General features: G+C 47.0%; 15 protein-coding genes across 15 annotated transcripts; 10 read left to right on the top strand and 5 right to left on the bottom strand.

Annotated features, from left to right (window-relative positions):
* Positions 1-6,171: 6,171 nt before the first annotated feature.
* LAESUDRAFT_761457 (uncharacterized protein) lies at positions 6,172-7,537 on the top strand (the record flags this gene model as incomplete). Its single annotated transcript, XM_040912924.1, has 3 exons — positions 6,172-6,399; positions 6,626-7,061; positions 7,347-7,537. The coding sequence occupies 3 exons, from the start codon at positions 6,172-6,174 to the stop codon at positions 7,535-7,537; spliced, it is 855 nt and encodes a 284-aa protein (XP_040761844.1).
* A 12,325-nt stretch (positions 7,538-19,862) lies between these two features.
* On the bottom strand, positions 19,863-20,445 carry LAESUDRAFT_715813 (uncharacterized protein; the record flags this gene model as incomplete). The annotated part of the gene is made up of 3 exons (XM_040907198.1): positions 19,863-19,982; positions 20,041-20,131; positions 20,192-20,445. The coding sequence occupies 3 exons, from the start codon at positions 20,443-20,445 to the stop codon at positions 19,863-19,865; spliced, it is 465 nt and encodes a 154-aa protein (XP_040761843.1).
* Positions 20,446-22,301: 1,856 nt separating this feature from the next.
* On the top strand, positions 22,302-23,366 carry LAESUDRAFT_715812 (uncharacterized protein; the record flags this gene model as incomplete). Its single annotated transcript, XM_040907197.1, has 5 exons — positions 22,302-22,426; positions 22,616-22,712; positions 22,843-22,999; positions 23,049-23,146; positions 23,262-23,366. The coding sequence occupies 5 exons, from the start codon at positions 22,302-22,304 to the stop codon at positions 23,364-23,366; spliced, it is 582 nt and encodes a 193-aa protein (XP_040761842.1).
* Positions 23,367-24,128: 762 nt separating this feature from the next.
* On the top strand, positions 24,129-24,650 carry LAESUDRAFT_715811 (uncharacterized protein; the record flags this gene model as incomplete). The annotated part of the gene is made up of 1 exon (XM_040907196.1): positions 24,129-24,650. One exon carries the CDS (start codon positions 24,129-24,131, stop codon positions 24,648-24,650), a length of 522 nt encoding a protein of 173 aa, XP_040761841.1.
* Positions 24,651-26,047: 1,397 nt separating this feature from the next.
* Positions 26,048-27,531, top strand: LAESUDRAFT_738039 (uncharacterized protein; the record flags this gene model as incomplete). Its single annotated transcript, XM_040910843.1, has 7 exons — positions 26,048-26,097; positions 26,310-26,412; positions 26,455-26,714; positions 26,757-26,880; positions 26,932-27,143; positions 27,170-27,332; positions 27,382-27,531. 7 exons carry the CDS (start codon positions 26,048-26,050, stop codon positions 27,529-27,531), a joined length of 1,062 nt encoding a protein of 353 aa, XP_040761840.1.
* Positions 27,532-29,825: 2,294 nt separating this feature from the next.
* On the top strand, positions 29,826-30,720 carry LAESUDRAFT_761452 (uncharacterized protein; the record flags this gene model as incomplete). The annotated part of the gene is made up of 5 exons (XM_040912923.1): positions 29,826-30,023; positions 30,080-30,220; positions 30,275-30,340; positions 30,399-30,548; positions 30,607-30,720. 5 exons carry the CDS (start codon positions 29,826-29,828, stop codon positions 30,718-30,720), a joined length of 669 nt encoding a protein of 222 aa, XP_040761839.1.
* A 761-nt stretch (positions 30,721-31,481) lies between these two features.
* On the top strand, positions 31,482-31,892 carry LAESUDRAFT_761451 (uncharacterized protein; the record flags this gene model as incomplete). Its single annotated transcript, XM_040912922.1, has 1 exon — positions 31,482-31,892. One exon carries the CDS (start codon positions 31,482-31,484, stop codon positions 31,890-31,892), a length of 411 nt encoding a protein of 136 aa, XP_040761838.1.
* Positions 31,893-36,742: 4,850 nt separating this feature from the next.
* On the top strand, positions 36,743-37,853 carry LAESUDRAFT_761450 (uncharacterized protein; the record flags this gene model as incomplete). The annotated part of the gene is made up of 3 exons (XM_040912921.1): positions 36,743-36,828; positions 36,853-37,200; positions 37,253-37,853. 3 exons carry the CDS (start codon positions 36,743-36,745, stop codon positions 37,851-37,853), a joined length of 1,035 nt encoding a protein of 344 aa, XP_040761837.1.
* A 4,072-nt stretch (positions 37,854-41,925) lies between these two features.
* On the top strand, positions 41,926-42,345 carry LAESUDRAFT_786446 (dUTP diphosphatase; the record flags this gene model as incomplete). The annotated part of the gene is made up of 1 exon (XM_040913895.1): positions 41,926-42,345. The coding sequence occupies one exon, from the start codon at positions 41,926-41,928 to the stop codon at positions 42,343-42,345; it is 420 nt and encodes a 139-aa protein (XP_040761836.1).
* Positions 42,346-51,746: 9,401 nt separating this feature from the next.
* On the bottom strand, positions 51,747-52,199 carry LAESUDRAFT_613908 (uncharacterized protein; the record flags this gene model as incomplete). Its single annotated transcript, XM_040903190.1, has 2 exons — positions 51,747-51,910; positions 51,995-52,199. Coding segments are annotated over 2 exons (369 nt in total), but the record flags the coding sequence as incomplete, so codon positions are not given.
* Positions 52,200-57,422: 5,223 nt separating this feature from the next.
* On the top strand, positions 57,423-58,379 carry LAESUDRAFT_761444 (uncharacterized protein; the record flags this gene model as incomplete). Its single annotated transcript, XM_040912920.1, has 1 exon — positions 57,423-58,379. The coding sequence occupies one exon, from the start codon at positions 57,423-57,425 to the stop codon at positions 58,377-58,379; it is 957 nt and encodes a 318-aa protein (XP_040761834.1).
* A 1,177-nt stretch (positions 58,380-59,556) lies between these two features.
* On the top strand, positions 59,557-60,552 carry LAESUDRAFT_658585 (uncharacterized protein; the record flags this gene model as incomplete). Its single annotated transcript, XM_040904757.1, is given in 3 exon segments — positions 59,557-59,952; positions 60,005-60,136; positions 60,148-60,552. The coding sequence occupies 3 exon segments, from the start codon at positions 59,557-59,559 to the stop codon at positions 60,550-60,552; spliced, it is 933 nt and encodes a 310-aa protein (XP_040761833.1).
* A 536-nt stretch (positions 60,553-61,088) lies between these two features.
* LAESUDRAFT_786443 (uncharacterized protein) lies at positions 61,089-61,686 on the bottom strand (the record flags this gene model as incomplete). Its single annotated transcript, XM_040913894.1, has 3 exons — positions 61,089-61,208; positions 61,432-61,553; positions 61,606-61,686. Coding segments are annotated over 3 exons (323 nt in total), but the record flags the coding sequence as incomplete, so codon positions are not given.
* A 170-nt stretch (positions 61,687-61,856) lies between these two features.
* On the bottom strand, positions 61,857-62,148 carry LAESUDRAFT_621951 (uncharacterized protein; the record flags this gene model as incomplete). The annotated part of the gene is made up of 2 exons (XM_040903283.1): positions 61,857-61,939; positions 61,986-62,148. Coding segments are annotated over 2 exons (246 nt in total), but the record flags the coding sequence as incomplete, so codon positions are not given.
* Positions 62,149-65,354: 3,206 nt separating this feature from the next.
* LAESUDRAFT_786439 (Pkinase-domain-containing protein) lies at positions 65,355-66,438 on the bottom strand (the record flags this gene model as incomplete). Its single annotated transcript, XM_040913893.1, has 4 exons — positions 65,355-65,762; positions 65,818-65,976; positions 66,035-66,108; positions 66,165-66,438. Coding segments are annotated over 4 exons (915 nt in total), but the record flags the coding sequence as incomplete, so codon positions are not given.
* Positions 66,439-66,695: the final 257 nt, after the last annotated feature.

Below are 66,695 nucleotides of genomic sequence, written 5' to 3'. Positions count from 1 at the left end.
TCTGGACCATAACATGTGATGTGGACTATCACCTGATCTCTACGCGTCACGTCTGTGGCTGAGTGGCGTGAGATATTGGTGAAGCACGTGATCTGTGGTGTGAGAAAAGTCACGTGTGGACTTTGTGGTGAAAATCTGTGACAGGACCTCACCGAAGGAAAAGATTTTGCTGGATGTGAATGTTGTAGATGGATGAAAAATGAGTGGACAAAGGGACAGGAGCTAGAGTCAGTGGGCTTCAGCACTTGATAATAGAAGGACTGTATTAATATATACCTAGAGTCAACTATGGTACATCAGTATGTAATCTACTTTCATGCAGGACACTATTGGTACTCACTGGGCTTTAGCACTTGATGATAGAAGGACTGAAGCCTGCAGAATGAGTGAAGTGGGTGAAAAGTCTTAGGGGTGCTAATGTCTGATAAGTATGTAAAAGGAAATACTGACTGATAAGTAAGAATGTAAGTCAATACTCAAATTGGCTAGGCTTGATATTTCAACACTCCCCTTCAAGCCAGGTGAAGTCCGAGCATTCCAGTGAACTTCTTCACCTTCTAGCTCAACATCTTTGTAAGAAGATCAGCAAGCATGTCGTTAATTGGGCAATACAAGATGACAGTGCATTCTATGTCGATATCCTGATGAATAAAATGGTATCGAATGTTGATATGCTTCATTCGTGCATGAAGGAGCCCACTTTGCAGGATCACAATTGTGCTCTGATTGTCGGCATGTAATGGTGTCAGTTTCATCAGAGGTGAGGTGAGTTCTATAAGAAGTGCATGTAGCCACAACAGCTCATGTGACACGTCAGATGTGGCAATGTGTTCGGCCTTCATGGAGGACAGCACGATAAGAGGCTGCTTGCACAAAGACCAGCTGATGGCTCTCCCAGAGTAGAGGAAGCTGTAGGTTGAGACCAAGTGATGATGGGCTTGTGAGGCCCAGTTAGCATCAATGTAGCCTATAAGACCATCAGTTGTTGCACTGAATGTCAAGGCCAGGTTGCATGTGCCTTTAAGATAGTGCAGCATGCAATTTGCGGCCTTTCAATGCATGGGCACTGGGTCAGCCATGAAGCATGCCAGAGCCAAAGTGACAAACATGATGTCAGGACATGTGCTGATAGTGACATACATTAGGCTCCTGATGAGCCTTGCATATGACTTGTGAGCCATGTGCATGCGATCTTCATCTGAGAACTCGATGCCAAAGAGGTTGACGTGGGGGTCCATTGAGACCATCAGTGCATAGGCATGCATCATACTGAAATCATCAATTATCATATTAATGTATGCAGCTTGTGAAAGTGAGATGGTGCAGGTGGTGCAGTCACAGCAAATCTTAAAGCCTAGTAGCCAGCATGCTTCACCTAGGTCGACAATCTCAAACTGTGCAGTGAGCTCCCACTTGAGGCCAGTCATGGTGGCCTTCATATCCATAACAAGCATGCAGTCATCAACATGTACCATGATGATGATGATGTTGGAGATAAAGGTAAAAAAAAACCACATCAAAATCATGCTGGCTCTGCTGTAGGCTCAGGTCAGCAAACAGCTCACAAAGCTTGATATACCATTGCTGACCAGCTTGTTTAAGGCCATATAGCACCTTGAGTAGCTTTCAGATGTACTTTTTGCATCTGAGAACTTCAAAACCTCATGGTGGCTTCATATGGATCATCAAATTCAACCAAAGCCAGCCTCATTGTGCTGTCATTTCTGCACTTCCATCTTTCATTCTAGCATGTGATCACCATATCGAGGAGATCGAGAGGATGTCCCTTGTTGTGTCCTCCATGATTGAGTCCTTCATGAAGATGAAGGAGGTGATGCCTTCCTCAAGTCACTCAAGGCATACAGCGATGTTGTCAAGGTGTCTAACTTGCACAAGCAGCATGAATGAGAATTGCAACTGCTGCCAGCACTAGTGCTGTGGCCTGCTCATTATGTATGTCACGGTTTTACCTGACAAGGTCAATAAAAGGAACATACATGTTGGAATGTATTATTTTTCATCATTTCAAGTCGAACAAGTCACGTGACCTAATGGGAGATAAGATAACCGATCATCTAGTCACATGACCTCGAATCTCTTCTGGCATAGTCACGTGACACTGAGCTCCTTGGCATTGCATCATAAGGTGCAATCACCATGACACCATATTGCGTGCTCAAGAGGAGCTCTGTCTCTACGGGATATTATTAGGCAACCAATCAGGATAATTGGAACAAGTGGTACGATTGTAGCACCATCCAGTAGAATAGCGTGTGACCCACTTATGTAGTACTGTACAGTAGCTAGACAATCATGTATATAAGGACCAGCGAGACGAGGAGAAGACCTCAGTCTTATTTCCCTTCGTCCATCACTACCATCACAGAGGGGTTTTACCAGACACTCTCAGTGTGCTATACATCTATTTGCATTCTCTCATCTATGATAGCACCGCTTGCCTCCCCAGTAAGTCCTACTCTGCAACCAACAACCTCAGCCTCGTCAGTGTGCACGTCGTATCACCACAGCTCATCACTGTTGGCTTTTACCCAGAGACCCTCAAGGGGACTCTTGTTTGGGTTGTCTATCTTTGTCATCGGCGTGCTGTGACATTAGAATAAGACTGACCTTTTACGCCCCAACCAAGTGTCTAACACTGGTTGCCGTGCATTTTCGCCCAGAGATACATCCGCCCAGGGCAGGGCTATTTCCACATCACTTCCTTTATATACCTCCTCTGCATCTCTACCGCCTAAGCTGCTTTCTTCCCTCAAAAGGAACAGCGCTGCACCTCGAACAATCAATGGTGCTGTTCCGCCCAACGGACGCTACCATCCCCATCAAAGACAGCCTAGAGTCTGTCGCTTGACTCAAGGCAATCTAGTTCAAGCTCAGCAGCCAGAAGTCAGTCGTATAGGTTGCACAGCTGAGCGTCGTCAACAAGAGTGCAAGGTTAGCCTTTAAATTGAAGGCATTCCTAAAGAGACTCCTAACCCATCTACCCCACTCCTACCTTCTCATCCCTATGCTATCTTTCCTGCCATCGACATTATAAACTTTGCGCTATCCAAGAACTATCATCCTCGTGGTATTCACGAGAATCTCAAAGGGACGCTCCCCAAAAACATCGGTCCTACTGTATATGCTACCATACAGCAATACAAGGTCCTGCAGCAGCCGCATATTGCTGTCAAGTTCACCGAGGAGCAGTTGAAGTGTCAAGATCAAATTCTACGACACCTAGCAGTGATTAACTCGCGCATTGGAGAAGGACACGACTTTACTTTCATCGATAGGCGCATTGCTATTAAGCTTTGCATAGGACTAGGAAAGATCTCATTCAAAGGGATCAACAAGGAGCAGGCACGAGTCGGAAAGGACTTAGTGAAGTTTGAGAAGGAGTCATGCTACTGGCCCTACTAAGCCAGTTATATTCTTTTGTATCATCTGTATCACGAACTACTAGAGAATATTCTCCGAACACAAGCTAATGTATCGGCACCTATATAGTCCTGACTAGACATGAATTACCTCTAACATCCAGAACCAACTCATACTGGTCGACGTGATATGGCGACTAGAGAGGGTGGTGGCAGGATAATGTGTATCACTACACAACTACAAGCAGGCCCTCAGTTGGGTGGCCTGAAGTCCCATGTCGGACGGTCATTGACCTGGATCACTAGCCAGTCCCTTAGGACTTAGAGAGGAGTGAGCCCCAGGTGGGAAAGTATGATAGAACTGGGGATCTACTCTCAGTTGATCCTAGTATATATACAAGCAGGGGAGTACCCCGATATACCATCTATCCTACTTCATATTATAATACACATGTATACTAGGAACCCTTATATGGCAAGTATGTTAGATCCAGGACCCCTGATACTGGGTATGGACCCACAGATCGAGCCGTGTGAGAACCTATCTTATTGTACACATACGGCGAGGTGCTGTGCCAAATACCTTCTAATGGCGCCGCTACATTGTGATGACCTATCCGCAGTTATGACCTAAATATAACTACATGTATTTATTGGACCATGGCTTGCGCCGTGAGTACCCTTAACTGAGGGGACCGAAGGAACTTCTTTGGATCCCTATTAGACGTTTATGTATTTCCATCAGGAATTACGTATCCCACAACTATCAAGGTGAAACACCCGACAGTGCCCCGGAGATCCATTTTGATATTGGCCAAGACTAATACAGGAGTCTATAGAAGACTCAGTCATGGCTTCCTCTAATATTAAGTGGGAACCGGGTCAAGACTTCTTTAGATGCCGGATCGGCGGCCCCTTATCAGGGTCGGGTCTTATCCGGTCTGTGGATCTGAGCTTGTACGTGATGTGTACTTGAGATAGGTCTGGACTCGTGATGTCATTATGTGATTCGCATGTGATATACTGTGCACAATGATGTCCGAGATTACTCTAGACCTTTTATGGCTCCGAAAGGCCCAGACTTAATGTCGCAACCCTATTGAGGATCCTGTTCAGGGATCGGGTTGTCACATATGCTAAGTCTAGTAAAAGGCCGTTCTGTCGTATCTTCGGGATAATGATAGCGTAGACTGCTTTGCTCTAATCCTTTAACAGGTCTCTTGCGAGACTAGGATTGAGGTTGGTTGGTTCAGTCTAATAGACGTTATGAGATCTATCTTAATGACTATTAAGATGTCGTAAGTCTTATGTGGCTTGATGGCCAGGGCTTATATCGGCGACTAGTCGATTGATCTCTGGTTGATCCCGATAAGTCACATGTCGATACAATCTATTGTAGGACTCAATGGTTCCCTTGGGAACTATGATCGTGATACGATCCATTGTGTCAGATTGTATATGATCAGCACATTTGTGACATATTCCTTTTTAGAGCTTTTAGTCACGTGACTAGATTTCCTTCGTTCTACGCTTGCTGGGCACCTTTCGGTTGTAGGCCCTTGCAGCAGCATAGCCTGCTGGAGGTCACATGAGGACATGACACTTTATGTTGGATCTAGTCCTTCACAGGCAACCCGTGTAACCTATTCTCTATACCAGCATATGTAATGTAATATGCTATGTGCGTCAGCACCATCCATGTAATATACAGCTGTGCGCTTGGATACCTGGCTAAGTGATGTATAGCCTGGTCCAGCGCTTAGTGCTGGCGCTTAGGGTATTTATATGAGAATGGTTAGGGTCACAAAGACTGTATTTGTGACAATCTGTATATGCCGCGATATAGTTTCAACTTTATCTATCAAAACTACGCGATAAATCACTACTTGGAAGACGGAGAACATCAGGTGGCATTCACCATCTATTTCATTTACCAACCACTGCTTGTATCTTCAGCAATCATTCTTCACTACAACTCGCTCAACATCGAACGAGCATACGTTCGATTCACATACTTTCACCTCATTGACACGGGCTATGACATACATGACCCGTTCAGAGACTATTGAGAAGGATTTCTTTGGGAGTTTGATGTGAGACTCTATCAAGAGGATGAAGAAAGGTTTCAACAAGTGTGGAATGAAGACTTTCCACTACAAGCCCACCCACAACCCATGGCACTAGAATGAAGGAATTGACTCATTGAGCAAGCATTGCTGCAGGAGCGAGAGCAACTACTCTATCAAGAGTTAACAGAAGAGGATCTTATTGCAAACAACACCGACCCCTTCTAACCCTGTCATCAAACTCATTCCCCCTCTCCTCCACATCGATTCCCATGTCTCAGTACAACCTCGGTAGTGTTATGTTCCCAGGAGGAACCACAAGAAGTGAGCCTGCAGACCCCTGGAGAAGTCAGGCCACTTCTCAATCATCAGAACCGGAACCAGAACCTGCTGCCCCTGGTCCAGAACAACCCACAAGCAGCACACCAAAGGCGTCAGGAGTAGTCAGAAACTCCTCGCCTTCAGTATTACCAGAATTTGCCACTCCCTCCATGTGAGAATGGAATGGCATACTCTATGCCACTATTGAGGAAGCAGCAAATGCAGCCACACCACCCACAGTCTCAACAGACGTCAAGGACTGGGTGCTGAATGTGGTCTGCTCGTTCATCATGAGGGATGTAGTAGGCTCCTACGAGGCTCTACGTCAAAAAATGAATGAAAGACACAAACGAGTGGCTGCAAGCATAGAGGATGAGATACTGGCTCGCATCCATGTCAAAATAATGGCAGTAGAAACACAAGACCAGCTAAAAACTGCAAGAGCGCAAATCGGCACCCTCTCTGCCAATGCTGAAAGGCTCGCTCGAAGCAACACCACACTGGCAGCTGAAGCTCAAGCAATCTGCAAGGACTTCGAAGATTACAAGGTTGAAGTAAAGGGCCAGACAGATGCTCTTTATGCAAGCATGGTCGCCCTGAAGGAGGCTCAGGAAAAGACCACCACCTACATCGTTGGCTTAGAGTCTTGACTCAACAATGCCATCATTAATGCACCTTCACAAGGTATCCAACCACCAGCTGGCCAATCCACCCAATCACCCTGCAGAATTAAACTTCCAGACCCCCCCGAAGTATTCGGAAAGGAAATTGTCAGAGAACTTTGAAACATGGTTCATGAATCTCTAAATTTGGCTGGACTACAACAACTTCACTGACGATAAGAACAAAATTCGGCAGGCCAACGCACACCTGGAAGGAGGAGCTGCTTTATACATGAAAGAGTACGCAATCAAGCTCTCCTCCGGGCAACCCATTGGCACATGGGCAGAGTATACAAGGAAATTGGAAATGGCTTACAAAATGCTTGACCCTAAGCGCACCACCCAAGCACAACTAGATGTGCACTGTGCAATACATCACAAGACAATGATCACATTCGCAGAAAACTTCAGGGCCTACGCACCTGAATCAGGATATTCTGATGAAGACTTGATCGTCAAAATCAGTGAACAACGGTCATCGCACATACAAATGGTAATGTCAGTGACAGAGACACTAGATCCAGGCAAGATCCCCATGGATTGGATGGGTTATCTCGAATTCTGTCTAGAAATTGAGATCAAACATCTCCAGCAGCTCTCAGGCAGCAAGCCCACTGGACAAACAACTGGAAGTAAGGTGACCGCCCCCAAGAACCCTAATGCCATGGACACTAGCACACACATTGCTCACGAGCTCTCCTCAGAACAAGACAGATGGCTGGCAAATAAACTATGTTTATTTTGCGGAAAGCATGCCTATGAACGAGGAAAGCGATGTCCCTCCCCAAAACCAGAATATAAGGGAAAGCAGTTTCAGACACGACCTGCTCCAAGGCAAGGAAAAGGGAAGGCCAAAGTGATGAACATGTGACAAGTGGAAGAAGAAAGCAGTGTGGCATCATCATCTCAAATTGCAGCATTGGAACAAGCAATTGCTGCACTTCGTGGGATGAGTACCACCTCAACTACTCCACCCTCCAGCAAAGGCAAGGGCAAAGCGAAGGGCACAGATGCAGCATCAACGGCATCAGCATCCACGGTCAAGGACACCAATGCAAGAATCATCGAGATGGATAAATTCTCAGAGGATTTTCAGTACGAAGTGTAGACGAGTCTGGTACTACACTTCAGGACAATTGTATTAGTACCATGAGAACGAATGTACCTAGCGATCACCTATATATTGCATCCGCGGGTTTTTCTAAACATTCGATCGAATTGCCGATAAGATTCGTATCACGGGAAATTCAGACAATGGCACTATTAGATTCTGGAGCATTCTCTTGCTATATCGACAAAGCATTTGCTCAAAAACACGAGTTCACGATGACATCGCTGAAACGTGAAATCAGAATCTTCAATGCAGATGCCAGCCCTAATAAAGGTGGTGCAATTACTCATCGTGTAATCACAAGCATCTTAATTGGGGGGCACCGATCAACCGAGAGTTTGCTCATCACTAACCTCGGGCACATGTCAATAATCCTAGACATGAGATTCCTAGAAGAACATAACCCCCAAGTTGACTGGGAACACAGAGAGGTCACATTCTCAAGATGCAGACACACAATGAAGCAACAAGTTAGAGTAAGTGAAGAAGAAGTCAATCTTTTATCGCAACCTCGACTTGAGAATGAAGCAATTCTTCCTGACGTACACAAGGATGATGGGTGGGATCAGGAAGACAACTTCATTAACTGGATAGACTTGCAAGACCAGGACCTTCGTAACATGGTGCACGACATCCTTGGCATAAGCAAGAAGGTAAAGGAGCATTTGGTAGAACAGCCGGCAGAAGAGACACAGGACAAAGAATATTGGTCCAAGTTCATCCCTCCAGAATCTCATCAATTCGGAGATGTGTTCTCGAAGAAGAGCTCAGAAAGAATGCCGATGCATAAGCCCTACGATCATGCAATAGATCTTGTCCCAGACACGGCAACCCCGACACTGGCAAAAGTATACCCTATGTCTTTACGAGAGAAGAATTCGCTCGATGAATGGATTGATGGAGAGCTAGCTAAAGGCTACATTCAACCATCCAAATCTCCGTATGCCGCTCCGGTATTTTTCGTCAAGAAAAAGGATGGCTCTCTTAGACTAGTCCAAGACTACAGGGCATTAAACAGTGTCACTAAGAAGAACAAATTCCCACTCCCTCGAATCAATGATCTTATTGACGGACTCTCAAGGGCTAGTATATTCACTACACTAGACCTGAGATGGGGGTATGACAATGTACGCCTTCACAAGGGAGATGAGGAAAAAGCAGCATTCATTACCCATAGAGGATTATTTGAACCGACTGTGATGTACTTCGGATTCTGTAATGCCCCTAGCACTTTCCAGGCCATGATGAATGATGTCTTAGGTGATCTCATTTGCACTGGAAAGGTGGCAGTCTACATAGACAATATCATGATCTTTACAGATAACCAAGAAGAACACAATTGTCTAACCAAAGAAGTCCTGCAGCGACTCAGAGACAATGACTTATTCGTGAAACCAGAAAAGTGTCACTTTGCAACCACTTTTATCAAGTTTCTTGGACTCATAATCTCAAAAGGGTCGATACAGATGGACTCAGAGAAGGTCGACAGTGTTCTCAAGTGGCCAGTGCCCACCAAGGTAAAGCAAGTGCAAGCATTCCTTGGTCTGGCAAATTTCTACCGACGATTCATCAAGGATTTCGGATCGATGACCCGACCCTTGACTCTATTAACCCATAAGGACGCAACATGGAAATGGGAAGAACCTCAACAAAAGGCATTCGAGGCCCTCAAAACTGCCTTCACTTCTGCCCTGATTTTAGCACTCCCCAACGCAGTCTGTCTCTTTAGATTAGAGACGGATGCCTCGGACTTTGCACAGGCACGGTCCTTGAACAGTTGGGAGAAGATGAACTCTGGCATCCTGTCGCCTACTACTCCAAGTCACTCAATGAACATGAGCGAAACTATGAGATTTATGACAAGGAAATGCTAGCTATCATTCGGGCATTAGAAGAATATAGGCAATACTTTGAAGGACACCCGCACCCGATTGAGATATGGTCGGATCACCTTAATCTTACCTATTTCTGACAAGCTTAGACATTGATCAGATGACAAGCTCGATGGTCACTTTACCTTACCTGATTCAACTTCATTCTCTGTCACCGACCCGGCAAGACAATGATGCGTGCTGACCCTCTGTCCAGGAGGCCAGATCATGAGAAGGGGGTGAACAATGACAATTCCAGTCAGACCTTACTTCGACCCGAATACTTCGCCATCCATGCAATCTCAGCCACTCATGCCTCCGAAGTTGATGATGCTCAACTTCTAGAAAGAGTGAAGTCAGCACTAAAAGATGATGAAATGACCAAAGGTTACCAGCACCTACTAAAGACTGGCAAGTGAGAGTTTGGAAAGGACCTCCAAGAGTGGAACTTTGAGCATGGATTGCTGCTCAGAAGAGAAAAGGTCTATGTTCCAAAAAACTCTAAGCTACGGTACGAGCTGATCAAATTACATCACGACATTTCAACGGCCGGACACTCCGAATGATGGAAAATGCAAGAATTGATTAGCAGAAACTATTGGTGGCCAGGGCTCATCATTGATGTCAAGAAGTACGTCCAAGGCTGCGTCACCTGTCAGCAAAACAAGGCAATGAAACAGAAGCCTTACGGACTATTGCAACCTAATCCAATACCAGGAGGGCCATGAGAGGTAATCACATGTGATTTAATCACTCAGCTACCCCCGAGCCCAGACCAGAAGGAAGAAAAGAAGATGGCTATCTTAGTCGTCGTCAACAGATTCACCAAACATGCTCACTTCTATCCGGTGGATGACACTGTGACAGCATCTCAAGTCATGTCGATTTTCTACAATGAACTCTTCAAACTTCACGGAATACCTAGGCAGATCATATCTGATCGAGGAGCCCAATTCTCAGCCAAACTATTTCAAAAATTCTGCCAGAAACTTCACGTCAGATCGACAATGTCAACAGCGTATCACTCTGAAATGGATGAACAGACCGAACAAGTTAACCAAATTCTGGAACAATACTTACGCATGTACTGCAATTACCGACAAACTGACTGGGCCATGCTATTGCCCACAGCGGAATTTGCGTACAACAATCAAGCTTCAGAATCAACAGGTTTATCTCCATTTTTCATCGAGCATGGTCGACACCTCCGAATGGTGCCAGATATATTGGAAGGAGTACAGCATCCATCCCTGGAACACTTGTTTCATCAAGCACAGGAACAAGCTCGTGCCGCTTTGTCGTTAGCAGCAGAAAAAATAAAATGGTATTTCGATCTCAAGAAGCAAAATGTCCCTTTCAAAGTAAAAGATGAAGTGCTCATTCGAGGAAAGGACCTCCACGTTAAAGTCAAAAGCCAAAAGCTGGCGACTCAAAACTATGGACCATTCAAAATCCTTAAAAAGATCGGAGCTGTATCATTCAAACTGCAACTACCAGCGGACATGAAGATACATCCCGTGTTTCATGCTTCCAAACTGATTATGTTCCACCAAGACTCTATTCCAGGACGCAAACCCTCTCCCAATCCACCAATCATCATAGATGGAGAAGAGGAATGGGATGTGGAAACGATCTTAGACTCTAGAGTCAGGTACAACAAAACCCAGTATCTTGTAAAATGGTTGGACTACGACCACAGCGACAATACTTGAGAACCTTTGGAAAATCTCACCAACGTCAAAGACAAGGTGGAGGAATTGCACAAGACACACTCAGATGCTCTACGAGCAAAGCCACAAACGCGCAAAGGACACAAAATCGCCATGACCGACCACCTTGATGAATTCATGATCTTCTATTGCACACACCCCGATGCACGAGCATCCTACAAAGGATCTTCTGGCGCTGCTGGCTGGGATGTTAAATCTACACAGGATTTACAAATCCCCCCACAATCCAGAATGCTTGTAGGCACCAGGCTAGCGGTAGACTGCCCAAAATGGACCTATATCTGAGTAGCACCCCGCAGTGGGTTAGCTCTCAAAGGAATTGATGTCGCGGCAGGGATAATCGATCCAGATTACATAGGAGAAATAAAGATTCTACTGGTCAACACCACGACTGAACCTTTTGAAGTCAAGACAGGTGATCGTGTCGCACAACTCATATGCAAACGATATGCCCCAGGAATCATCTCTGAGGATGACAGTTCAGTGGTCTGTAGGACACAATGAGGTGCGCAAGGCTTTGGCTCATCAGGACGATGAACCTTGAGAAGGGGGTGATGTCACGGTTTTACCTGACAAGGTCAATAAAAGGAACATACATGTTGGAATGTATTATTTTTCGTCATTTCAAGTCAAACAAGTCACGTGACCTAATGGGAGATAAGATAACCGATCATCTCGTCACATGACCTCGGATCTCTTCCGGCATAGTTACGTGACACTGAGCTCCTTGGCATTGCATCATAAGGTGCAATCATCATGACACCATATTGCATGCTCAAGAGGAGCTTCGTCTCCACGGGATATTATTAGGCAACCAATCAGGATAATTGGGACAAGTCATATGATTGTAGCACCATCCAGTAGAATAGCGTGTGACCTGCTTATGTAGTACTGTACAGTAGCTAGACAATCATGTATATAAGGACCAGCAAGACGAGGAGAAGGCCTCAGTCTTATTCTCCTTTGTCCACCACTACCATCACAGAGGGGTCTTACCAGACACTCTCAGTGTGCTATACATCTATTTGCATTCTCTCATCTGTGATAGCGCCGCTTGCCTTGCCAGTAAGTCCTACTCTGCGACCAACAACCTCAGCCTCGTCAGTGTGCACGTCATATTGCCACAGCTCATCGCTGTTGGCTTTTACCCAGAGACCCTCAAGGGGACTCTTGTTTGGATTGTCTATCTTTGTCATCGGCATGCCGTGACAATGTACAACAAAGACAAAGGTATCATCACAGCCTTCTCAACTCTTCTGCAATGTCCGACATGACTGTTATGACTTCTCAAGGCCTCATGCCTCTATCTCCAACTTTGAGCAAACATTTGAGTCTACCACAACAGTCCATGCTCAGCTCACAGAACCTGAGCACCCACATCCAGTCTCCTCTCCTTCTCAACCTTCCATCAGACTACTCTTCACACTGATTTTGTGATGTGACCTATACTGTCTCCTCCTCCTGGTGATCCTCACTTCTATGCTGGCTGGCAGCATGGCATCTTTCATGACTTATGTCATCAGTGAGTCATTTAATGCATTCACCAACTTTTCCACCACTTCAAATTCTTTGCAAGCTATGAAAAAACAGGGCATAGGCATCACAGCACTGGAACTAGTCAGCTTGTCCTTTGATGCATTCACACTCAGCATCGTCACATCCAGTTTGAGGATATGGACTGGCGAGTGCAACCTGATGGCTGTGCATAAGCAAGTGTACACTGCAGTAACCCAGAAGGAAATGTATGGTTCAACACAAAGATGGGTTCTGAGGACCCTGTCACAACAACAGATGGAGACAGCCCTATCGGCACTGAAGGACTCATGATGATGTTCATCAGGTGTGCAGCTGTTTAAATGGCTGCCTTTTTCTATGTTTACACTTTATCGGAGAGACTGATGAAGTCTGAATGACATCAGCACTGGCATCTGGATTCATCATTCAATACATGACCTTGTGCATTACCTGCATTGTCCTCACCTTTGTGAAATCATGGTCACTCATGCTCATCATCCTCTCCTCACTAACAATCCTCATGTTCATCCAGGTGGTCTCGCAGATTTTTGCTGGGATATCTACCTCAGTGCTGAACACTCCGAAACTGTAAAGGCAGCCATGCTCATGGATTGTGTCATCACCTCAATTGTGACCGTGAAAGCATTCAATGCGGAGCCCCCATGAGCATGTTAAGGTTAGTGATGTGCTTGACATGATGCAGGCAGTGTCACAGTTTTGTAGTCGCATTTCTATTCAGGATGACACTACTGTAAACATGAACTTAGACCTTGTCACCAAGCCACCACCACAGCTATGATGTCATGAGATGGACATCTAAGCACCCAAGGATCTTATTGATTGTAGACCTTCAGACACATCATGTGACTTGTAGGAGCACCCACATAAGTGCCCACAGCACATGACCCTGGGATAGCACATGTTCACCAGCATCTCCTGTGTTCGGGACATAGGTACAGGACATCAAGGTAGTATTGATAAGTAGCTGGCACCCTATTGGCCATCGGACACACATAGCCCCAACAGAACTCCGTAGTGTCATGGACCCATTATTAAATCCATGACCAGCCAATGACCACATGTATATTACTGTAGTAAGTACATTGCTGTGGTTATGGTCTAGATTCATTATCAGATCTAGTTATGCATTTCCATCATATAGCTTGCTAGGACCCCAGTAGGTAAATCATAGTTAGATTGACCAGAGTCTAGCTCTACATGTATATATATGCCCCTGGTTGAGACTGGTGACCCCAGTCTTAATCATCTATTTCATGAGCCCTTATGGCCCTTATGCACCATCTTCCATCTGAGTCCCCTCAACAGTAGTGTCATTGATGCCTACTAGTCATATGAGTGCACCTCTGGCTGTATGGGGGCTGACCACCCTTTTATGTTTGGTTTCATGTCACCTTGCCTAATGAACCTCTCTACTGTCTGGTAGAGGTATAAAGGTCCTGAGCAAGGGTCACTAGCCTAAGTGGATGTCATCTGACATCCCACCTGTCTGTTGCCTGGCAGCAGGTCTAGTGCACTGTGACAGGCAGCAACAAAGGAATGCATCATCATGTGTGACATCACTGCAACGCGTGCATGGTTCATTATGATGACAATGTTTGTGCAAGGTTTCTGATTTGGCTCAAAACTCATGCATGATGGGAGCATCACGTGGGGCATGGTCATGTCTGTTTTCTTAGTGTGTTTGATCATGACAAACAAAATACAGATGTGCATTTCGCAGATTGTCAAGCTCAGCAAGGGTAAATTCTCCATGACTGCACTGCTCATACTTGCTGAGTTCGAGTCCACCCCACTGCTCAGTTATCTCAAATCAATGGTGCTCAAATGCAGCAGCAGCTGGCAAATGCACATTCACAAAATCATCGCAGAAAAGTGCCACGGTGACTTTGAGCTCGACAATGTTACCTTTATATACTCATTGCACCTGAGTATGTCAATGCTCAAGGATCTGTTCATTTTTCTTTCTTCAGATGAGATGTCATTCATCATCGGCAGCTCCAGCTCAGGAAAGTCAATCATCACTTGGCTCCTCCTGCACGTGCACATGCGGCACCCCAGATTGATCTGTTTTGATAATCAGAAAACAGCATAGTTGGATGAGGAGTGGATGCATTCACATATCATGGCTGTTTCACAGGATTGCATCTTACCATGACAGCAGGCCAGGGTTTGTCAAAATGGACCAATGATTGCTTGAGCATGCCAGACATATTGTGAACAATGTTGAGATACTCTCACACAATGGTGGGAGTAATTGCCTTCAAATGCATAGCTGGATCCTTATTGAATGGCATAATAGGAGAAGAAGGCTTGAAAGACCCTGTTAAAGAACCCATCATGAACTGCGCATAAAAGGCTGAGGTCACATGGATGGCAGCAAGAGTTTTGCTGAACTCATGCTTTGCCAGCTCAATGGAGGAGGCAGAAATGCTTGACACATGAGCTGGCTTGACAGCAGCAGTGACAGACGTGATGGCTGCCTGGTTCTGATCAAAGCACATTCATCAAAAGGTGATGGAGCACACATGCTCAAGGAACTTCATGTCACAATGATCAACCATGAGGTCTTCCACACATCTCATTAGAAGAGCATTACATGCATTGAAGTGAGCCTGGGAATTTCTAGCAAACTCTGCCTGATCTGGAGCATTAACAATTCCTATCATCTTGGCATGCAGCTCAGCAGAAGAATGGATGGAGCCAGCAGCTTCAGATGCCATGTGGAAGGCAGCAAGATCAATACGAGTGAGCACAGAGGTGAGCCATAGATTGAACTTCAGGCATGAGTCGAATATGCCACATGGCAGAACCCTCATTGGCCACTCACATAATGGCACCACTTTCCTGTAATTATTTAATTGAATGAACTACGACCATTCTTAGATAGTTGTCATGGCAAAGTCCAGAACCATTACTGGTTCTGACAATATGTTCACATGTAGGTATCTGAGGTCTCATAGTAGCACAGTGTTAGCGGCCCTGCCCTACATGTACATAAGCACCTATGAGGAAGCTGGGTACCCCCAGTTTCACTCACCTATTTCATGTGGCCTAACAGGTCATCACTCCCCTTTTGTGTGACATAAGGCTATAGGTCCTTTGAGCCCCTTTTTGGCAGGCTGCATGTCACTGCATGCCTTTTGGTCTAGCCCTTTGTGCCAGGACCCTATATTTGATTAGTGCAGGTCACTGAGCATGGCTAGTACCTTGCAGCCACTTTCTTGCCTTTTGGCAAGATTTATGATGTGCTGTGACACCTCCCAAATTATCTCTGGGCTGAAGCCTTCCACATGAGTGAATATCTGAAGTCGCTAGTTCCATCCACACTTCAAGGGGGCCATACTCCTTACAAACGCTGATATGGTTGCCTACCCAACATTGCTCATTTACGCATCTTCAGTTCGAAAGCATGGGTGAAGGTTGCCGATGACCTATGCGCTAAATTGGACCCCAAGTCTTGTCAATGCTGTCTTGTCAGTTACATCGATGATGTCAACTATCATCTCTGGGATCTGACAGTAGGTACTCGAGAGGTGATTGTGCAGTCTCGTGATGTTATTTTTGAAGAAAGTGCACCTCACTGAACTGTGAATGATTTGGCCCTCGAGTGACCTCTACCACTGGTGACAGCTCCTGTGTCCTCACCAGCGATGCCGCAGCAGTTCATACCTTTGCCACCAGCATTGCCTCTGACACTCCCTGAGATGCAGCAACCTGTTCTGCTGCGGTGATCGGGTAGGACTCCAGTGAAAAGCTGTGCATTGTGAGAGTCGAAGGAGGCTGTTCAGTGTGAGGATGAAGCTCAGGCACAAGGGGAGTCCTGGGCTAATGATGCACCTCATGCCACTAAAGCATACATCACCTTTATTGTATCTTCTGACATGCCGGTCAATCCTGACGAATTTATCTATGAGGGAGGGCTGTGCCCTAGTACATTCAAGCAGGCCATGACTGCTGCCAATAGCTGGCAGCCTGTGATGGAGAAGGAGATGTCAGGCTTGTAAAAAATCAGAGCATGGATATTAGTCTCACAAAAGGCTAACATGAATGTTGTTGGATGCAAGTGGGCATTCACCAGAAGTTTAACAAGGGTGGCAAGTGGAAACCAAAGGCTCACCTCATCGCAAAAGGCTTTCATCAGATCGTGGAGATAGATTATTTCAAGACGCATGCTTCCATCATGCACTTTGAATCTCTCTGAGTTATTTGCACACTGGCTGCCTACTGAGAAATGAAGATGGGTCAGGATGACATGGAGAAGGCATACCTGAATGCCTCATTATCTGAGAACATCTTCATGGAGCAACCTCCAGGCTAAGAAGATACAGAGCATCCTGACTGGGTGTGCACTTTGGATTGGGTGCTCTATGGAGTCATGCAGTCTGAGAATGAGTGGTGAAAAGATCTGGACTCCACCTACTCTGATCTCAGGTTCTCGTGTTCTTTGGCGGATGAATGTGTGTGTGCTCCGATTGACAATGACGGACTCTCCATTATGGCCACCTACACTGACGATGTGATGTCAGCCTCCGATAATGTTGTTATGGTGCATCATAAATGGCTGCAAGGTGCTAGCCATGCTCAGTGACCTGCACTAATCAAATATAGGGTCCTGCCACAAAGGGCTAGATCAAAAGGCATGCAGTGACATGCAGCCTGCCAAAAAGGGGCTCAAAGGACCTATAACCTTATATCACACAAAAGGGGAGTGATGGCCTGTTAGGCCACATGAAATAGGTGAATGAAACTGGGGGTACCCAGCTTCCTCGTAGGTGCTTATATACATGTAGGGCAGGGCCCCTGGCACTGTGCTACTGTGAGGCCTCAGATACCTACATGTGAACATATTGCCAGAATCAGTAATGGTTCTGAACTTCACCATGACAACTATCTAAGAATGGCCGTGGTTCGTTCAATGAGATAATTGCTACAAAGTGGTGCCACTATTGAGTGGCCAATAGGATTTCTGCCATATAGCCTATTTGAATACTGATGCTACCATTTGGTAGCCATGTAGTTGGTGCTGCTTCCCACTGTGTGGCAGTCCTAATCCTTTAGGCTAAACCTTTAGTCAGTCATGTGACTGGATGGCTGAATCATGGGCACTTGGTGATCATGTGGTAGACACAGTCACATCCGCAATGTATGTGATGATATTGTGCTGTTTGTCCAAATATCCACTTTGTTAGACCAAATATAAAGGTTGGTGCTCAATTAACCACTTGTGGTTGCCAAATAAGGACTTAGTGATGTGAAAATAACATTGTCATGTCAAATACTGTAACCAATGCTTCAGGTCTTGCACCTATGTCAGTTATTGTAGATGATCTTTTCCACACTGATGTTGTGGATTTTACTAATTGACCATACACTAATGTCAACATGTATGTGTCATTTTCATCTTTTATTGAGATTATCTTTAGATTATTTTGGCTAATCTCAGTCACAAGTGTCTCTGTGTTACTTCATTGCAAGGATTATCTATGATTATTCATGATTATCCCCAATCTCACACAATATAAGCATCTTGGTGGCACACCCTTGCAAGGATCATCCAGGATTATCTCCATTACACTTGATGATGTACTTATCTCACACTGTCTAAGGGGCTTATTCAGGATTATCCCCAATCTCACATAACATAAGCATTTTGGTGGCATACTCCTGCATGGATTATCCAGAATTATACTTGACAGTGTACTTATCTTTCACACACTGTCTAAGGGGCTTATCCAGAATTATCTCCAATCTCATAATAACATAAGCATCTTGGTGGTGGCAGGCATATCAAAACCCTTATGCTCATAATTAAGATCCTGAGTGGCAAAGTATGAGAATGAATGGGACCGAATATAGTTTGATACACATTCTATGTGACCTCTTAATTATTAGAACATCATTATAAAGAGTAGCCTGCTGTCTCACAAAACAAACTGTACATTTTTGAGTGTGACATGGTGTGACAAATAAAAGGTGACATGGTCACAGATGCCATGCAGCACCCTCAATCACATTATTTTTTTAGGCATTCAACCGCTCTACCTACAGCATTTCCTAATTAATGCATATATCATGTGATGCAGTCAGTTCACAATTCACAAAGCACAAACCTATTTTTTTACAATTTTGAGTGCTTTTTCTGGCTTTTTTCATCTATGATGATGGCTCTCAGTCAAAAGTCACTCCGCACTCAATGCAAATGCATCTACCAGGCTAAATAGATAACCCTTCATGCACAGTGCATTCTACTTATCTACATGCACCCCCATCTACATTTCCACACCCAGCACCACAAGCTGGCACTTTGCGAGTCAACTTTAGCACACTTCCTCGACCCAATAGCCATCAACCAGCAGCTTCTGTATCCCACATCAGCGCCCACAGTTGATCCTCCTTGTTCTCACCCTACTGCCTCATCGCCTCACTCCATGCTGCCCAGTCCATCCATGCCCTGCCCCTCCACAACCTCTATGCCTCTGTTGACCTGCCCCAGTTCTCAACCCTTCAGCCTCCATGCTTTTCACATGATGAGAAAAGAGATGTGGAATTAAGCACAGCTATTGCTGGCTGCCGAGCTGATTCTCAGCTTATCTGAGCTTCATAGAACTGGACTCTACTGTCTCAGAGAGACAGATAGAAAGATGTGAACCAGCTCAGTTGCTACTCATCAGGCCAGTGGTTTTAATGACAGTGACGGTGGCAGCAGCGGCAGCAGCGGCAGTGGTAGCAGAGTTGCTCTGAACTCCAGGGAGTTGTTTTGATTCATGCACATCGGGCAGTGCAGTCCATACACATGGGATTTCCAGCATCATACGATGAAGGCATATTAGGGAGCGGACGGCGATCTGATCATTCGCACATGCAGACATTATGTACGTGAAATTAGCATACTACAATGATTCTGTAGAGTATATGAATGGTGAGAGTTACCTGACAATGGTGGTATAATTTCAGCAGTGAAACACATTGATCAGAACAGCTTGGCCCCTACTTATGACCAGCACATTTACTTTCAGCAGCTCTGGTACAAGAGATATATTAGTACAACCGTCTCATTGTAGAAACCGCATCAGCTCACCTAGCGGTGGGCATCCCTCATTTCGTTTTACATGTCGAAGGCTTCACAGTGACAGTCTTGGACCTTGTCTGATGAGGCGAAATGGTGGCGGCTGTGGTAGGAACTAATTAGATGATATTGTTGTAGAAATCGGTCGACTTCCCTCTGTTTACAGTATGCGCCATGGCCTTTGCTGCTTTCTCTATGGCCCTCATGCTATGTTTTGTCTTGAGCCATTGGGCAACTTTCTGAGCATCTGTGGATTAGATGAGTGAGCAAATCATCTCCATCATATCCTGACATGACCATCATATGCCATGACTCCAATCTGTCAGGTTCGACCACTTTGTGCACTACAAGCTCCTCTGTCCATGGTTGCATGAACCATACTGGAATACTGACCCGATATAGTGTTTGCACGGTGCTGGGATTGGGCATAAATGTGCCCCGGACTCACAGAGGAATGATCCTCCACTGCTGCGTGCTTTCAAGATGAGGGCCGACTTGCCCGACATAGATTGCATATCCAGCAATTTCCAATGCAAGACACTGCACATGCGCAGCAACTGTGATGGCAGTAGTGCATGCTGCCAGAAGCTCATGCAGAAGATTGATGACATGGCACAGCATGATACAGGTACGGTAACCCGCTTGCTTCTGATGTTCACGCTTGGCATCGCCATCGCCAACCCTTTCGAATTGACAGATCATGGATGCAGCACCCACAGAAAGCCTCTCCACGAGCTGTCACTTGAGATGTCCGAAGTGGGTGATTCCACAGCCAGGGTCCAGTTGCCAATCTGTGACACGCAATGCTTGGTAAAGCACAAACATCATTCCTGCATCAGTAGATGGCTCAGTTGGAATGCACATGTGATGAGGAGTCATCATGTTGAATGTTTAAGGCCAGCGAGTGTATTTTTGCTGACCACAATGCCCATCCATTCAGACGCTAAGGTGCGTGATGGCAGGAACAGGGTATTGAGGAATCCACTTCACATTTGAGGTGGTGATGATGACGTCATTGTGAGCCAACCATTTGGTCATAAGCAATGCGTGGTTCCATGCAGGTGGTGCTCCCCTGTCTGTCAGAGGACCTTCAGCCATGTTACCCAAGGTCAACAACTTTCGATCTCACTTATTAGATTTGGAGTCATGACGAGCTTCGAGCTGTTCCACTCCTCTGAATTCACTGCATTGAACATGACGATGCAGAGTTTGAATCTATCTTGCATTACAAAATGTGATACATGATTGCCTTCCAGCCATTGCACGATGAGCTATCTATGGCACAGTATGTAGAAATATGCAACAAGACAGGCTCAGTTGCGTGGTGCACGAAGTACCCAGATTGTGGATCAATGGAGTTGGGCTGTTCCACTGAATGGAGAACGTGCCTTGATGAGCATGCCGTCGGAAGAATGCAAGAACATCTAGCAGGACAATAGTTGCAAGTTAGCCAGAATCGATCAACTCTATCGCAGGAACGAAACACATGCTGAGGTCCAACGTACGCGATAGACTAGCGTAGGAGGCACGTGAACTATGATCAGAAAAAGGGCTAGAAATGAGAAACAGGAACAGGCAGAACTTATGACGATGGGTGACCGATGGTGTGCATTACAGACTAGTGTACAAAGCACGTAAACTATGATTAAGAAAACTGTGCTAGGAACGAGGAATGGGTGGGACTTACAACGGTGAGTGGCAGATGGCACACCCGACACGTTCTATGAGGATGACTAAGTTGATAGGCTGCATGAGATCGGATTTACAAGAGAACAGAGAGAGAGTGTGAGAGTAAAGCAGACTGAAGGACAGAGAGTTGCTGAGAGGTCTTAACGTCTGATAGGAACTGGGCAGTGAGAGACAAGTGTCTCTTACGCACATGGTTGCACAGCAGTGTTCGAGTGACTTATGCTGCTTGTTCATGCACCTGCGAGCTTGGGTGAGGTCAGGGTCAGGGCATTCGGGATGATTGTCGAGTTGGAGAGCACAGGCGTCATCATCGAGGATGATGGGGAGGGGCGACAGTGATGAGCAGAGATAATCTGCGATAATCGTGCATGCAGCTAAGGTTCAATCAGTGTTTGAACTTACAGCACGTTCTGAGTGTCTGTCTTTGGTATATTTCCAATGCCTGTGGCTAAGTGGTGACTTGAATTTCAGTGTACAACTATTTTTCCTGAGCTATATTTTAGAACATATGTCAAAACGGGATTTGTGATTGTCATAAATGCATTTGTAACTGTTCATTTATGTTATGACACTAACTGTTACCTAATCTCATTGTTGGGGAAATACAATTTCTCCATTAGGCTAGGTCGCTGTAGTTGCCTGCATGCAGTCATGCCACAGCATGCCACCCCACTGATCATCACTGTCACCCCCCCACCATCCTCGACAATGACACCTGTGCTCTCTGACCTGACAACTGCCCCAAATGCCCTGACCCTGACCTCATTCAAGCTCGCAGGTGCACGAATGAGCAGCATAAGCCACTCGAATGTCGCTGCGCAACTGTGTGCATGAGAGACACTTGTCTCTCACTGCCCGATTTCTATCAGATGTCAAGACCTCTCGGCAACTCTCTGTCCTTCAGTCTGCTTTACTCTCACCCTCTCTCTCTGTTCTCTTGTAAATCCAATCTCACACAGCCTATCAACTTAGTCGTTCTCATAGAACATGTCAGGTGTGCCATCTGCCACTCACCGTCGTAAGTCCCACCCATTCCTCGTTCCTAGCATGGTTATCTTAATCATAGTTTATATGCTTCATACGCTAGTCTGTAACGTACGCCATCGGTCACCCACCATCATAAGTCTCACCCATTCCTCATTTCCAGCACAGTTTTTTGATCATGGCATGCTCACTTCTTCAGATCGAACAAGGAATATGTCTTTGAATATGGGCCCTCCTCTCTCTGTACCAGAGCATCATTCATTGACCTCCAAACACTGCAGCAATGTGGTGAAGTGGTCAGTCGAGCAGTCATCCCCCAAATGCCACAAGACACGTTATTCGGACACCGAAGCAGAGGTTATAGCGCTTGCGAGTCAACTTCAATGCAGGATCATATCCTTAGCTGGCACATTTGCCTTGCTACAGAGACTACCTGCCAATACTACTGAGGCTGAAGCTGTCGTTGAAAATTGGAAGGTGGCGTTAGAGGATGCTATCGATCGAAAAAGGCCATTGAGCAGGGCAGAAAAGCAGATTTTGGATCTACATATAGACATCCTGGACAATTACATGCCAGCATTCGGTAAATCTCCTATCTTCTCTGAACGTCTCAGTTCTAATGCACTTGACAGAAATTCCACTTTCAATTGCGAATGACAAATTTGACAAGTTCTCCAATCTATACAAACAGCTATTGAAGTCCATCCCTCCATCATCGGACTTTTCCAGGGTGAGCGTGTGGCCAACCATACAAGTCCTCAATGCAGGCATCTTGTATCTCTGTCCTATCAACCACATGGGTATTCCCATATGCACCCTTCATCATGTTTTCTGCCGTTTCTTAGTCCGACATCGGAAACCTCTTCTGCCACCATCAGCCCTCCCTAGCACTGATGCAGATCTCACGACTCGCACCATCCGTGTCACCATATTATAGTGCGATGAAATGAGACAATCATTTCTCACCGAGAATAAATGCTCAGACAGTTTTGACAGCTGTATTGATGAGCTGTTCCCTTCCCCTGTGCATAACGTCCCTTTTAATCCACCTTCGGACATCTCTGATTGCCTGGTGGATGCAGTGTGGTTTGGACATGACCATGTGCTGGTCTGCCTGCATGAGGACAAGTGTGAGGTGAGTGATACTAGCTATGATGCTTACATGCAAGTAGCGAGCTCCTACTATTTTGCAGTCAAAAGCTTGCGACATGGTGAATTACCCATGTTGGTCCGTTACATGAAGTGAGGAGCACCGATGTTTCTCCTATGCATGTTAGGTATCGTGATGTCCACTGCATATCTTCACTGGCATGTCTTAAAGATCAACAAATAGGATATCATCTGTTCATATCGGGCAGCTTTTTAGATGGAGAGCAAACCATGGTGGAACCATTAGGTTTATCGTGTATCATGCTAGCAGACAGCACCGGCAATTGGCAGCGTGAGCTTGCACAATTGCTGTATGCACTTGCTCAAGGGTTCTCCGAGCTTTATGAGTATGTTGTCTGTTACATACCGCTGTGGAATAATGTTTAATTTCTTCCTCCTATAGCCTGATTGAGTTGTGAATTGAGCCACCATCATTCTCTGTTGGCATCCCTCGAATCTACCCATTCTGCAGGTTGTATGCTGAGGACATGAGTGAGAGCACCCTCACCTTCAAAACACGTCTTGACACTCCTGTTCATGGTCAATTGCTGTTCCTGGCGATGATGTCTTCGACTTTTGGGCCAGAAAACTTGCAGATTCCTGTGGTTGTCAAGCTTGTCAATGGTCCCTATGGTGAAGAAGTACATCAACTATTGGCTCGCCATGGCCTTGCACCTACCCTATATGGGTGTGCACATTTCAAATGCACTCCCACTGCTTACATCATGGAGCATTTGAATGGTGATTGGGTGATGCTGTTCGATTTCTTACAGCGCGAATTATCCCGTCCATTCTATCCCACTATCCGGCACTCATTGGAGGATGTTGTGGGGTTGCTCAAGAATGAGGGTTTCATCCACGGTGACTTTAGATCGAGCAATGTCATGGTGCAGATACACGAGGGGAATGCGCAAATCAAGGTCATTGATTTTGATTGGGCAGGTAAACCTGGTCAGATATCCTATTCTGCAGTGCATAACATCACCATTGGCTTTCCTGGCAAGCCTTATGATTCAATCAGAGCCGAAGATGATCTCACACTCCTTGATTCGTGGTGGGAGAAGGAATGTCTGACAAGCATTTGATCTTACTCTGCTGTTCACGTCATATTCTGTATGGACATCGATACGGTTTTCTGCTCATGGTGTAATATATCATCCAGTTCTTGCGCAACTCTGAGAAGACAGTGTATCCTTCAGAGACAACCCTGAGACTAAATGAAACTGGGCATCGATCCCAGTTAGTGAGATTTGGCTGGGGGTCTCAGCCACCTGCCACCCGCCCTAACGTGTCGATGCATTGGGCCAGTGCCTGTGATGCGGGCACCACACACCAAGCACTGGATCCAAATATTTATTCAATGTAGTGGGCAGAATAGGGCGGAGACTTCTAAGTCCTTCCATCGCTCACCACCATTGGCACCATCACCTTCTCCATCACCCTCTCCATCGCCCTCAACTTGACATCAAGACTGAGTGCTCCAGTGACTATAAGGTCATCATCGATGCTCCAAGTACAATGTGCTCCCACTGGCAGATGCTAGCGGTCGATGCCGTTGCTCCACTCTTTCATCACCTCCACTCTCACCTCAAGCCATTGATGTCATCGCCTTCTCCATTGCCCTTGCTCGACATCAAGACTGGTGCTCCGATGACTATAAGGTCATCATTGATGCCCCAAGTATGACGTGCTCCTGCTGGCAGATGCTAGTGGTCGACGCCATCGTTTCACTCCTTTCATCGCCTCCGCCTGCTACTGATGATTGCCCCAGCACCCAACCAGTCAGAAGGCTGCTGTTAGTGTTCCAAGGGTGCTGTCCTCCTACTGACAATACTAGCAGTCAATGCCGCCATTGTCTTGCTGGTTCTTTCATCTGTGCCTCAGCAATAGTCCTCTCTGATGGTGTCTTTTCGTGAATTTCAATCGGTCAGTTTGCTCTTCCATTGCATGCGTTCTCTCAAACTCTCGCATTCATGTCATTCAGAGCCATTGACCAGCCTGCATGGTCAATCACTGTGTTGTCTCTATGGGTACACATTACTATGCGGGTTTAGGAATGGCTCAATATGTGGGTGTTCATCCGCTGCTCTCATTGGGTTTAACCGTCCAGCTGCTCACTCGACGTTTTCCAGTAAATTGATCAAATATGTCAGTGAAAGCACTGCCACTCTTCGGCAAGGTGTGGTCCTGATAGGTAGGCACCCTCATCTCTATTTACCCACACGGAGTCAGATTTTCCATCAGTCTTTCAGGTATGAACCCAGCCGATTATGCAAGATAGGACAGATATGCATTTTCCCCCTCATGAGTACATGATATTCAGTGAGAGATTGCTGCTCTGTTCAACTTACGAGCCTTAGCAGGAAGATTGTGGTTGGAAGGCCATCCAGTGTTTGAAAGCAAAACCACAGCATGAAGCGTTGACCCAAGACCCCTTACATACATATCCACGAAATCCAGCCGGAGAGCTCCATTGTCTCAGATGCTGCTGCTGTCAACTCAGCTGGTCGCGTTCACATCTCTCAGTCGAATGTGATCTCTATGGAGTCACCCAGAAAGCGTAAGAGGACAATGAATGCTGACTTTGAAGCAAAATTGTCTTGCCAGAAAGCTACAACTGCAGATGAAGTGGAGCCTTCAACATTGAGTACAGGAGCGACCAGCTCATGAAGCGTCAAGGTACCTTCCTTTCTATGATGATCACGCTGCTCATTTATATTGAATTTGTAGAACGGCATATCCAGAGTACTAGAACAGTGGAAGCCACACTTTAATGCCATCCTAGATGATCTACTGAACGCTGAACGGATTGAGGGGGTGTCAGGACTTTGCGCATGCAGTGCAAAAGTGAGTGTCAGATGCCATGACTGCTTTTGCAGCCCCGCTCAGTGTCCCAGGTGCATCATGGAAGATCATTGCAACCAGCCGTTCCATTGGCTGGATGTCTGGAATGGAGAATACCTGGAAAAACACAATTTGTTGACATTCGGCTTCATTTTTCACCTAGGTCATCACGGGAAGCCATGTCCTCATCTTTCATCCAGCGCAGCGCCGGCAAATTTCATTGTGACTCATACAAATGGCATTCATCACACTCGCATTCACTGGTGCCATTGCCCCAATGCTAAGCCCATAATGTCACAACTATTGTAGGGAGGCCTTTTTCCAGCCACAGTCGACCATTCTGAGAGCGTGTTCACCATTGCACTCCTCAAGCAGTGGGACCTTCATTATCTTACATCAAAAAAGAGTGCTTATGACTTTGTGGTGGCACTGTGGTGCATGACGAGCAATTGTGCATCGCAAAAGGTCAAGGTGCGTGTTTCAGCGAAATGACAGGTATTTTACACTCAGCCCGACTCACAGAATCGATATCGTGAATTCAACATCATAGCGCACATATGGCAACACCTCATGATGGTCAAGAGAAGTGAAGATCATCATGGACTCATGCTCCTCAATTACCCGGCACATTCATTAACTGTGCCATGTTTCACTTATCCTTGGCCGAGCATGAACATGCCTCCAGATTGGCAGAAGACACCAGCACATCTTGCGTATGTATCCTCGATCTCAGGGTTGTTCATTCACTGAACTATCATAGTTACATTCATGCATGTGAATTGGGTGGAGATGGCAATCATGGTCTGCAGAAGAAACATAAATGCGATGATCCTAATGATGTAAGCCTTGCGCCCAGCCAGGGATACTTTGTTGATGCACACAAGATGAAAGATTACATGGAAGACATTCAGTCGGAGCCCCCTGTAGGTTATGTATATCTGTGACCTGTTTAGCAGACCTGATGTGCCATAGCCCGAGACCTGCAGCAGTTTCAAGGTTGGACGAGCTCAGCACCCTGGAAAGTTCTGCAATCTTGAGGTGAGTGGTGTTGTTGCCGTGATCTGCATTCATCACGGGTGTTTCCATCCTGGTGCCATGGTAGATTTGCAGAAGGGTGAGTGATATGTCGCATGTAACCTTTGCCTTAGAGTGATGTTGACATCTGCTTCAGCTATGAACACATGGACTTCACGCTGACTTGAAGGCCTGAAGGAGCTCTTACATTTCTTTTTCACTTATGACGTGATCTGCATCTACACGGTTAACCTGGAGACTCAGTTTAGCAAACATTTTCTGCATCTGCTTCCTCTACTGAAGGACATCCAATTCCTGCTACCCAAGTTGCACATGCTCACCCACAAAGAGATCTGCCAGATAGTATTCGCTCTCTGTTATTCATGGGGAGTGGGACTAACACATGGCAAGAGCGTCAAACATCCTTAGGCAGAACACAACCAGGCCAGGCTCAGCACATGTGAGATGAGTGCAGAGCATCATCACGATGTGCTCGATGTGATCCATAACTTTTGAAACTGATAAAAGGTTGAAACGAAAGGTAAGAGTCCGTCGCTATTTCCTGACTCTTTCTTGATGCTCTGCATGCAGCCGCCTTTCTTGCACACAAGCTTCATGAAGTGTTCAGTTTACAGGACTCCAAATCTGCTCTGTTTGATGCACTTAATACCATTGTGGGGCTGGCAATGGTGGTTCTCTGATCGGCGATGGACACGAAGTTAATGCGGCATGTGCATGGGGTAGGCCAGAATAAAAGGGTGCAAAAGATGAATAGCATGTACTTGTTGGACGAATCCAAAGGTGTGATCATGTATATCATATCTGGTGCGAAACCTCATACAGTGAGCAGTATCAAGTGCAGGCAAGGTCTTTCGAAAATTAGCACAATTGGAAGTTCAGCCCAAAGACTATGCGACTAATGCCATGGCAGGAAAAGCTCCTCACAGCACATCCCATTTTCTCTAGATAGGCTTGCAGCTCAAGAAACGACAGTGTGCACAGATCATCATTATCTGGATATAGCCAACACTTACAGTTTTCCAGGTATGACTTACACATCAAGGTCACCCAATTTGCAGATGCATATCTTGAAGACGACATCATTGCCAGTGTCAACGCTGAGTGACGCTCACTCCACCATGACCTTGACAAGTGGTGGAAGCAGCAGGTGCTGTTCATGCCCAAGGTCGAGTTTCCTGAGGTGGACGAAGTTGCAGCTGAGGATGACGATGAAGCAGACAAGCAACCGGAAAATGAACCATTGGCTCTCCCATCCGATTTCACAGTGGGCGAGCGTGTATCATTAGGTTTGAAAACAATCACAGTTTTTGAATGGCAGATCTGACTGGATCGGGCATATGACTTACTTGACATAGTAAAGGAGGCATTGAATCATCAAGGCACATTCCTTGAAGACAAGCAGAAGCATTCTCAGGGACAAAAGGATAACATGCACTCACAAAAGATGATTCGCAATGCCGCCAATCATGTCAAGTCAATTGCCATGTTCTACAATTACAACAGGAATCATCTACTTTGACTTAGCAATGATGAGGGCATCGACACGTTAAATGCTATAGACCTCAGTAAAGATTTGATCAGCAAGAACTGGAGGACACCTCAATCATTAGGGAATAGCAAGGAGGTCCATTCATGGATCTGGACAGTGGTGCCGCCCATGTCATCCCAGTGCAAAGCCAATATTTGGAATACTGAAGGTGAGTTATGGATCTGATGCCTGTAGCCATAGCTGACCTTTGTACAGTTCAGCGAGTGCAGTGGTTCCGTGCCCACACTGAAAAAGAGCACGTCGATGAAGAAGTCAACAAGCTACATGCTGAATTCCATCGTAAAATCTTGGGTTTCAACAATATGGGGCGCTGTGGGAAGCAGTTGGTGAGAAGGGTGGGTCTACAGATGGAGCCTGAGCATACGTGATGAAGAAGGCAGCTATGTTTCGGCGCATGGCTGTAGAGTGTGCAAAGATGTTCGCGGAGAGCAGGTGAGATTCAGATGGAGAGAAACTAGACTACAGTAAGGTGAGATCAGTGTTTTGTCGTGCTGACTTTGATTTCCTCTGACACAAACATAGCATTGATGTACATATGGAAATTATGAACAGCTGGGTCACCCATTCCTACCCCACACATCCTCGGGTGCTTTCCTAGATAACTGACCTTAACATCTTTTGCCCTTGACTCATGCACTGCCTAACCACCACCCTCTTCACCTGCTGCGGCATGGACAGGGACAAGGACAACGATAACTGCAAGCCCATACAGAACATTTGTGAGTACCATCAAGTCGACTGCTAGTCTTACATGATATCTGACTTTCCAGACACTCCCCACTAGCGGCTCCAGACTGCGAAGATCCTGGCACTATGCTAGCTGCCTTAAGTTATGAGTATGCAGAGCTTCTCATTGGATGTGGATGGAGAGTATGTGGCGGTGCAGGATGGCACGGATGCAGTGTCTGTGTTGATCTCGAGATTGACGAGCATGAATATCACCCCGAGGGAGGAGCACAAGGTTGGCTCGGTCAGTGAATCCACCTTTGTGGTGAATGTGAAACCTGGTGAAGAACACAGTGATGCTGATGTGAGTGGTTTTTTACTGGTTCGTATTTTGTGATGATTTATTCCTACTGATCAAAGTTTACTGACTACATGTGTTGGTGGGTCCATGATGTTCCCTTGAATGCCTCCTCAGCAGACCTGCAAGAGGCATTTGTGCCCACTAGTGATGTGAAGGGCATTTGGGTCCCCTTCCAAGAGTTCCACAGCATCATTATTTTTGTATATTACGATATCTGCCACGTGACCTGGGTGTGCAGTCTCATTGCTAACCAGGCAATACCCAGACTGGAGGACATGCATCTCACTGTGAAATATGTGAGCACTGAGCAAATCGAGAGGGTAGGTTCTTTTAAACCTTTCACGCTCCCTGGTCGGCTGATACGAGCGATATGTGCAGGTCATTGGGAAGTCAGTGTTTGTAGATGAGATGGACGGAACACTTTATGTGTCTGTTGCAGACCACCACTTCCAGTCTGCTGTGCTGCAGAATGTCTTGGCTTCCTTCAGCAAGCTGATGTTGCACAAGGCTGTTGACTTGCAGGAACAAGTGTGTATTCTTGGAAGCCATTAATTTGGATGCATACTCAACTTTTTTCCTATCTCAGAATTTCCAGATTGAGTACTATGATGCGCGTGATGCAGCCAATGGGTACCACGCTCTTCACGATCACACTTTCCTTGGTGTCCATCTTCCGCTGTTGACAAAGAAGGATGCATAGACGATTCAGTCCTTCCCATGCTCCTCGCTTGAGGATCCATTCCAGCCCAGCAGCCCAGCCAGTCTGACCACTCAGAGGCTGCTGATGTTGCATGTTTGCATGTGGATATGTGTCAAAACTTGCAGCAGCAGGCAGACAGGGAGTTGCATTGCACCAAAGGTATGTGTAGGATTGCCCACTGGACATGGACAGGTTGTCTCAATCGTTTCATGAATGTAGTTCATCCATGTAGTGTCAGTGCGAGGAAGAATATGGGTGTGCCTAATGCTGTTCATAGGATCTGGAGGGAAAGGGAGTCACCTCAAGAGCATAGCAGGCGAGTGTCGAATGACTTATTTTTCGACGCTGTTGGCAAGGTACGATCCTTCGAATGCTCATTTTTATAGTTCTGACCAAAGTGCCCAGTAGGTATTGTGTCACCTCAGACTTCTTCCTGATCAAGGAGCATCAGCATAGGCTCCGATGACATCGTGAAGGCTCAGCAGTCTAGTTATGATGATGCAGAGACATCTGAAGAGTACCAGACTCAGGAAACCACGTATGCTTCTAGCTATGGTGGTTTGTCAACCTCTGTGTACTCTCTGCAGAAGTACTTGTATGCGCAGGCCATGCCCCATGCTCAGTACCCAGCATATGGTTCTGATGGACACATGAGTACCAAGGGTCAATGAGCATTCAGTGCTCCGGCAGCACCAACGGTTGAGTACTATCTGCTCCCCTCCCCACGAGTATTGCACCATCACTCGCAGGCTCTTTCCTTGATGCCGAAGAAGGGCTTCTCTTCAATGTATCAACATCAAGATGAGCAGATGGAATGGGGTCCCACTGAGGAGGACCCATTTGGGAGGTCAGCTTATAGTCCTGATGCACCTGTCCCCCAGTCGGCCACTTCGTACGGCAGCTCCTTGGAGCCCTCGCTGACTATCGGTGGTCACACATACTCAAGCAGATGTGAAAATGCAGATTCAGGCATTGTGGAGAAGAACCAGCTGAATATTGAGGCGATCGAGCAGGGGAAGGACATGCGGACGACGGTGATGATCAAGAACATGCTGAACAAGATGAGCAACAAGGAATTGAAGGCATTCATCGAAAAAGTGTGCCCGTGGTGGATCGACTTTTCGTACTTGCAGATGGACTTCAAGAATGGTGAGTCGGCTTTGCTGGTGTGAGTGATTTGGAGTGCTGATAAAGGTGCCTTCTCGCTATGTCCCGTTCACCATTTATATTCTCGCTTCCCTTACAAGCTCTCGTCGATCTCTACTGTATTCAAAATGGACTCGTCCATAGCCACCATCCATTTCTGCCTGATGTGCATCGAAGCTATAGCTAGTGTCTGCTTAGTGCTGCAGTTATCTTCTCTGCTCATTTACTCATACTGACTGCATGGTGTCATTGCATAGCCCAACAAAACCACCCACTTTTCATGCCATCTTCCCAATCTTCAGCTTGCCACCTCCAATTGTGGTGATGTTCCTCAGCGAGATTGATGTAGAAGAAGTCGCATGATTGGCAAAGTAAGATGAGCTGATGCCTTCACTATCCATATGTCTCATTCTGCCTGAGTCCACAGATATCAGATGATGTCACGTTTAGAATATCTGATGTGTTGCGACATCTCCATCGGCATCCAGTCCACCACTGAGCAGGTCTCTCGTGTGTCCAGAAATGGCCCACCACAACCCTCAAGCAACACTTGGTCAGCGAAGGCCACATTGGCCATGAGGAACTTCAGCTGGTGGCTCATCGGTGATCGTGTGACCGTTTACGCATCGATGCAGCCACTGACGATTATCCTGATTGCATTCGTGGTCCTGGCATACATCATACTGACTGGGCTGTTCTTCATGAGGCATGGCCACAGGAATAGTGAGGACCATCTGTGCATCTGTGTGGATATGGCTGGGTGTCTTTTCTTTACCTTGGCTACTTTATGATAATTATCTTGGATGAGCTTAGGAAGAGCAAAAGAGTCTGTCCTTAAATGGTTTAATGATTTTCTTATTTAAGCTGGTTCATATGCTTAGCAAGAATGACTCAATGTTGGTCTCATGATTCTTCACTATGAGAAGGAATTCCATGATTATCTCTAGATAAATGTAAAATCAGCATGTGCAATAGCAGGATTATCCATGATTATCTGTGGATAAATGCAGGATCAACATGTGCAATGGCAGGATTATCCATGATTATCTGTGGATAAATGCAGGATCAACATATGCAATGGAAGGATTAATCTAAATGCAGTAGGATTATCAAGGATAATCATCTGATTAGTGACTGGATAAACAATATGAGCCAGAATATTGTATAGGTGATAATCCTTTTAGGCAACATTATTGTGCAACTGATTATCCTCTATAACTGACATCACTGGGTCTTGCAGTTACATGTGGGGATTTGGCGGCATGGTACAAGCTCAGTGGAGGTGGAGAGTTGAAGTACATGCTTGAGGTGGTGATTGAACATGATCGGGCTAATGGTACCTTGTGACTTACTCAGGAAGCATACGTGCAACGTGTGCTGGCACGTTTCAATATGCAGGACTCGAACCCCATGGCCACATCATTGGAACTGGGTATGAAACTCACTAAAGCATCCACACAGGTGATGCTGGATGAGGCACTCACGATGGTGACTGTGCCTTACTGTGAGGCACTTAGTGTCATTATGTATCTGTCAGTCACCACTCAACCAGACCTGGCCTATCCCGTGCAGTTACTGAGTCACTACATGGCCAACCCTGGGATCGTTCACTGATGTGCACTGAAGCGGGTTCTTTGATACATCAAAGGGACCATCGATTATGGCATTATCTACTACAGTTCAGACCATGCACGTGCCACCCTCCAGCCTCTGATTTACTCTGACTTATCTTATTCCGACTGCACAGACATGGGACATTCGACGCAGGAGCACATCATGGTGATGGTCGGCGGTTCTGTTACATGGAGCTCCTGTCACCAGAATGTGGTCACCCTATCCACTACTGAGGCAGAGTATATTGTGGCAGTGCATGTGGGGCAGATGGCGATGTGGATCGAGAAATTGATGGGTGATATATATGTCCCTATTTCTCTCTCTGTCAGCCTCAGAATGAATAATACGAGTGGCGAGAGCCTGGCGAAATGCTCTGCCAACTTCACTCGGGTCTGGCACCTCAACATTCGATACCACTGGCTTTGTGAAGCGGTGTCACGGCATGTCGATGACAAAGATAGACAACCCAAAATAAGAGTCCCCTTGAGGGTCTCTGGGTAAAGGTCTACAGCAATGAGCTGTGACAATATGACATGCCCACTGACGAGGCTGACTTGCTGTCTGCAAGGTGAGACTTACTGGTGAGACAAGTGGCGCGATCACAGATATGAGAGTGAATGCAAATGTATAGCACACTGAGAGTGTCTGGTAAGACCCCTCTGTGATGGTAGTGGTAGATGAAGGAGAATAAGACTGAGGGTCTCTCCTTGTCTCACTGATCCCTATATACATGATTGTCTAGCTACTGTATAGTACTACATAAGCGAGTCACACGCTATTCTACTGGACATGCTACAATCGTACGACTTGTCTCAATTATCCTGATTGGTTGACCTAACAATAACTCACAGAGATGGAGCTCCTCTTTGAGCATGCAATATGGCGTCTGTCACAGTTTTTACCTGACAAGTCATTATAGGAACGAATGCTATTAGAAGCATATTATTTTCATCATTTCGCGTCGAACAAGAAGTCACGTGACCTAATGAGAGATAAGATAAAAGGCATCTAGTCACATGACCTCGAATCTCTCTCGGCATTGTCACGTGACACCAAACTCCTCGGCATGGTGTCATATGTCGCAATCGCCATGACGCCATATTGCGTGCTCAAGAGGAGCTCCGTCTCCGTGAGCTATTATTAGGCAGCCAATCAGGATAATTGGGACATGTCGTACGATTGTAGCACTGACCAGTAGAGTAGCGTGTGACTCACTTACATAGTACTGTATAGTAGCTAGGCAATCATGTATATAAGGACCAGCGAGACAAGGAGGAGACCTCAGTCTTATTCTCCTTCGTCCACCACTACCATCACAGAGGGGTCTTACCAGACACTCTCAGTGTGCTATACATTCTATTGCATTCTCACTTGTGTGATAGCGCCTCTAGCCTCATCAGTAAGTCTTGCTCTGCGACCAGCTACCAGGCCTCGTTAGTGGGCACGTCGTATCGCCACAGCTCGTCGCTGTAGGCTCTTAGCCAGGGGGCCCTCAAGGGGACCCTATTTTTGGTTGTCTATCTTTGTCATTGGCATGCCGTGACATTAGAATAAGACTGACCTTTTACGCCCCTACCAAGTGTCTAACACTGTTAGCCGCGCATTTTCACCCAGAGATACATCTGCCCTGGGCAGGGCTTTTTTCACACCACTTCCTTCATACCACTCCACGTCGCCTCTACCGCCTAAGCCGCTTCCTTCCTTCAAAAGGAACAGCGCTGCATCAACCGGTAAAGCGCCTCAAGTACACAACGGGATCGTTCTGCCCAACGGACGTTATCACCCTTACAGTCGTGACCCCAGACGCACTCATCGTCTAACAGCAAGCAACCTACTCATTGCAAAGCCCAACGACCCTCGCTCAGACCTACAGAAACTTCACTCTAAGGTCAGCTCGTGGGCCGAAGCAATTCCCAGAGACGCATCTGACCCATCCGTCCCCATTTACAAACCTTACTGGTGGTCTAACGATGACGCCACTGCCGTACTCGCTTTCGCCCTCTCTCAGGACTATCACCCTCGTGGAATCCACGAAAATCCCAAAGGAACACTTCCCAAGAACATTGCGCCGACTGTATACGCTACTATTCAGCATTACAAAGTCTTGCAGCAGCCCCACATCACTGCCAAATTCACAGAAGCACAGATTCAGTGTCGCGATTGCATTCTGCGACATCTAGGAGCACTAAACAAGAGGATTGGATGAGGTGACGACTTCACGTTCATCGATAGATGCATCGCTATCAAGCTTTGTGTGGGACTAGGGAAGATTTCGTTCAGAGGAATCAATAAGGAGCAGGAACGCGTGAGGAGAGACATTGTGAGGTTTGAGAAGGAGTCGTGCTACTGGCCCTACTAGGATCAGTAAACATCTTTGTACTACTGTATCAGCAGTTTCATGCCCCGGTATCAAGTCAGTTTTATATTCAGAAACTACGTGGTCGAGCACTACATCACCGACCTCTATCATTATCTGGTGTGCACGGGGTACTTCATCTATCAACCCCTACTATCAGAGCGATCCATTCCGCTTTATCATTACCCGGTTGACATCGAACGTCGAGTCACCCTGCACACACCTTTCTGACTCATTGAAACAGACATCGAGATAATCGATCCAGTCCACGAGTGGATAGAAAACGCTTACTGGGAACGTCTTGCTCGGTTGTATCAAGAAGACAAAGAACTCTTCTGGACAAACTGGTACAGAGACTTTCCAAAACAAAGACACCCTCGCCCAACAAGGCTAGAAGAAGCTGCAGCACGAAGGAATCGTGTCATCGAACTAGCACAATTACCGGGAGCCAATAATCAGCTCCAGTAAAAGCTCACCATTTTGAACACACTCTCCGTCACCTCTTTCCCACTATCTTCAACATCGATTCCCATGTCTCAGTATAACCTTAGAGGCATTGCGTTCCCAGGAGGACACACCACAAGTGAACCGACGGACCCCTGGAGGAGTAATGCCCCTTCTACACCATCGGAAGCAGGACCAGCTGCCCCTGCAGATGAACCCCATACTAGCAGCACGTCCAAGGCGTCGGGAGTAGTCAGAAACCCGTCGCCCACCGCCCTGCCAGAATTCACAACACCTCAGACCTGAGAATGGCAGGGAATCCCTTACGCAACAATCGAGGAAGCCGCAGACGCCGCTGCACCCAACACCATCCCAAACAACGTCAAGGAATGGACAATGAATGTGGTGTGAGCGTTCATCATGAGAGATGTCATAAGCTCGTATGAAGCATTACGTCAAAAAATGGATGAACGTCATGAGCGCATGGTGGCCTCATTGGAAGAAGAGATCCTGGCCCGCATCCACGTCGAAATAATGGTGGTGGAAATGTGAGACCAGCTAAGGACTGCAAGAGCCCAGATCGGCACCCTCTCTGCTGACAACGAATGGCTCATCAAGTCAAATAACAGTCTGACAGCTGAAGCCCAAGCAATCTGCAAGAACTTCGAGGATTACAAGGATGAAGTAAAGGGCCAGATGGATGCCGTTTACGGCAACATGGTTGTCCTGAAGGAGGCACAAGAGAAGACCACTACCTACATCGTTGGCTTAGAGTCTCGACTCAATAATGCCATTATCAACGTGCCTCCCCAAGGTATCCAACAACCGGCCAACCAATCCAGCCAATCGCCTCGCCGAATTAAGCTCCCCAATCCACCCAAATACTCGGGAAGGAAATCATCGGAAAATTTCGAGACTTGGTTCATGAACCTCCTCATCTGGCTCGATTACAACCACTTCACCGATGACAAGGACAAATGATGACAAGGACAAAATTCGGCAGGCCAACGCACATCTAGAAGGCGGAGCAGCTCTATACATGAAAGAGTATGCAATCAAGCTCGCCTCCAGACAAGATGTTGGCACATGGGCAGAATACACCAGGAAACTGGAGATGGCATACAAGACACTTGACCCCAAGCACACAGCACAATCGTTGCTAGATGCACACTGCGCAATCCGCCACAAGACGATGATTGCCTTCGCGGAGAATTTCAGGGCCTACACCCCCAAATCAGGATACTTCGATGAAGATTTAATTGTCAAAATCAGGGAGCAGCAGTCGGCCCACATTCAGACGGTCATGTCAGTCACGGAGACTTTAGATCCCTTCAAGATCCCAACCACTTGGATGGACTACCTTGAATTCTGCCTAGAGGTTGAAATCAAACATCTCCAGCAGATTTCGGGCAACAAGTCTACCGGACAAACTATGGCAACCAAGGCGACTGCTCCTAGGGACCCTAACGCAATGGACACCAGCACACGAATCGCCCACGAACTTTTCCCAGAACAAGACAGGTGGCTGGCAAACAAGCTATGCTTGTTTTGCAGAAAGCATGCCTACGAATGAGGAAAGCGGTGCCCTTCCCCCAAGCCAGAGTATAAGGGAAAGCAGTTTCAAACCCAATCTACCCCATGGCAGGACAAGGGAAAGGGCAAAGTGACTAAGGTGCGGCAGGTGGAAGAAGAAGGTAGCTCGGACACATCACCTCAAATTGCGGCATTGGAGCAAGCAATTGCTGCACTTCACGGGATGAGCACCACTTCGAATACTCCACCGTCCAGCAAAGGCAAAGGCAAGGTGAAAAGCTCGGACACAGCATCAATAGCATCGACATCTACAGTCAAGGACACCAATGCGGGAATCGTCGAGATAGACAATTTTTCAGAGGATTTTCAGTACGAAGTGTAGACGAGTCTGGTGTCACACTTCAGGACGATTGTATTAGTACCGTGAAAATGAATGTACCTAGCGACTATCTATATATTGCATCTGCAGGTTTTTCTAAACATTCAATCGAATTGCCAATAAGATTCGTATCACGGGAAATCCAGACGACAGCACTATTGGATTCTGGAGCATTCTCTTGCTATATCGACCAAAGATTCGCTGAGAAGCATGGGTTTAAGATGATACCTCTAAACCATGAAATCTGAATCCTCAACGCAGACGCCAGCCCCAACAAGGGTGGTGCGATTACTCATCGTGTAGTCACAAGCATCTTAATCGGGGGGCACCGATCAACCGAGAGTTTGCTCATCACTAACCTTGGACGCATGTCAATGATCCTTGGCATGAAATTTCTATAAGAACACAACCTCCGAGTTGACTGTGAACACAGAGAGGTCACGTTCTCAAGATGCAGACACACGAGGAAGCAATGAGTCAAAGTATGTGAGGAAGAAGTCAACCTTCTATCGCAACCTCGACTCGAGGATGAAGCAATTCTTTCCGACATACACATGGATGACGGGTGAGATCAGGAAGATGACTTCATCAACTGGATAGACTTGCAAGATCAGGATCTTTGTAACATGGTGCACGACATCCTAGGTATAAGCAAGAAGGTAAAGGAGCATTTGGTAGAACAGCCGGCAGAAGAGACACAGGACAAAGAATATTGCTCCAAGTTCGTCCCTCCAGAATTTCATCAATTTGGGGATGTGTTCTCGAAGAAGAGCTCAGAAAGAATGCCGACGCGTAAGCCCTACGATCACGCAATTGATCTTGTCCCAGACACGGCAACCCCAAGGCCGGCAAAAGTATACCCTATGTCTTTACGAGAGAAGGACTCGCTCGATGAATGGATTGACAGCGAACAAGCCAAGGGCTGCATTCGACCATCTAAATCCCCTTATGCCGCTCCGGTATTTTTCGTCAAAAAGAAGGATGGCTCTCTTAGACTAGTCCAAGACTACAGGGCGTTAAACAGCGTCACCAAGAAGAACAAATTCCCACTCCCCCGAATCAACGATCTCATTGACGGACTCTCAAGGGCTAGTATATTTACTACACTAGACCTGAGATGGGGGGACAACAATGTATGCATTCACAAGGGAGATGAAGAAAAAGCAGCGTTCATTACCCATAGAAGGTTATTTGAACCCACTGTAATGTACTTTGGATTCTGTAATGCTCCTAGCACTTTCCAGGCCATGATGAATGACGTCCTAGGTGATCTCATCTGCACTGGAAAGGTGGCAGTCTATATAGATGACATCATCATCTTTACGGATAACCAGGAGGAACACGACCGTCTGACCAAAGAGGTTCTACAACGACTCCAAGACAATGACCTGTTCGTGAAACCAGAAAAGTGTCACTTTGCGACCACTTTCGTCAAGTTTCTCGGACTCATAATCTCCAAAGGGTCGATACAGATGGACTCAGAGAAGGTCGACGGCGTGCTCAAATGGCCGGTGCCCACCAAGGTAAAGCAAGTACAAGCATTCCTTGGTCTGGCAAATTTTTATCGACAATTCATCAAGGATTTTGGATCGATGACCCGACCCTTGACTCTATTAACACGTAAGGACACACCATGGAAATGAGAAGACCCTCAACAAAAGGCATTCGAGGCCCTCAAAACTGCATTCACTTCCGCCCCAATCTTAGCACTCCCCAACGCAATCCGTCCCTTTAGACTAGAGACAGATGCCTCGGACTTTGCCACAGGTGCAGTCCTTGAACAGTTGGGAGAAGATGAACTCTGGCATCCTGTCGCTTATTATTCCAAGTCACTCAATGAACACGAGCGCAACTATGAGATTTACGACAAGGAAATGCTAGCTATCATTCGGGCATTGGAAGAATATAGGCAATACTTTGAAGGACACCCGCACCCGGTTGAGATATGGTCGGATCATCTTAATCTTACCTATTTCTGACAAGCTCAGACACTGACCAGATGACAAGCTCGATGGTCACTTTACCTTACATGATTTAACTTTATTTTCCATCACCACCCCGGAAAGACGATGATGTGTGCCAATCCTCTGTTCAGGAGGCCAGATCATGAGAAGGGGGTGAGCAATGACAATTCAGGGCAAACTTTGCTTCGACCCGAATACTTTGCCATCCATGCGATCTCAGCCACTCATTCCTCCGAAGTTGACGATGCAAAACTTCTAGAAAGAGTGAAATTGGCACTGCAAGATGACGAAATGACCAAAGGTTACCAGCACCTACTAAAAACTGGCAAGCGAGAGTTCGGAAAAGACCTCCAAGAGTGGAACTTCGAGCATGGATTGTTGCTCAGAAGAGGAAAGATCTACGTTCCAAAGGACTCTATGCTGCGGAATGAGCTGATCAAGCTACACCATGACATCTCCACGGCCGGACACCCCGGATGATGGAAGACGCAAGAACTGATTAGCAGGAATTATTGGTGGCCAGGGCTCACCATTGATGTTAAGAAGTACGTCCAAGGCTGCGTAACCTGTCAAAGAAACAAGACGAGCAAGCAGAAGCCTTACGGACTACTTCAACCTAACCCAGTATAGAAGGGCCTTGGAAAATGGTTACCTGTGACCTGATTACACAGCTACCACCAAGCCCAGACCACAGGGGGGAAAAGAAGACTGCTATTTTGGTAGTCATCGACAGATTCACCAAACATGCACACTTCTACCCAGTAGACGACATGGTGACAGCATCTCAAGTAGCATCAATTTTCTATACTGAAGTATTCAAACTCCACAGAATTCCCCGGCAGATCATATCCGATAGAGGCACACAGTTCTCAGCCAAACCATTCCAGGAGTTCTGCCAGAAACTTCACATTAAATCTACGATGTCTACAGCTTATCACCCTGAAACGGATGGACAGACCGAACGAGTCAATCAGATTCTGGAGCAGTATTTGCGCATGTACTGCAATTACCGGCAAACTGACTGGGCTATACTATTGCCGACAGCGGAATTCGCCTACAACAATCAAGCTTCAGAATCAACTGGTCTGTCCCCGTTCTTCATCGAGCATGGTCGACACCCCCGCATGACACCAGATGTACTGGAAGGGATACAACACCCATACCTGGAACACCTATTCCACAACTGCGATCAAGCACAGGAACAAGCTCGTGCCGCCTTGTTATTAGCAGCAGAAAAAATGAAATGGTACTTCGACCTTAAAAAGCAGGATGTCCCTTTCAAAGTAGGAGACGAAGTGCTTATTCGAGGAAAAGACCTCCACATCAAAGTCAAAAGCCAAAAGCTAGCGACTCAAAACTATGGGCCATTCAAGATCCTCGAAAAGATCAGAATCGTATCATTCAAACTGCAACTACCAGCGGACATGAAGATACATCCCGTGTTTCATGCTTCTAAGCTTATAATGTTCCATCAAGACTCTATCCCTGGACGCGTACCTCCCCCTAACCCCCCAGTCATCATTGACGGAGAGGAAGAATGAGATGTAGAGGACATCCTGGACTCAAGAGTCAGGTATAACAAAACCCAGTATCTCATGAAATGGTTGGACTATGACCACAGCGATAATACTTGGGAACCATTGGAAAACCTCACAAACGTCAAAGACAAAATAGAGGAATTCCACAAGACACACCCAGATGCTCCAAAAGCAAAGCCGCGAACACACAAAGCACACAAAATTGCTCTGTCCAACCACCCTGATTAATTCATGTTCTTCTTCCGCACCCATCCCAATGCCCGAGCACCCTACAAGGGTTCTGCAGAAGCTGTTGGCTGGGATGTCAAGTCCATACAAGACATAGATATCCCCCCACACTCCAGAATGCTCATTGGCACAGGACTCGCAGTTGATCCCCCAAAGTGGACATACATTCAAGTGGCCCCCCGAAGTGGGCTAGCCCTCAAAGGAATTGATGTCGCAGCAGGGGTAATTGACCCAGATTACACAGGGGAAATCAAGGTGCTTCTCGTTAATATGACCAGCAAACCATTCGAGGTCAGGACAGGCGATTGTGTCGCACAACTCATATGCGAACGTTATGCTCCAGGAATCATTTCTGAAGCAGATAGTTCACTCGCAAAGCAAACCATACGAGGCGCCAAAGGCTTTGGCTCATCGGGACGATAAACCTTGAGAAGGGGGTGATGTCACGGTTTTTACCTGACAAGTCATTATGGGAACGAATGCTATTAGAAGCATATTATTTTCATCATTTCGTGTCGAACAAGAAGTCACGTGACCTAATGAGAGATAAGATAAAAGGCATCTAGTCACATGACCTCGGATCTCTCTCAGCATTGTCACATGACACTGAGCTCCTCAGCATAGGTCACAATCGCCATGGCACCATATTGCATGCTCAAAGAGGAGCTTCGTCTCTGTGAGTTATTGTTAGGCTGACCAATCAGGATAATTGGGACATGTCGTATGATTGTAGCACGTCTAGTAGAATAGCATGTGACTCGCTTATGTAGTACTGTACAGTAGCTAGGCAATCATGTATATAAGGACCAGCGAGACGAGGAGACCTCAGTCTTATTCTCCTTCGTCCACCACTACCATCACAGAGGGGTCTTACCAGACACTCTCAGTGTGCTATACATTCTATTGCATTCTCACTTGTGTGATAGCGCCTCTAGCCTCACCAGTAAGTCTTGCTCTGCGACCAGCTACCAGGCCTCGTTAGTGGGCATGTCGTATCACCACAGCTCATCGCTGTAGGCTCTTAGCCAGGGGGCCCTCAAGGAGACCCTATTTTTGGTTGTCTATCTTTGTCATCGGCGTGCCGTGACAGCGTCATGGCGATTGCAACCTATGATGCAATGCCGAGGAGCTCAGTGTTGTGTGACTATGCCGAGAGAGATCTGAGGTCATGTGACTAGATGATCGGTTATCTTATCTTCCATTAGGTCACGTGACTTTGTGCCACTTGAAATGATAAAAAAATAATACATTCCAATATGTATGTTCCTTTTATTGACTTGTCAGGTAAAACCATGACATCACCCCCTTCTCAAGGTTCATCGTCCTGATGAGCCAAAGCCTTTGGCACCTCATTGTGTCCTTTGGGCCACTGAACTGTCGTCCTCCAAAATGACTCCAGGGGCGTACCGTGCGCATATGAGTTGTGCAACACAATCACCTGTTTTTACTGTAAAAGGTTCTGTTGTTGTGTTGACCAAGAGAACCTTTATTTCCCCTGTGTAGTCTGAATCAATTACCCCTGCGATGACATTAATTCCTTTGAGAGCTAGCCCACTTTGGGGTGCTACTCGAATATAAGTCCATTTTGGGGGATCTACTGCTAGCCCTGTGCCTACCAGCATTCTGGATTGTGGTGGAATTTGCAGATCCTGCATAGATTTAACATCCCAGCCAACAGCACCAGAAGATCCTTTATAGGGTGCTCATGCATTGAGGTGTGTGCGATAGAAGATCATGAATTCATCAGGGTGGTCAGTCATGGCAATTTTGTGTCCTTTGCGCGTTCACGGCTTTGCTCGTGAAGCATCTGGGTGTGTCTTGTGGAATTCTTCTACCTTGTCTTTGATGTTGGTGAGGTTATTCAATGGTTCCCAAGTATTGTCGCTGTGGTCGTAGTCTAGCCATTTTATGAGATACTGGGTTTTATTGTACCTGACTCTGGAATCTAGGATCGTTTCCACATCCCATTCCTCTTCTCCATCTATGATGATTGGTGGCATGGAAGGGGGTTTACATCCCGGAATGGAGTCTTGATGGAACATTACTAGTTTGGAAGCATGAAATACAGGGTGTATCTTCATGTCCGCTGGTAGTTGCAGTTTGAATGATACGGCTCCGATCTTTTCGAGGATTTTGAATGGTCCATAGTTTTGAGTCACCAGCTTTTGGCTTTTAACTTTAACATGGAGATCTTTTCCTCGAATGAGCACTTCATCTCCTACTTTGAAAGGGACATTCTGCTTCTTGAGATCGAAGTACCATTTCATCATTTCTGCTGCTAACGACAAAGTGGCATGAGCTTGTTCCTATGCTTGATCATGGTTATGGAACAAGTGTTCCAGGGATGGATGTTGTACTCCTTCCAATATATGTGGTGCCATTCAGGGGTGTTGACCATGCTCAATGAAAAATGGAGATAAACCTGTTGATTCTGAAGCTTGATTGTTCTATGCAAATTTTGCTGTGGGCAGTAGCATGGCCCAGTCAGTTTGTTGGTAATTGCAGTACATGCATAGATATTGTTCCAGAATTTGGTTAACTCGTTCGGTTTGTCCATCCGTTTCAGGGTGGTAAGCTGTTGACATTATCGATCTGACGTGAAGTTTCTGGCAGAATTCTTGAATAGTTTGGCTGAGAATTGTGTTCCTCGATCAGATATGATCTGCCTAGGTATTCCATGAAGTTTGAATACTTCATTGTAGAAAATTGATGCCACTTGAGACACAGTCACAGTGTCATCCACTGGATAGAAGTGAGCGTGTTTGGTGAATGTGTCAATGACAACTAGTATGGCTGTTTTCTTTTCTCCTCTATGGTCTGGGCTTGGGGGTAGCTGAGTGATTAAATCACAGGTGATAACTTCTCAAGATCCTTCTGGTATTGGATTAGGCTGTAACAGTCCATAAGGTTTCTGTTTCATTAACTTGTTTCATTGACAAGTGACGCAACCTTGGATGTATTCTTTAACATCAATGGCAAGCCCTGGCCACCAATAATTCCTACTGATCAATTCTTGCATTTTTCATTGGCCTGGGTGTCCCGCCGTTGAAATATCATGATGTAGTTTGATCAGCTTGTACTGTAGCTTAGAGTTCTTTGGAAAGTAGACCTTTCCTCTTCTGAGCAGCAATCCATGCTCGAAGTTCCACTCCTGGAGGTCTTTTCTGAACTCTCACTTGCCAGTTTTTAGTAAGTGCTGGTAACCTTTGATCATTTCATCATCTTGTAGTGCTGCCTTCACTCTTTCTAGAAGTTGAGCATCATCAACTTCGAAGGAATGAGTGGCTGAGATCGCATGGATGGCAAAGTATTCGAGTCGAAGTAGTGTCTGCCCTGAATTGTCATTGTTCACCCCCTTCTCATGATCTGGCCTCCTGGACAGAGGGTCAGCACACATCATTGTCTTTCCAGGGCGGTGATGGAGAATGAAATTAAATCAGGTAAGGTAAAGTGACCATCGAACTTGTCATCTGGTCAATGTCTGAGCTTGTCGAAAATAGGTAAGATTTAGGTGATCCGACCATATCTCAACTGGGTGAGGATGTCCTTCAAAGTATTGCCTATATTCTTCCAATGCCCGAATAATAGCTAGCATTTCCTTGTCATAAATCTCATAGTTTTGCTCATGTTCATTGAGTGATTTGGAGTAATAGACGATGGGATGCCAGAGTTCATCTTCTCCCAACTGTTCAAGGATCGCACCTGTGGCAAAGTCTGAGGCATCTGTTTCTAATCTAAAGGGACGGACTGCGTTGGGGAGCGCTAAAATCAGGGCAGAAGTGAAGGCAATTTTGAGGGCCTCAAATGCCTTTTGTTGAGGTTCTTCCCACTTCCATGTTGAGTCCTTATGGGTCATCGATCCGAAGTCCTTGATGAATCATCGATAAAAGTTTGCCAGATCAAGGAATGCTTGCACTTGTTTTACCTTGGTGGGCATTGGCCACTTGAGAACACTGTCGACCTTTTCTGAGTCCATCTGTATCGACCCTTTTGAGATTATGAGACTGAGAAACTTGACAAAAGTGGTCGCAAAGTGACACTTTTCTGGTTTCACGAATAGGTCATTGTCTCTGAGTCGTTGTAGAATTTCCTTGATTAGACGATTGTGTTCTTCTTGGTTATCCATAAAGATGATGATGTCATTTATATAGACTGCCACCTTTCCAGTGCGAATGAGATCACTTAAAATGTCGTTCATCATTGCCTAAAAAGTGCTAGGGGCATTACAGAATCTGAAGTACATCACAGTTGGTTCAAATAAGCCTCGGTGGGTAATGAATGCTGCTTTTTCCTGATCTCCCTTGTGAAGGCGTACATTATTGTACCCCCATCTCAGGTCTAGTGTAGTGAATATACTTGCTCTTGAGAGTCCATCAATAAGATCATTGATTCGGGGGAGTGGGAATTTGTTCTTCTTGGTGACGCTGTTTAATGCCCTGTAGTCTTGGACTAGTCTAAGGGAGCCATCCTTTTTCTTAACAAAAAATACCGGAGCAGCGTACGGGGATTTAGATAGTTGAATATAGCCTTTAGCTAGTTCTCCATCGATCCATTCATCAAGCGAATTCTTCTCTCATAAGGATATAGGGTATACTTTTGCCGGTCTCGGAGTTGCCGCATCTGAGACAAGATCAATTGCGTGATCATAGGGCTTACACGTCGGCATTCTTTCCGAGCTCTTCTTTGAGAACACATTTCCAAATTGATGGAATTCTGGAGGGATGAACTTGGACCAATAGTCTTTGTCCTGTGTCTCTTCTGCTGGCTGTTCTACCAAATGTTCCTTTACCTTCTTGCTTATGCCAAGGATGTCGTGCACCATGTTACGAAGATCCTGGTCTTGCAAGTTTATCCAGTTAATGAAGTTGTCTTCCTGATCCCACCTGTCATCCTTGTGTACGTCAGGGAGAATTGCTTCATTTTCAAGTCAAGGTTGTGATAAAAGGTTGACTTCTTCTTCACTCACTCTGACTTGTTGCTTCATGGTGTGTCTGCATCTTGAGAATGTGACCTCTCTGTGTTCCCAGTCAACTTGGGGGTTATGTTCTTGTAGGAATCTCATGTCTAGGATTATTGACATGTGCCCGAGGTTAGTGATGAGCAAACTCTCGGTTGATCGGTGCCCTCCAATTAAGATGCTTGTGATTACACGATGAGTAATTGCACCACCTTTATTAGGGCTGGCATCTGCATTGAAGATTCTGATTTCACGTTTCAGCGATGTCATCGTGAACTCGTGTTTTTGAGCAAATGCTTTGTCGATATAGCAAGAGAATGCTCCTGAATCTAATAGCGCCATTGTCTGGATTTCCCGTAATACGAATCTTATCGGCAATTCGATCGAATGTTTAGAAAAACCTGTGGATGCAATATATAGATGGTTGCTAGGTACATTCATCCTCACAGTACTAATACAATTGTCCTAAAGTGTAGTATCAGACTCGTCTACACTTCGTACTGAAAATCCTCTGAGAATTCATCTATCTCAATGATTCTCACATTGGTGTCCTTAACCGTTGGTGCTGATGCCGTGGATGCCATGTCTGTGCCTTTCACCTTGCCCTTGCCTTTGCTGGATGATGGAGTAGTTGAGGTGGTACTCATCCCACGAAGTGCAGCAATTGCTTGTTCCAGTGCTGCAATTTGAGATGATGATGCCACGCTACTTTCTTCTTCCACTTGTCGCACGTTCATTGCCTTACCCTTCCCTTTTCTTTGTTTTAGGGTGGGTCATGTCTGAAACTGCTTTCCCTTGTATTCTGGTTTAGGGGAGGGACACCACTTTCCTCGTTTGTAGGCATGCTTTCTGCAAAATAAACATAGTTTATTTGCCAGCCACCTGTCTTGCTCTGGGGAAAGTTCGTGGGCAATTCATGCACTTGTATCCATGGTATTAGGGTCTTTGGGTGCAGTCGTCCTGTTTCCAGTTGTTTGTCCAGTGGGCTTGTTGCCTGAGAGCTGCTGAAGGTGCTTGATCTCAATTTTTAGACAGAATTTGAGATAACCCATCCAGTCTGTTGGGATCTTGCCAGGATCTAGCATCTCCATTACTGACATTACCATTTAGATGTGTGATGACCGTTGTTCTCTGGTTTTGACGATCAACTCTTCGTCAGAGTATCCTGATTCAGGTGCGTAGGCCCTGAAGTTTTCTGTGAAGGCAATCATTGTCTTGTGATGGATGGCACAGTGCACATCCAGTTGTGCTTGGGCGGTGCGCTTGGGATCAAGCGTCTTGTAAGCCATTTTCAATTTCCTAGTGTATTCTGCCCATGTGCTGACGGGTTGCCTGGATGAGAGCTTGATTGCATACTCCTTCACGTATAGAGCAGCTCCTCCTTTCAAGTGAGCGTTGGCCTGCCGAATTTTGTCCTTATCATTGGTGAAGTTGTTATAGTTCAACCAAATTTGGAGATTCATGAACCAGGTTTCAAAGTTCTCTGACGACTTCCTTCTCAAATACTTCGGGGGATCTGGGAGCTTAATTCTGCGAGGCAATTGGGTGGATTGGCCAGCCAGTGGTTGGGTACCTTGTGGAGGCACATTAATGATGGCATTGTTGAGTCGAGACTCTAAGCCAATGATGTAGGTAGTGGTCTTTTCCTGAGCCTCCTTCAGGGCGACCATGCTTGCGTAAAGAGCGTCTGTCTGGCCCTTTACTTCAATCTTGTAATCTTCAAAGTCCTTGTGAATTGCTTGGGCTTCAGCTGTCAGAGTGATATTGCTTTTAGTGAGTCTTTCGACATCCGTGGAGAGGGTGCCGATTTGTGCTCTTGCAATTTTTAGCTGGTCTCGTGTCTCCACTGCCATTATTTCGACATGGATGCGGGCCAATATCTCATCCTCTATGCTAGCAGCTACTCGTTCATGTCTTTCATTCATTTTTTGACATAGGGCCTCGTAGGAGCCTACCACATCCCTTAGAACGAACCAGCGGACCACATTCATCACCCAGTCCTTGATGTCTGTTGGGACTGTGGCTGGTGTGGCCACATTGGCTGCTTCTTCAATAGTGGCATAGGGAATGCCATCCCATTCCCACATTGAGAAAGTGGCGTATTCTGGTAAGACTGAAGGAGAAGGGTTTCTGACTACTCCCGACACCTTTGATGTGCTGCTTGTGGATTGTTCCAGACCAGGGGCAGCGGCTTCTGGTTTCGATGATTGAGAAGTGGCCTGACTTCTCCAGGGGTCTCCAGGCTCACTTCTTGTGACTCCTCCTAGGAACATGACACTACTGAGGTTGTACTGGAATAAGAGAATCGATGTGAAAGAGAGTGGGAATGAGTTTGATGACAATTTAGAAGGGGTCAGTGTTGTTGATGATAAGCTCCTCTTCTGTCAACTCTTGATAGAGTTGTTGCTCTCATTCCTGCAGCAGTGCTTGTTCAATGAGTCGATTCCTTCATTTTAGTGCTGCGGGTCTCAGATGTGCCTGTAACGGAAAATCTTCATTCCACACTTGTTGAGATCTTTCCTCATCCTCTTGATAAAGTCTGGCGTAGAACTCCCAGACCTGTCCTTCTGCATAATCTCTGACCGGGTTGTGGATATCGTAGCCTGTATCAATGAGACGAAAGTGAGTGTATCGGATAAGTGCTCATTCTATGTTGATCAAGTTGTAATGGAGGACGATTGGTGAGGTGACAAGTAGCGGTTGATAGATGAAGTATATGGTGAACGCGATGTGAAGTTCATCGTTTTCCAGGTAATGATTTGCCACGTAGTTTCGATAGATGAAGTTGAAGCTATATTGCGGCATATACAAGTGATATAAAAGATATAACTGGCTTAGTAAGGCCAGTAACACGACTCCTTCTCAAACTTTACTAGTTCCTTTCCTACCCGCACCTGCTCTTTGTTGATCCCTTTGAAAGAGATCTTTTCTAGACCTATGCAAAGCTTAATAGTGATGCACCTATCGACGAAAGTGAAGTCATGTTCCAATCCAATGTGTGCATTAATCTTCCCTAGATGTCGAAGAATCCTATCTCGACACTTTATCTGTTCCTCGGTGAACTTGGCAGCGATGTGCAGCTGCTGTAAGACTTTGTACCACTGGATGGTAGCGTGTACGGTGGGAGTGATGTTTTCAGGGAGCGTCCCTTTGAGATTCTCATAGATACCATGGGGATGATAGCTCTTAGAGAGTGCGAAGTTAATGACGTCAATGGCGGGGAAAGTTGCATAAGGGTGAGGAGGTAGAAGCGGAGTGGACAGGTTAGGTTCTCTTTGGGAATGCCTTTAACCCAGAGGCTAGCCTTTTGCTCTTAGATTTGGCATTCAGCTGTATGACCTATAGGGCCTCCTTCCAGCTGCTGTGCTTGAATGAGATTGCCTTGAGTCAAGCGATGGACTCTAGGCTGACGTTGATAAGGGTGGTAATGTCCGTTGGGTGGAACAGTACTGTTGATGGTTCGAGGTGCAGCGCTGTTCCTTTTGGAGGAAGGGAGCGGCTTAGGCAGTAGAGACGTGGAGGAAGTGTATGAGGGAAGTGATGTGGAAATAGCCCTGCCCTGGGTGGATGTACCTCTGGGTGAAAATGCACGGCAACCAGTGTTAGACACTTGGTTGGGACGTAAAAGGTAAGTCTTATTCTAATGTCACAGCACGCCGATGACAAAGATAGACAACCCAAAATAAGAGTCCCCTTGAGGGTCTCTGGGTAAAGGCCTACAGCAATGAGCTGTGGCGATACGACGTGCCTACTGACGAGGCTGACTTGCTGTCTGCAAGGTGAGACTTACTGGTGAGGCAAGTGGCGTGATCACAGATATGAGAGTGAATGCAAATGTATAGCACACTGAGAGTGTCTGGTAAGACCCCTCTGTGATGGTAGTGGTGGATGAAGGAGAATAAGACTGAGGGTCTCTCCTTGTCTCGCTGGTCCCTATATACATGATTGCCTAGCTACTGTACAGTACTACATAAGCGAGTCACATGCTATTCTACTAGACATGCTACAATCATACGACTTGTCCCAATTATCCTGATTGGTCAGCCTAACAATAACTCACAGAGACGAAGCTCCTCTTTGAGCATGCAATATGGTGTCATGGCGATTGTGACCTATGCTGAGGAGCTCAGTGTCACGTGACTATGCCGAGAGAGATCTGAGGTCATGTGACTAGATGATCGGTTATCTTATCTCCCATTAGGTCATGTGACTTTGTGCGACTTGAAATGACAAAAAGATAATACATTCCAATATGTATGTTCCTTTTATTAACTTGTCAGGTAAAATCGTGACAAGCGGTTTGACAGAAGCAGATCGAGATCAATCATATTTCCAGTGTTGAGAACCCTGCCGATATTTTTTACCAAGGCCCTTCCTCAGCCAACTCTTCTCAAGCACCTCGAATTTCTTGATCTCATGGCTTAGATTCTTCCTCTCTTTTATTTTTCCTCTATTCTTATTTCTTATTTCTTTTTCATTCTTTCAGCATCGCAGCCTAGGAGGAGTGTTGGAGTGCAGCCACTCTGGGGAGATGGAGAGAATGGGGAGCCTGGGTTTGACAGCACGGACACATGATCAGTGCGTAGATACAGAGCGACGTGTCATGGTAGTAGTACCTCAGTCGAGTACGTCCACGTACGGCGCGACTGAGGTAAGTCATGGACACTGTTAAATGTTTCTCTTCGCATAGACAAGGACTTACAGTACTGTACTAGGCTATGCTCATTACATTCACAGGTACAGTACAATCAATACAGAGTCGAGTACGTCCACGTACGGCGTGACTGAGGCTACGCTCGTTACATTCACAAGAATCATCGGAATCTACACGCAGTGCCAGAAAGTGTAAAATCTGCAGCAAATTGGATCAGGCCTGCCCATGCAATACAACACTATACAGACAAGTAAAATCTAGCAATCCCCAATTACTCAAGACCTCTAAAATCACTACATTGAAACGAAGTCCATGAAAGCAAGTATCGGTGTCGACGGTCTGATTGCGGGACGATGAGTATATGTCATAATCCATAACTGCAAGAGGAAGCATTCTCATCCCGGCGGGAAGTTGCATGCGCATTGGCAGGGTCGATGAATATCCGATGGGATGCAATGGACAGTCTGCATGCAAGATACCATTTGTATCCGACAAACCCCAGAGCAAAAGTGATCGGGGTGCGGATTGAATATTCTCAGATGTCTCCATCGATATATGCTCCATCGTGATACTTGTAATGTGCATTGCATGTGCCAGCTGCAAACCAAGATGGCCCGACGATCCACTCATGGCCCAACATTCCCCACTGCTGACTTCAGACTTCAGCACAATTGAGGCTGGATGAGGTTTCAAAGCATTGTAACCGAGGATGCGCTTGATTAATGCAATGTCCTTACGGTCCCGGATGACGTGCGTGAGCGATGTGAGAGAGTGTACAATGTGAACCCCTGAGATACGGTCTGAAGAGGTGTCCGTGGGCTCATGGAAGGCTGGGGACAGCGATGACTCGTCCACAGAAATGCAATGTGTAGAGTTCGGTGCATTATAGTGTCTTAGTGAAAGATACGCAGAGGACGTCTGCGGTATCAAGAGCACACAGAATGCGACCAAAAGCAGGACAATTAGTGTCCCAGCAGCACGGCGTAAAGAACCGACGAACGTGAAGGGAGTCCATGCACGACGTGTAGCTGGCGCGACTGCTGGGAGGAGATGATGCTGCGCTGAAATCGGCATAGCACCAGGTGAGTCGGCGATCACTTCATCATGTTTCATTCGAATTGACGACATCTCAAGGGCGATATGCACTGAAGCGAAAGTGGTTGGGATTGTTCTGTCCGAAGACGGCGTAGCTGACGCTAGTGAGGCGGACGTTAAAGGGCGAGCAACTCACGAGCCTCCTTCGTATCTCCGCTCAGTGAGGTCCGGTACGGCTGTAGCATCGTGAGTCCCACTCACAGGCCAGGGATTCCATGGAGAAAGATCAATGCAAGGTGAGGGTTCTCGTGAATCTTCAGCTAGGCCCTGCGCATTCCGCGCGACCATGACTCGTCGTACTAGATTCTCGTGTGTACGCGGAGACTCTGCATAGCCTTGAGCACATTGCGACAGTGAGAAAGAAATCACATCGGTGTCACCACCGTGATGAGCCTCTGCATGTATGGGGAGGGGTATAAACTGCGAAAAGCCACTGTTACTCGAAGCGGGAGTGCTCAAGGTATTTAGCAAGGCATGAAGGCCTATAGAAGGGGGGTTCCATGAAGGTATATCCTGGAAGGAAGTTGGTGAGGGTTCTAGGGAGGCATGAAGGCCTATAGACGCAGGGGGGTTCCATGCAGGTATATCCTGGAAAGACGTTGATGACGGTTCTCGGGAGGCATCAAGATATATAGATGAAGGGGGATTCCACGGAAGTATATCTTGAAAAGACATTAATGACGGTTCTCGGGAGGCATGAAGGCCTATAGACGAAAGGAAGTTCCGGGGAGATATATCCTCGAGAGATGCTGATGAATGTTCTCGCACAGATTCAGGAGAGTACGACGAACTCCTATCGTTGAGGGTATGCATGACAGAAACGGGGTTGTCTTGTAGTGCTTCATCAGTAGCTAGGGGATTTATGGAACCTACATACAATTCCGAGTAAACTTCCGCTGCCGCAGAAGGGGTGGACTGGCCACCTAGAGCATTCGGTGGAACAGTGCTTTGCCAGCCGCTGTGAAAACTGGCCCATCCGGAGCGACCCAGGTTCTCGCTATGTATGCCGGATGTTTGAGTATCTGACATGAAGTTGTACAAGGCCAATGGGCCATGCCTTAGGAAAGGCGACGTCTGCAGAACAGGATTGACGGAAGATATATCCAATCCCACAACAGTCAGCATCACCGCACCAAACCATCATGCTGAGAATCACCTGGGTAATGCTCATATTGCCCAGCACACCCGACAGTTGAAGCGCATTATGCCGTTCTTCGTGGACAGCAGGAAGTGTTGTCATCAATCCGAGCATTCGATGCGCTCGATTGTGAGATGTAGGCTTTTCTGAAGGCCAATGCTACAATGAAGTAAATGATATCACTTCATGAAGACCGCTGATAGAAGAAGGATGCTGATGTGAGGTGCAGAACCTTCCAGTGCCGATGTTTCGTGGGGGTTGCAAATGGGACTAGTCTTCATCACTTTTGACGGGCCCTGTCATCCTCACACATCAGATTGGAGTGATATCAAGAATGCGGTGAGATTGACGTACTGCAGTCATCATTCGCGATCTCCCTGATTGCCCTTCTTCATGGGATGATTCGAGTCGATCGAGTCTGGCGCGGTGCTTACGATTGTGCATGAGCTTATATCGCAGAAGCAGTTGCAATGAAAAGATTGAGAGCTACAGAGTGAGAAGTACAGAATGTATAGGTAGTCGGCTCTAGCTCAGCGCAATGTCGGAGTCGAGTTGCAGGCGTCGATGCGACACAAGGTGGCAACGGGCTGGAAGCCGGTGGCGATGCGGTCAGCATCTTGATCGTGAAGTCGGCTATCGCCTGGTCTGCTCAACGTTGCGTTCGACTCTATATCTATACACTATAATAACATCATGGCGAAGAAGAACAAAATCAATGACCAGCATTCGACACTGGCTCTCAGTGGCGTAGCAACGTTCTGCAATGATTGAATTTCCTCTACCAAGTCAGCGCGTATCTTCAGCGCGTTCACCAAGTCAGCGCGATCGCGAAGCCTATATATTCAAACAGACCGTCAAAATGATCTTTGTCTGCACAATGCGTGAGACATTGCAGCGTGTAGCAGCCAGTGATTGCCTTGTGTGAGGCTCCAGTTAACATACAGATGCTGATCGATACCCCGCTGAAGTTGTTGGTGCCCAGTGCATGTCGGCGCAAGTCGTGTACTTTCTGCTGCTGGACAGTATACGGGTGTCGCGGAACCAAAATGTTCCCCGACGAATTGCCCAATCCCCCAAGACTGCTTCCATCCCGCCGTTGCCTGAGCAAATGGTCTCCAGTCTGTTACGGCTGAGCCAGATGCCGTCCCAAGCACTGTTACAAAGCCATTAGGTTCCACGGCAGTCGGGTAACAATACGAATGAAGATGATCGGTTGGTTCTGCGCTGGCTCAGTTTGTCTGCCCATGCCCTATGGTCCGATGTGCAGTTACGCGAGATGATTACATCCAGCCAAGAAGGATGTACGTGTCACTTTTCAACGATGAGTAATAGACTTTATGCTACAGAGCTGCTTGTACAGATGTTCCTTTGCACTATACAGATTTTCCTTTGCACTATGTGCTGAAGCACTCTATACAGATGTTCCTTTGCACCATGTGCTGAAGCACTCTGATCATACGAGAGCTGTGAACCCATTGCCACTGGAAACAGTGTTGGTGAAGATACTGTGTAACAAAGCAAGCGTTATTTTTGATGTTCACATGGTACAGGTAATATCAAACAGTCGATGAAGACGCGTCTGGTGGCTTTGAGATCAGAAGATCAGACTAGGAGATGCTCCCTTGGCGGTTGCACGAATATACAAAGCAGGAACTGGGACTCGAAGTCTGTGTACATAGGTACGTCTATACCCAAATGCAGATGTTCCATTATGAACGGCTGTGCATAGCTTTAGGAAAATATGTATACCTCGTCTCCCAGGGCCTCTCGCTTCATAGATCACGTGCTCCTGAACTATTCAAGCGACCGAAAGCGACAGGTACACATTGTCCTTCGAGTATATCCTACAATACAGTCGATAAGATGTCGACGGCAAAAGATCTAAGTCTCTCCTCTTTGCCGCAACGTCTGACTGGATTGTTTCTGTCTTTGAGTGCTATGCAGTTCGATCAAGTGAATGCTCGCTCCAGCCGCAAACGCCTTCGTTCCTCAAGCCCTGTAACGGGAAGAGAGAAGCGCATCAGATTACATCGTCATGGCATCTCTCTCGCAGTTGTGCCAGTGGAGAACACGCATCCTACGCAGCCCGATCCTATCCTTCAGGTGGCTGGCATGTCCAGTGCAATCCCTCGCCCTCTGTCTGCGGGCCAGACCGCACCTGAGTCGGTGCTCGTCAATCTTGCCACAAACTCAAGAATACTTGTTGTTCGTCAGTCAAGTAAGTCTTCTTGCTGCTAAACTCCACGTACTCTGACAAACTCTAGTAGCTCAGCATGATATTTCGAAGATTCATGTCAACAAAACCGAATCGCAACCTGTCATTGCACAGCATGAGAATCCTGCAACACCTGAACTTGCCAGTGTTGCATTGCCTTCACGATGCTTGGTTCCACTTGCATCAGGGGTGTCTTCGTACGAAGGACAGCAACTACTCAAGACCGTCGAACAAGATCAGGCAAATAGTGGTGAGTTATGAGCAAACGAGGTATACATATGTATCTTATCGTCCTATATACTCGTGGGATTCGTGGTTTGCACCTGCAGTGCACGACATCATCCAGTCCTCTCTCGATGGACAAGAGCATCAACCTCTCATTTCTGTGCATGATGGCATCAATCGTGCATAGAATGAGTGTATATTGTCTCTGATGACTGTCTGATGAGACGCTTGTACACGCTTCCCTCAGCACCGTGGGAAGCTCCCATTCTCGAACATTACGATCAACAGCACAGTCTCCCTTCTTCGGAGGAACCCTCAAATCGTCCTTCAGACATAGCTCACGGTACGGTGATTGTGTTGTATAATCGGTCTTCCTCTAATTAGTGACACCACTAGGCCTTCTGGGACGGGCTCTTGATACCATGGGTGCCAGTTCGGGTGAGTTGTCCCGTGAGCATATAAGAATGCTGCACTGCATGATGACTTCCTTGTTGTACAAACGAAGTTCCAGAGACGTTGAAGATAATTCTCTGGGACCAGAGAATGCTCCAGGAAATTAGTAGCGAGGAAGAGTCGACTGATATTGACATTGAGGGCGAAATAATTGTTGAGCATCATGTTATCGAAGGTTGTTCTGCGTTCAGTGAGCGATCTTCGTTCTGTAATATTGGCATGCTCTGAATTACATTCAAGAGTGCGAAAGTCCAAGTTCCGATTGCGCTCGATCACATGGCTGTGTAGATTTCACGATTCATCACCCTGCACGAGACATCAATGAGCGGTCTGCCGACCAAGATGAATCATCGGCGGGGATACAAGACATGCATTCAGGCAGTAAGGTGCAGACTTTAACAGGTACAGGACATGCCCATCGTGCAATGTGGCGAATCGAAACTCACGGTAAACTGGCTTTGTTTTAGGTCCTGATGCACTTCCCTCGTTGGGTGGCATTGCACTCCACAGCGAGGGTGCTAAGTCCGATGAACAGGATACTCAAGGAGTCCGTAGTCAATGCCTCGATCGTGAGGTCGCATGTGAGGGTGTTGGGGCTGCACGCAGTCCTGAGGGCAACTCACGTGGACATGCTGATAAGTGCCGTGGTCAGTTGACATCTCATCGGTCACCTCAATCCGCAACTTCTTGGGACGCTGCAAGTGCAGTTCAGCACCCCTTTTCACCACTTCTCCTTCATTCATTTTTCGGCCAAAGTCGCACTATGCTTGCTTCAACGGGCACGAAACTTGATGTACAAGTCAAGGCTTGCGGTATGCCGGCTGTCCATAGACATATTTTCAATGAGCGTATTCTGTTGGACTCCGTCGAAAGAGGCAGATCGAGTGGCAATCGACAGTCTAACGCCTCGAACGTCAATGATGCAGCAGAAGTCGGTGAGGGACATCTACGGGGCCAGACGTCGTGGTCCGATCCTGTCGAGGTGCACTCAACAAATCCCGTACGAGGCACACGTAGTTGCGATGACACTTCCGGAGGAGCCAAAGCCTGTCCTGCGGTCCAAAGTGAGTTCGGAATGGAAGAGAAAAATGCCTCCATACCTTTGGGAAGTGCGAAGCCATCTCCACAAGGGCTGGAACCATTCTTCGAAGCGCCGAGTCCATTACCACGCCATACCGGTGGTGATGAATATTCATTGAGGCGAGAAAGCACGACAAGGGGCACCGACACGCGGGCTTCTATTCCTCAGGATGGGAGTATAGGTGTCACGGATCTCGGCTTCATATCATGGGAAGGAATCCCATTGGCTGCAGCAAACTCATCGACGCTCGTTTCGCCGATCATAAACGGCATGGAGAGGGCTGACACGTCGCAAATATTGCAGCCAATGCCATTCGGTGAAGAGAACATCCTCATGAATGGCAGCGAAGTGCTAATCTCGCATCGCGCGGTTGCTGAGAGTACTCAGATGCACGGGTGGTCAGGTATTCCATCGCTGAATATGCCGGATGATGGCGAGCGGTATCTGTCTTCGATGCAATTCTCCCGCTCCGATGATCAACCTTCAGCCCACGACATCACCTGGGATTACTCATCCAATATCGCCATGGATGTTGACGACATGGGGGCCGCCATGCATCGCTCAGCCAACGAGTATAGCTTCAATGTAGACGTTGGCGAAGGCGATATTGCTGCAAAGGTCATAGCACGTAGCCTTTAGCAAGGTCCTTCATTGCCCCCATTTCCTCACAAAGATGGCTCGAGCGGTTTCTTTTTGGCTGATCATATAGAAATGACCGACAATTCCTGGTTCTCCTACCGACCCAGTGTCCATGAGCAACTCATCGCACACGCAGACGAAGCCCAGTTCCGATCCTCCTCTATCTCTCGAAATGCATCACTATCGCGCAGCAATCTTTTCGTGCCAACAAGCGATCAGGTTGCGAACCAATCTGGTTCCTCTTCAAATCCCAGGCTGCCCAGATCTTTGCCTCACTATTTCGTGAATAGGCCAGCATACCCCACTGTCTCACCGAATATCGGGCAATCCTTGCCTCAAGTCACTGAACTGAGAGAGCGACCTATTCACGGCACCGTTGGAGTGACGGATGAGAATATGGTGGAAGTCGCTTTGGGCGAGCATGCTGACGAAGTTACATCAGCTCCTCACCTTGGAATGCCTGTGCACGGGGCAATTCACGTCGCCGATACTCCATCCAGCTTTTGGGCAGGGTTCTCTTTTAGCAAGTTGCTGCATTCTGACATTCGTATACCTAAACTGACCTCTCCGATGATGAATGACGACGAGAGACCAGCTTGGAATCCGGGCAGCATCCGTAGCTGGGATCATGACGATGTAGGTCTTTCGGAGGGCCATTTTGCCGATCGCGAGGGCGATGAAACCAGGACGTCAGTGCGGCGAGATCAGATCATTTCAAGAGACCTTGTAGAGGACGTTCTACGCCGATTGCACAAGGCCAAGATATCTCCCAACGATCAGCACTTTGTAGACGACGAGCGAACCCTTGTAAGTCAGGCGCGTCAATGTTTGGATATTTAGTAATATAGGACACGTGTAGCAAAGTGTCTTACACGATTGGAGTGGCCCTGCGATGGTGAGAGTCAAAATGTCCTCGTGGCTTCAGCGACTTATGATCATCATCAGAACTCCGTGGCCACCAGGAAGGACCTGCGTGTACTGCTCGCAATTGTCCTCGAACAACTTCGACTCACGTCTGCAGCATCTTATCATACACAAGCAAATACTGCAATTCCCCAGGCCCAAACTCCACAAGGCATGCGTAACATTCGGACAAAAGTCCGCCATCGTGATGCCACTGTCCTCAATATGCAGGTCGGATGAATGATGTCTTTTTACCTGATTGATCAAAGCGCTGATGATTCGTTCCTTCAAGGCCAAAATACGCATGCACGCTAGTGAAATGCTGGGGTGTACCTTCATCGACAGCCCTATACCTGTCGCATCAGATAAGGAGGCTCAAGCCTTTGAACAGCACAAGCATCCAGGTCCCTCTCGGGCAGACTTCAGGCTCCATTTGAGTGGCTCGCTGACATCAAAATGGAACAAACAAGCGGCTGCAGTATTTTCGGAAGAGTTCATCAACCTTGGATTCTCGGATCACCATAATGACAAGGATATCAAACACATGTTCAGCGTCCATCTAGCAACTTTGCGAGCTCAGTACAAGAAGCAGCTGACCGGCACTGAAGAGCCTACGCAGGTAGAATTTGACAGACAGACAGAGGACAATCGAGAACATAGACGTCGTGCGGTAGGCCGTGCATCGTAGATTCATAGGTTAGATACTCATGGTGCTTTATCAGCTTCGAGAACGACGATCAAGTGCTGTCAGCGCACATTCACATCTCGCTCGTTTCCAGAATTTGTGGGACACTATCCCTTACACGGCGATGAGTGGCGACGAGTCCGACCACTCACGAGGAAAAGTGAGATATGTCGTGACAAGGTTGTACTGACACTCTCCGGAATTCGAGAGATGGCTGTTGTCTTTGACTGGATGCATTTGTGGTGTAGATTCACACCAGAAGGAAGACCCAAGCACGGCGCATTTCCTCGATATCGCCGTCGTGGATCCATGAGGCTCGAGCGTGGTGCATTACCTGTCAAAGGGCTTCCTGTGAATTGTTATGATACGCAATGGTTAGCCGGACTTGACCTGGAAGACCGTCACTCCCTCAATATTCAACCAGCTGCTGATCTCACTCACACTAACACCGTTATGACGTTTGTATCATTACAAATCTTTCACGTTACTCCGCTGACTCTTCCTTCAGCATTGCTCGCAGATTCGCCCATGTCAAGGACAGTACAACACGCCCTCATCCCTCATCTACTCCCTGACCAGTGTTGACTGCGCCCCTTCGCACTTTTCCCCCGAACAATGACTATTGAGTGTCTGTTGAAGGACCGGAATGGCTGTGTGCCGTTGCATCTGTGGTGATACTGGATTCCAGTGCATGATTCCATGGTCAGCAAATACGTACAGACCAAACAACATTTGTGTGGTTTTATATATTTATACATGTGAGACTTCATAGTCAGTGCATGCATGGCATGAATGTTTCCCTGCATTCATTACTACTCGAGAAGCGCCAATCTATCACCGGCAGCACAGAAACAATGTCTGAATTCGGCCAGATTGACGGGCTTCCTAAGTGAACCGATCAAGCTGATCAGGCGACCACCTTCCAAGCAAGCGGCATAGGACTCACAGAATCGGCCACACCGGAGGACGATAATGCGCTGTGAGTCCGAATGTATCTCTATTTTGCAGCCTCGGTAAAGAAGTCCCCGGAGCGATTAGCTTGACTTCTCAGGTACAGCAAACGGGATTGGTATACGCACGCTGCCGAAAAGCCTTATACTATCAGTTCATATCGAAAGGGTACCGCGGATGGTATCAGGCTCCAGCATGCCGGCACGGAGATCATGAATGAAGCCAAGGGAGGAAATATGAGAGAGGTGGTGCTGGGAAGCTGTGAGCTACGGTCGGGCGTGGGATCATTTCTGTGATGAGCCGACGAGATCGTGCAGCACAGAGAGGATGCAACATACTCGATGACGAAATGAATCTGAGGGTGGGTCCGTGTGCGAGAGGTAGGACTCATACCTGTAAGCGAAAATGTGGTACGATGAGCTCGGCTGCACACGGGTGAGAAGAAGCCGCTGTCGGGCTGACCAGAACTCCTCGATATAACAACCCCATACAGTCAGTCCACACTGCGTTCACATATATAATGCAAGGAGGCTCATGGGCATGCACCTGGCCTTGTCCTCAGCGTATTCCTTCAGGTGCTCCTGCCATCTTGGTCCGTCGCTTACAAGGAGCTCGTCGGCCGCCTGCTTCATGTGCTCATGCTCTCTCAAATCTTGTATTGAGGTATCGTCGGCAGCTGTCCTCGACGGGTGAGATGGGGAGGCGGGGGAACTCGTGCTGGTGCGAAAAGGTGCGCCCATCAGGCGGGTGGGCCTGGAACTTGGTGACTATGTTCGGGTGAGTGAGATTTAGCAGGATCATGGCGGAAAGTAGGGAAGAGATGGCAAGAGCGAGAGGGAGAAGGAAGGGAGTGCGTGCTTACAGCTTTTCGATTCGCTGGTCATGATGGTCGAGGTTATGTACGGGAGTCCGTGCGGGGAGTGCAGGTAAACAGCCCTGGACGGGTCAACTGTATCGGTATATGTCTTCAGATCTGCAGTATATGTCCAGCTATCATTGACGATCCATCGTTGCATATACTCTGCGAAGGTGAGACTTGAGCCGGCAGGTACGGTCGTGGAGGACACCATGAATCTCCAGCAGCGGTTCCGTGATGACTCTAGCTTGAAGGAGGTCAAGATGAGCCTGAGACGGCACTGAGCCTGGAATTACTATCGATCCGTTCCCGCTCCTCAACGTCCACCGAAGATCAGACAGGCTGAACACATTCGCGAGTGCGACCGTGGGGAGGGATCGCAGCTAAAAAAGCCGTGGCCCACATCGTGCCACCCTATGAAGTAGTGATATTTGCCTTGCCCTCATCTGTACCTGTATATACAGGCGAAGGAAAAATATATTTACCAATGGTGCGGAAGCTGCGGTGACCCCATGACTGCTTTCGACGTGCGTGCTCGCTGATTCCGAGGAAAGGCGGCCGGAGGAATTCCAAGTCGATGATAAATTCACGTAACTGGAAAACACGTGTTCATTGGGAGCGAAGAACAAGACGCAGCGACTGTGCACTTCGTTCGCGAGGTCAGAGTCAAAAAAAATCAGTATTAGTCCTCGGCAGCCTCTTGCAGCCACTCATCCATGAGAAGGGGAGGTGAATGAAGTAGGCGCGAGAGTTAGTCAGCTTTAACTTCTGAGCAGTCTTCACTCGTGATCGTGTAGATGCGCGTACGAGAGTGGACTTCTCCAGATCAGATGATTAGCTTGATGTGGACACCGTGCCGCTTTGTCGGCACGATTGGCCTGCTTAAACCCCGCTTTCCTGAAGGGGGTTTCAATGGTCTAAGATCGTATCCGAAGTCGATTGCATTTTGGGAAGGAAGGGCTTGGCCAATGGCCATCTCGTTGAGTGTACCATTTGATTATGTTAAACAAACTGTGGGGTTAGAGCAGAAAAAAATACAAGCTCCAAGAAAGTAAGTCGTGACACTTCTTTGGACCTATCTTCTTTCGCGTGACCAAGTCTCCCAGGTCCTATTTTGCCTGACACGGCCTGTTCTCATTTCCCACCAGTTGCCATTGTATTCTGGTCCCAGTTGGAACAGTGATATAAGAGCCTCGTACTCTCTCACAACTTTGAAGGCGACCCACTAATCCATGCTACCTGACCGGATGCCACCGATATATGAAAGCGGACCCATTCTGGATCTAGCTGAATGGCATCTCCATTTTCATGCAAACAACACAGAGACTTCGCCCTCCTACTGTGAACTACCAGCCACCCAAGTACCTGCTGCATCACAGTTACCGAAGGCTCCAATGCAGCGGCGGCGGTTCACTGCAGCTGACTTGCATAAATCGGTGAGTAGTCCAGGCAACATCATGAAGCTAGTGCTGATACATGCTGGCTTGCAGTCACGTGTAATCCCCAGCAATGGTGTATCAAATGAACGTTCTGCCCCGAATTCTGAGGTAGGCTCTTCTTGTTTCAAATTGGCAACGCACTTTAATTATGGCAGGCTGCCGTTCATGCTGACGGAATGCCCTTGGATAATTCCTCTATCACTTCCTATCGCATCTCCAGAGTAAGAGAGTTCTGTTCCTTTTCACGTATGATATGCTGAAATAATGATGGTGCTGAATATAGTTCTTGAGACCTCAACGACGCAAGATTCGAGGAAACGATGGATATGTTGTTTGGTACTCGAGCATCGGCGACAAACCCATCGCTTGTCCTGTCCGTATCTGACCAGGCATTAAGCTGAATGTAGGCGACCTCTTCATCCATGGCATGAAGATTGAAGCTGGTTCTCGGATCGCCCGCTACCAGGTTTGGATCATCGATGAAGGTGGCGTGTGGCTGGAGGTTGCGAGTGCAAGGAACCAGACACATCCATTATTGAATCATTTAGTGCTGGTCTTTGGAAAATCTGGGAAACTGAATTGGGTGATGGAGAAGACTGCGAATTGCCATACTGAACCAGAGATTCTAATATCTACCATTTCCTAGATTCTCTAATATACACAACATTCTCGTATATGACTGTCATCAATGTCCTTGCCCAATGTGCTGCATCGCCGCAGACTGCGCCATTATCCTCTCGGCTATTGTAGGGCATGATCCACATGATAACTACGTGCTCGGGCAACCTGCAGCGGTCCCGGACTAAACGAAGTCTCTCCGGCGCGACAGCTTGATAGATGGTCGGCTCGGCGTGCCGCGGAAAGTGCTCGAGGGCGCGGATGAGAGCATAGTGGTTGCGTTCGACGAAGCACTTGGTATGCTTATGACGCTATCCGCTATGATTGTAGACCCTGGGAACTTGGAGGGCGAAGAGGAGCACAGATGGAACACTGACAAAGTAGTACAGGAGAAAGAAAATCTAGTCTTTTGAGGGGATTTTAAGGTGAAGATGTGCCGGATAGATGTTGAACGTTAATCAATGCTGGTGCTATGGGTGCACAGGTGAACGTCAACAGCTACCTTTCGAAAGTTGTCGAGATCCCAACGGTCGCACGGATGCTCACGGATTTCATTGAGTTTAACAGATTTGACAAATTCGTACCCGGCAATTCCGTGTTCTGATGGTGAAACGCTTTACATATCAATGAAAACTTTCAGCCGCGAGTATTGGTATAGCAGCCGTTAGGTAGGAACGACTGTCTTCCTGTATGAAGGCTGATTTATGAGCCTATAGCAGCCGGTGCGTCTCAACTCTCCTCGCGCATCCACATTCACAATAACTGCAAAAATGTGCCGCAATGGCGGCATTCTCGGATGAGTTCAGCCGTGTTGTGCAGTTGAAAGAGAAGACATCCATAGCTGTGAAGAATAACATGCCTGCATCGATGCATTACACTTGTGCCCTTGCTATGAACATGCTACCTCTGATTAACGTTAACATGACACGCGTCACGTTGGGAGCACTGATCTTGGCAATCGTTATGTATATCTCGAATATCATCACGATCCTGCTGAATAGCAAAACTGTAGTGGTCTGTGAAGGATTCGTTCTCTCTTGACATATTTTGCATTCTCAATATTGTATAAACGCTACCAATCGATCCTACATGCATGAACTGAGTGCAAATGTGGGTGCGATTACGAGCCTCTATTGTTCCACATTCAGCGACGAAAACTGGTAGGCAATAATGTGCAGAATCGCTGGATCGTCGAGTGCAGTGACCTCGCGACCCTCGTGTGCACAGATGATGGCAGCCTCGCGATCACTCATCACCTTGGAGATCTTGAAGGAAACGCTGATAACGATGGGAGCATAAGGATCAGCAACGTATGTAGATGCCGAACGGGATCAGCACACGCACCTGCGCATCCTCAGCAAGCCTCTCGTCGCTCACGTGTTCACTCTGTCATCCAAGAGATATGCCGTACCATAACAGTTGTTCCAAAAGGTATTGGTCGATGCTTGCTTCGTTATCGTTCACCGATGGAGAAGGTGTCTCTGCCGGTGGAGGAGGCTGTGAAGCTGGTTGAATCCCTTTCATCAGTCCGACGCACGTTCCCAATAGCTTGAGAGTCGCTTACCGGCCTGCATCGTCAGCCATTCCTGCCTCAGCAACTGCGGAATTGTCATGCGGCATTTAGGATCCCGCTTAAGACAGCTCTGCATGTCCCCAATGATGGCTTCCGGTACGGGGACTGCTATGGGCTTTTCCGGATCAGGAGGATGAAGTAAAGACACGCTCTCGGGGAATATGATGAGACGCGAGGCGTCGAGTATGGCTTGCATCTTGTGGATCATGGACAAATGATAAAATGGTGGCTTCCCATACACCATCTGGAACAAGATGCAGCCCAGAGACCATACGTCACTGGGCCGGCCAACTTTGAGTTTGTAATTACCACTGGGGGTTTGGATGGCTTCGGGCGACATATAGTTGACGGTGCCGATCTGCGTCGACATCAGCAACCACCCGGACATGGAACAGCTGTGGGACGATTCGTACTTGGTAGTCACGATGAATGTTTGTGGTGTCGTTCGCGATGGCCTTCGCAATACCGAAGTCAATAAGCTTTAGCTGACCACGGACGAGTACAAAGTTAGCAGGCTTGAGATCTGAGTGAACAACTTTCTCTTCATGAATAATATGGATGGCTTGCAACATCTGCAATTCGGGGGTATGGTGAGCATTTAGGCACATTGAAGCAGTTATTCTCACTGACTTGTTTCCAATAATATGCTATCCACACTGGATCCAGAGGGTACCTTTGCTGTTCCTGCAATAATTTCGCCAGATCTAGTAGGCGACGTGTGAATTTGCTAGCTTCTTTCGTGAATGGCATGGACACTCACCAATCTCACCATACTCCATCACAAGCAACAGATGGCCTCTCGACCCATGAGGCCCAGGCTTGACCTCGCTATCGATGAGCCTGATGATGCGATTGTTGCCTGAGAGGCGCCTCAGAAATGATACTTCATTCATCATTGTTTCTCTGTCAGTCTTCTCGAGTGCAACCCGCTTGATTGCGAAGATCTCGCTTGCCGGACTGATTACGCGGTACACGCGAGATGACCCGCCCTTGCCTATCACATCAAGGTGGGTGTATGACTTCTTATTGACCTGTACGTCAAGATCACGTCAATTAATGTACGCACCAAGCCCAGCTGCACGACATACGATGATAGTATGCCATCGCGCATCAGAGCCGGGCGTAACGCTTGGCGCTGATATTGCTGCCGCTATCGAAGCTGGCTGTGCATGTTGAGATGAAGGGAGGCTCGCAGACTCGCTAGCCGGCTGTGACCTCGACCCATATGCGACGTCTTGATCCCAGTCTCCCCTGTCACCATCAGCGAACGATCGACCAGCTGAAGGTGCCT

This window comes from Laetiporus sulphureus (assembly GCF_001632365.1).
Source record: "Laetiporus sulphureus 93-53 unplaced genomic scaffold LAESUscaffold_35, whole genome shotgun sequence".
In the NCBI taxonomy this organism is placed as follows: Eukaryota; Fungi; Basidiomycota; class Agaricomycetes; order Polyporales; family Laetiporaceae; genus Laetiporus; species Laetiporus sulphureus.
This window is presented reverse-complemented; position numbering and strand designations above follow the sequence as displayed.